Raw genomic sequence first — 72,089 nt, 5'->3', positions numbered from 1 at the left:
TATTTGCTTCTATTAAAGAGTGAAAGGAGCACAGGTCAAACTGAGTGAGGACGGAAGATGATGCATTGGCTGTCTGAAAGAGGCAAGGTAAAAAGGTGAGACTATGATGGTGTAGACAAGTGAGTGAATGGATTAAGGGCATGTAGTAATAGTGTCCTACATCACTGAAAGAGTCCACTTAACATTTTGGTTATGATTTAAAGTGAGAGAAGTTGATAGGGTTATGTGATTTTTCTCCTGCTTCATTCAGCTTTGGGAGTGCACCATGCCATATTTGCACAAGGGAAGAGTGATATTCAATTATAATTGAGGTGTTTTGATTATCTATTATATCAAAACATATCCCACAACATAGTAATTTTTATACAATAGTAATTCATTATTTCTCACAAGTTGGGTTTCACTTTAGAATGGGTTTTCTAATTTACCAGGGCCAAGGAGGGCTGCACTATGCCACAATAGCCCAATCATATCTGTGATATCTTGGCAGGAGGACTGGAAGATGGAGTTTAGCTAGGGTTCTGGGATGACTTTACTTCTCTGTCTCTGTGTAGTTTTAGAGTCTCTTTCATGCCACTTGACATATGCAACAGGGCAGTCAGATCTATTATATGGCAGCTCAGGGCTTCAAAGATAAAAAAGAAAAGCTTTCAGTATTTTATTTTTTTTTAAAGATTTATTTATTTATTTATACAAGCACTGGGTACAGTCAGAAGCGCGGGAGGGTGAGAGAATTCACCAGAGCCAGAGCGGGGAGCAGAGCAGGCAGAAGGACCGAGGTACACTGCTGAGGGGAGCAGTGGGCGGCAGGAGAGGTCTGCGCGCCATGTGGGACCCTCCTCCGGTGGCCGAGGAGCAGCCGGGGTTTGAACTGGCGCTGCAGAGGCCGCGGGCAGCTTCGCAACCCAGCGCTCAACCGCTGTGCCACCGGGGAGGCCCTCTTTCAGTACTTTAAAGAATTAATACAACATCACATCTGCCACATTCTATTGGTTCAGTGGGGAAGAGAATTATATGGAAGCATGATATATTGGGGGATATTTTTGGAAAATAGCTACCAGAGTCCATCCTCTGGATTTCATTGATTCACATCTCTTCCATATGTAAAACATATCCACTTCCTTCCCAAGACCTCAAAACTTTAACCTCATGATAGCATCATAATAAGCTTTGAAGTTCAGGATATTGTTATTGGTTATAGACAAGGCATCTTGGGTATCTCTCCTCTAGAGCCAGAGGCTTGTGAACTAGACAATATAATCCCATCCCCTCCATTACCCAAAATACAACAGTGTGATAGGAACAGGAAAGTTATAAGAGACTCTCTCATTTAAAAGGAGATGGGGGCCTCCCCTGGTGGCGCAGCGGTTGAGCGCTGGGCTGCGAAGCTGCCCGCAGCCTCTGCAGCTCCAGTTTGGTCCCCGGCTGCCGGCTAGGGTCCCACATGGCACGCAGACCTCTCCTGCTGCCCGCTGCTCCCCTCAGCAGTGTATTTCATCCGTCTGTCTGTTCTGTTCCCTGCTCTGGCTCTGGTGAATTCTCTCACCCTCCTGTGCTTCTGACTGTACCCAGTGCTTGTATAAATAAATAAATCTTTAAAAATAAATAAACAAATAAATAAAAGGAGATGGGATTAGACAGAAAGCATACTAGATTCACTGGTCCATAGCAATTTTGAAATCTATCTAGTCACATAACAATAAGTTTTCCTTTTCCAGGCACAATAAATACATAATTGTTAAGGCAGAATTTTGCTCTCTGGAATTTTCCTTGGGTATATGTGCTCTTGCTCTCTCTCAGACTCTTGCTGCACAGAGACCACTCTTTCTTTTCCATAAGAAATGTTTCATGTTTGCATCTGAGTGGCATTCTCAGCCTGATCTTTGTCTGTAAGACTAAATTCTCTTTCCTTTTGAATTGTTTCTGTCCATTTCATTCCAAGTTGATATCCTTTAAAGATTTTGTGGGTTTCTGTGTATCAAATTTTTTTTAAATATTTATTTTTTATTTATACAAGCACTGGGTACAGTCAGAAGTGCAGGAGGGTGAGAGAATTCACCAGAGCCAGAGTGGGGGAACAGAACAGGCAGATGGACCAAAATACACTGCTGAGGGGAGCAGCGGGCACAGCAGGAGAGGTCTGTGCACCATGTGACACCCTCACTGGTGGCCGGGGATCAAACCAGTGCTGCAGAGGCTGCGGGCAGCTTCGCAGCCCAGCGCTTAACCACTGTGCCACCAGGGGAGGCCCTCTGTGTATCAAATTTTAATATACTCCATCAAACAAAAGTCTTACTCTGCTTGGAAATCTCCTTAGTCAGATCCACTTTATCATAGTCACCCTGTTTATCTAGTGATACATAATGGGTGATGGCCTGACAGTTAACTGACTAGTACATGGCCCAGGTTTCCTGGTTTTCAGCTTTCAGCTTTCTGTCTGGTCTCACAAACAATGGATTTTATGTTTTATTATTTTAGCAGAGAAATTATAGGGACCAATTTCTCTTTGTCTATTGCTGTACTTTAAATAGCCTGAAAACTTAATGGCTTACAGCAATGTATTATTTCTCACAATCATGTGGTTTGACCGAACTGTTTTTTTTTTTTTTGCATTATGTGGTATTGGCTGGGGCTACAGTCATCTGGGGTTTAACTGAGATGGTGCCTTGGCAGAGAGCACTGAAAAGCTGTGCTCCACCAGGAAGCTTGGCTGGCCAGGCATCTCTTCATGTGATATGTGCTCTTCATGTGATATCTTCACAGGGACTTTCCTACAGGGTAGCTGAATATCTACTTGGTAACTTAGTTTCCCCCAAATGCAAATATGGAAGCTGCCAGACATTTTAAAATATTTCTCTGGGCTGGCCCAACATTAATTATAATGCATCCTGTTGGTTAAAGTGAGCCACAGATCAACCAAGTTCAGCATGGGAGGGGACTACAAAAGGGCATGAAAACTGCAAGGTATCTTTACTGTTGAAGACCAGATAGCATACTAGCTGTGATGGTGAAGTGGAAGGGACCAAGGAAGCTGAGAAATTATGCGAGTACTTTTAATGTTGAGCAATGGAATTGAAACTGAATAGGGAGCAAATAAAAGGTTGGGGACAGGCTCTCTATAAAGATGGTAGACTCACTAGTTCCTCATGGGATTAAAAGTTGTTGAGATACTAGAGAAAGTGGACTGGAAAGATAGGAAGTAGTGTATGAAGAGTGAGAGGCTTGAAACTGGATTATGGAGGAGTTGTAGAAATTGCTGATGCTATAATTTAAGGCAGTGATTGTTATCTCTGGTTATACTTGGACATCACTCCAAGAGATTTTAAAAATTACCAGTGCCTGGGCCTTTCCAAAGATCAATAAATCAGATGTCTGTGGTAGGTCTTAAAGACACACACACAGAGAGACACACGGCCTTAAGGCTTATCAGCTGATTTTTAACATCTCTTAGTCCTGTGGACTGCATGTCATGAGTGAGGTACTTAGTAAGTGCCCACCTCAGTAGGTGCCCATGATAGCCTTAAGTCTTTACTTACATTCCTAACTTTGTACTTATGGAATTCTGTGAAATACATAGTGATTATTTTCATTGCACAGATGAGGAAACAAACTCAGAGAGGCTAACCAGGTTCATCTGACATGGAAATCACATTCTTAACCTCATTTTCCCCCAATAAGTGTGTGACTTTTGGACAGAGTGAAAGATACTAAAAATATTATTAGAAATATGTTTAATTTCTTGTGCATATTGATCATGTTATTGCTTTACACAGTGTTTGCTTTATGGCCAGCTGATATCGCTTTCTTATTATTCAAAACTTATGGAGTTTGAACCCTATTTGATAGAAGTGGTTCCAGGAGCATTCTCACAAAGCACTCCTACCCATATGCCAGCATAAAAGTTGTGCCCAAGTGTTACAAGAGGAAATCTGAAAAAAATATTCTGTATTTAGTACATATCTTCCCTTCAAAAAAACTAAACTGAACTCAAACTATGAAATAAATTAGCGATTGCCAGACAGGAAGGGGGTGGGTAGCTAAATCAGGTTAAAGGGGTCAACTATATAGTGAAGGGGAGACTTGAACTTCTATTGGTGAAATAATGTAGCCTATAGACAAGCTAATTTTTAATGATGCACACCTGAAACTTGTATATTATAATACAATCTTACTTCAATTTAAAAAATTTCTATCACCAAAGAGATAAAATGAAAACACAACTTGTCCTTGTAGTATTTTTAAATGACCCTATTTCATTTGAACTTCCTTATAACAAGGGCTTTAATTTAATTATGCTAGGAATTTTTAGAAAGTAAGGAACTAGAGGGAAACTTAGAACAGAAAATAAAAACCATATAAAGCACTTGGGTATGAATTTAATTTGACTAGAAGAATCAAATAGCTGACTCCCCAGGGACTATAGTCCCTTTGAGTCAAATCTCAACTCAGAAGTATCATTTGATACTAAGATTTCCATTCAGAAGGAACAAGAGTCTAAATTTTTGATAGATAAGGAAGGGCATTTTACTTTAAGAGTCTCCCTGGCAATCTATTACACCACTGTGTTTATTACTAAATGTGGGCTCAAACCCTACTTCTTCTAAGAAACTTTCCTGATATACTGTACTCTATCCTAGGTACTCCCTGGTGCTCTGTTGGTTCATATTTATGCTAAAAACTCATGATGCCAGTTCACCCCATAATTTGGGTGTTTCTCCAATGAACCACAAACTTCTTGAGGTCAAAGAGCCTATGTTTTTCTTTTTTAATCTTCTTGCTAAGATGCTCAGTACAGCACTAGGACTTTTGCTGGCACTCGACTAATAGATAAGCATTGACAGACTTAATGAATAAATGACAAACACATTGAGGACTTGGAAACCATTGAAGATAGCATCAGGAAGGAAAAGCTAGGCACTTTCACACACATCATTTAGTCATCACCATAACTCTATGATAGAGATATGAATATTACTAGTTAACATAGGAAGAAAAGGAAGTTTCTAGAAATTTAATAATGTCTAAGTTTGCATGTCTGAGATAGTCATGATTCAAATCTGGAGCTATTTCATTCAAAAGTCTTTGCCCTCCCTACCACTTAGAATTGTTGCCCTGTTGGTCGGGATGTTTTTTTCTAGCACAGGTGATGGAAAACCAACTTAAACTTGTTTGGGCTAGAAACAAGTGTGATTGGAAAATCACAAAATAACAGGAAAATCACAAAATAACTTCTGCAGAAGTCAGGGTTACTCTGGGCACACGATAGAAGGGAGCAGGGAGAAGACTGGCAGCTGGTCAGCCCTGTCTGCTGGGGCTCCACTTTCTCCCGGAGAGCTTTACTTTGTGTGTGTGTTCAGGATGGGTAGAGGAGCTGGAGAGAGGTATGGTGATCACCAGCAGCTTGGACTCAAATTCTTCATTCATTACTCCAGAGGCCCACATGCATGTATTATCTTTTAAAATTTCATTTGTCCACTGATTCAATATGCCTCACAATAAATATATTTAAAGAATCCATGGTTTTAAAATACACCAACTTGAAGAGGTTGATCAGTATTGATCTGGGTGACAGGAAGCCAGTATCTTTGTGTTCACCCAAACCACCATTTTGTTATTATTAGTTGACAGGTTTCCAAAAGATACACATATTTTTTTTTAAAAAAAATCTAATACAGTAATAATAATAATCAGGTTCTAAGCTTTAAGGACAATAGTGATAATATTTTTGTTTATAATAATTGGCTTTCCCCAAAACTGATTAAATCAGCTGTACAGAAAAATAGGTGTGAACTAACATCATCACTGTTGCAGTGTTTTCTGGTTATTTTAAGGCAGCAGTATATGTAGGACAACTGCAGTGATTTTCCATTTTGTTCTTTTACCTTCTTTGCCATGGATTTCTGGGTTTAAATAAAAGTGTACCCACTTTTTCAATAAGTAAAACAGATAGAAGCAAGACTTTTTTTTTTTTCTGAGAGAACTCAGAATGTGGCACAACCATCTTCTCCCCTTGACTGCTTCTTGTAGGAGCCTCAGAGGAGGTTCCTTAGCATAGAATTTGAGCCTTGTTTATGGAGTGGGAGGAGTTTGCCCTGAAAGCCAGAGGCTTATGTTGAAAATCTGGTTCTCCTAGTAATTAGTTGTGCAACCCTCAGCAAGTTATTTAACTTCTATCATTTTCCACTGATAAGATGGGGATAATAATATTTTCTCATTCCAACTTTGAGAGTGGTTGTTAGGATCAAATGAAATGGTGGATACATCAGTGCTTATACAAATTAGTAAAAACATGAAAAATGCCTCATTGCATTTACATATCAATAAATATTTGTTGCTAAAGGTTGAACTTCGTAATTTAGGAAACAAAAATCTTACAAGTGCCCATTTACAAACTTTTTGTAGCTCTAGTAGTTTTGAGCTAGAATACAAATAAGAATTTTGAAATAGAATATATTTTTAAGGTTTATAAGCAGGACAATGTCAATTTTACTAACCATCTAGTATTAGCAAGGTGACCTACCACAACTTGGGTACTTATCTTAGAAATACCTTAAGTCTAGGGAAGAAACGAGGAGGAAAAATCTAGAATATAAAGATAAATTACATGAGCAGCAATGATAACTCCCATGAGCTCATGGGAAAAGAACACTTGAAGCAATTGGCATCAGCATCAATCAAAGACTGTTAATTGCTCTAGGAATAGGGTGTACATTCCATGCAATGAAAACTGTAGAATATCAATTTATTTTAAGATGCTTTTGAGAAGGTAATGAGTAGCACTGATTAAATGCTCTTTTTCCATTTGCCAAATGCAACAATTACATCCACACTTTTATAAATTACCTTATGAAGTGAGTATAACTTCTCTTCAACAGTTTCATGTCATTGGTTCAAATGGCATAAAATTTCTTACATAAAGAACCTAAGAGAATAATCCATTAGGGAAAGTGAAGGAATTTATTATACTCCAAGGCTATACCTTGAAACAGACCTCAACTGTACTAGAACAAAAGACAACTTTGTGTTTAAGGATGGTCAGTGCAGGGTTGCAAGAGCATTGTAAGGAACCCACAAACTGTACATGTATTTATCCTACCTCTCTTTCCACTAGCAACTGTGCTACTTTGTGTTTACATCTCACCTAATGCCTAGTAGCTCGTTCCCAGATTAGTGGAATGATGTAGTCCCAGGTCAGCCATTACAATTTGATTTTTATTTATTTTTCCAGTAAAATGTGTACTTTCTTCATTTCTACAACTGTGGAAAAAATAAGATCTGTAAACAGACACACTATTTCTGTTGACCACCTTGGGAACTTCCTGAAAACAACAAAATAAGTTATATCATTGCCCTTGAATGTGCTGTTTTTTCCCTCCTTTTCTCTAGGGACTAAAGAGAAAGCCATTCTTCCTTCCATAAATATCAATAGTTCAGTGGAAAGCTGTTTATTTTTCTCCTGAAGCACATTAATGCTACCAACCAACAACAGTGACTTTTCAGACTCAGAATGAAGCCAGCCACAACTCTCCTGCAGTAAGAGCAAGTGCTTTTCACCTCAGGCTGTTTGTGAAAAAGGGTTTTGTGTTTTTCTTTTAAGACCTCATTTCCCATTCACTGACAGTCATCCCCAACCCTACTTCTGGGAGAAATAAAAAAGGCTCAGGGACTGAAGATTGGGCTCTTGGAAAGTTGAAAACATTAAATGGCAGGATGGCTTTGGATATAGCGAGTTAATGTTTCTCACATCAGACTAGATTAAGATGTATTTTCTCACAGCTCCCTTGATTGAGAGTTTATTTTAAAAATACATTTAAATATAAAAATTAAAATTATTTTTTTATCAATGATCTGGAATATTCAGGCTTTAGTTAGAAAATCTTGGTACAATGTCAGAAAATTCTAGCCTTTATCCAGGGAACATTGATTTCCAAGAAACAATGATATCTTAAGTTTAGAAAAGCCAACCATTAGTAAAGGTAACTCTCACACTGTAGATTAAGCAATGTCAATTGGATATATGCTGGCCATTCCAGAAATGGAAGTCCTATCCTGGGTGGACAGGCAATGCTTTCCTCAGCAGCTCAATCTTTATGAATCTACTCTCTGTTCTTTATTACCTCAGTCTGTAAAAATTGCTGTTGCACTTTCTATTTATCTTGAAATATACTGAATCCTTTCCTCTATCTCTCAGTTGTATTTTCCATCAGTTTCAGTAGCGACAAGTCTACACTAAAATTCTGAGAGGAATTGAGAAAACCCATGCACCATTAAAACCAGAGCAATCAGACAAGTGACCCAAACTTTCACAGGACACAGTTAATTTTTGCCAAGTCATTGGAAAAGCCTAGAATTCTTGACTGTGCTGACCCAGTGCTTTTCCTATCACATTAGTCAGATAATTTGTGGATGTAAAACTGCAGTATTTCTCCATAAATACAGACTTCTCTTCCCTCCCTGTGTCTCCACTCTCTGGACTCTTCTATGCAGAGAAGGAACCACACCTCATTCATTTTTTTTTTAATATCAGCATCCTGTACTGTGCCTGACACTTAGTAGGTGCTCAATTAGCTTGTTCATCCCTCCTGTTGAGTATTTAATCTTTCTCTACCTGGCTCATGAATGTGTTTCCCCAATTTGAGTATAGCTCCTCAAGGGCATAAATCTTATCTTATTATTTTGAAGATAATATAATTCCTAGCAGCATTTAGCACATGTAGGCATTAAAAAAATAAAAACACAGAACAATGTCACAGAATAACAACAATTCAATTTTCTGAAGAATTACTTAGGAAGGTTGAATAATAGCATCCCACATATGTTCATGTCCTATGGAACCTGTGAATATTGTCTTGTATGGCAAAAGGAACTTTGCAGATGTAACTACAGTAAAGATATTGATTTGGGGGAGATAGTCCTGGGTTGTTCAGGTGGGTCTGCTGTAATTGCAATGGTCCTAATAAGCAGGATAAAGGAGGAGTCAAAGCCAGAGAAGATGATGTGATGATGGAAGCAGAGATGAGCGATGTGTTTTGAAGATGGAACAAGGAACACACACCAAGCAACACAGGTGGCCACAGAAGTGGAGAAAGCAAGGAAGCAGAGTTTTTGTTCAGCATCTCCAGAAAGTACCGGCTTTCTCAATACCTTGACTTTAGCGTGGTAAGATAATTTTGGGCTTCTGACCTCCAGAACTCTGAGAGAATACATTTGGGAAACTGTGTAAGTCACTAAATTTGTGATTTTTTTTTTTTACCATAAAATCACAGGAGACTGATACAAGTACCATGAAAGCAATTTCTGCAAAATGAAATAAAGTAAAACACACAACCACATACTTTATGAATATACTGAATAATAGATTTAGGGAATGTTGAAAAGTTATCCTTTCTGATCACCTGACCTGATGCACAGGATAGTCTGCAGAATGGTGAATGCTGGTCCATTATGTTTTTTAAGCTCCCCCAAAACAACGGCTACATTCCTTCTTGGTTTTTTTCTCGCTGGCAGAAGATGAAATTCTGCTTGCTTTTTATTCACGTAAAATACATATAAGTTATTTTTTTTTATCTTTTTCCCAAAGGAGAAAAAAAGCCAAACTGTGTGGTTGGTAAACAGATAACTTAACCTGTAGTCTTTCTCATATAGATTTGACCTTGATGATAACAAGTAGTAACAACCAAACAAAACAATCTAATAAACAGATAGTTCTAGAGACAAAAATATGTTGTTCTCTTTAAGTCAGTCCAATTCTGATCTCAATTCTAATTTCTAATCACACAACTTGTGTGTGTGTGTGTGTTATTCATCTGAGCTAAGCTAAACACTTGGCTTATGAAACACGTGATTTGGAAAGCTGTTCTCAAAATGAGTTCCCTGCTGGAGGATTTCCCAAGCTCAGCCTGCTTTAATTACTTAACCAAGAAGTTTTCAATGAACTGTTTTGAACCTGGCATTCACAATATACTTGCCTTCTACTGAGCGATAGCTTTATGACAGGAAGCTTTGTTAGTTGGACCACCCGGGGAAGGTAGTTTGAATGGAATATGGCTGCCTGTCGACTTAAGAATGTAGGCTCCTCTGGACATGCCACACCTGTGTTCCCTTAGCTGCTCCCACTCCTGCTAATTTCCCATGCAATTCAAGGTGTTGAATTTAATCCATAGAGGTTTGCATCAATAGCCTCATTTATGGCTCCTTCTTAGGCCAGGGCTATGCTACAAACTTCTTCCCATATAGTCTGAAGGGGCTTGAAGATCGTATAGGTTATGTATTCAAATGATATGTGAGATATGATGTAACTGTGTCTATGCAATCAGTCCAAAAGAGTTTGTGGGCAAGATCTTTAGGAGCCCTTCAATAGCCCATATCAGATTTGACTGAGTTTACCTTTTTCACTATCAAAAGCAAAAGCATAATTTAGGCTAAAAGAATCAAACTGGCTTGCACACACTTTCTATTTTTGATGGAGGTCCCTATGATTTCTACCCATTTGATAGTGTTTCAAGCAAATCAATTGTCATCCTGGCCTCCTCACACTGAATTCCTTCAGGCAACATTATTTTTTGGTTTAGAACCCCCTCATTCCCCTTTCATGGTAGGTTCTAAGGGGAGAACACGTTAACCAGATTGAACTTGATTCCTTTGGTCCCAGTAATTGGTTCAGGGGTGAACATATGATGTAAGATGGGCTGATAAACTTTTAGATAGATTTTTGCTGTGAACTTTTAGATAGATTTTTTACTCTTTCAGATAGATTTAAAACTGCTTAATGTAATCCTTGAATCTGCTGTCAGGGATTTGCTGCCAACCCTGAGAAATGGGACCTGGAACTAGAAACTGAAACACTGGTTCTTGGTGATATGATTAGAATCCTGAATAAAGTCTTTCCTGGACAGAAGGAAATTTCCTGAAGGAAATTTCAGAGTGTGAAATTCCAACTTGCAGGTTTTTCTTCCTGCCGCTATCTTTATGAATGGATTCTACTTTTATTTTTATCTGTCTCATGATGAGACTCTCTAGAGATTTAGTTATGTAAACTTTAGCACTTTTCAGTTGGGTTTTTGTCCCTAGCTACTGTAGGAATAATTGTTATTATGCTAACATTATAATGATATAGAAAGCTCAGAAATTATTCAGATCCAATGGCTTAGTGATGTCTATGAAAGTATAGTGATTGTATGCACTGAGTACCCAGCCCTTGAATTTCTAGGTCTTTCTTAGAATCAGAGATTTTGGATCCTTGGCTATTTTCGTCATACTTAAAAATACAAAAAGCATTTATTTACCGGTGAAAATCTTTTCTTTATTCACAGGTAAGCACATGTTGATCTCTGTGGGGAAATGATTAAAATGCTTGATCCTATATTTGGGCCTCCCTGGTGGTGCAACGGGTTAAGCACAACATTATGAAGCAATCCACAATCTCTGCAGCAGAAGTTCGATCCCTGGCCGGCCAGGGAGAAACCCACATGGCGCAGCAGACCTCTCCTGTCTTGCCCGCTGCTCCCCTCAGCAGTATATTTCAGTCAGTCTACCTGTTCTGTTCTCCACTCTGTCTCTGGTGAGTCCTCTCACCCCCGGCATCTCTGGCCTGTACCCCAGCTCGTGTATGCATAAATAAATAAATCTTAAAACAAAAACACAAAAAAGTTTGATCCTATATTTGTTTAAGCAAGTCCCATTTTGTCATCATGGGTATGAGAGTTTTGGGTAATTCTTGCTGTAAAATTTAAATTGAAAAAAAGGTAAAAGTATATTAATATTTATTCATGGTATTACTGTCAGGATTAACATGTAATATTAGACAAATGGTGAGTTTTTAGAATAGAGTTACACAAAATTTTAATTGATAAATTTATCAATTTATTAAATGTATCAATTTAATTGCTAAAATAAATTATACAATATTTTTTCTTGATGATTCTTTTCTCTTTAATATTAACTTCAGCTTTCAGCAGATATGACCTGTAAGCTTTTATAGTTTCCTTATTAGAATCTGAGCTCTTGAGCATTGAAATTTGTCTTTAGTTGAGATTTATTTTGCCTCTCTTCCAAAGGTAAAAAACAAAGACCCTTTCAAACAAATCTGCCAAATTGTTGCAATGCTGTTTTTTTAAAGCATATTTCTTAGTTAAAAAAATTGTAGATGACTGAAAACTCAAATGAGTAAACATAAGTGTTAACATAATTATGTTGTGATAAAGATATTCTTAGACACTGATTGATGTATTATTTTCACAAGTTTTTTTTTTTTTTAGATTTATTTATTTTATACAAGAGCTGGGGTGCAGGCCAGAGGCGTGGGAGGGTGAGAGGATTCACCAGAGACAGAGCAGGGAGCCGAACAGGCAGATGACCGAAATACACTGCTGAGGAGAGCAGCGGGCGAGACAGGAGAGGGCTGCCATGCCATGTAGGAATCTCCCTGGCCAGCTGGAATTGAACCTACACTGCAGAGGCTGCAGACAGCTTTGCAGCGCTATGCTCAACCTGCTGCGCTACTGGGGAGGCTCTATTTTCACAAATTCTAAAAACTAATAGCGTTAAGGAGGAAATCATTTTATTTTAAACTTTATTTCCTCTTTGTGTCTGGCTCCTGCACAGCTTCCCTGCCTGTCTTTTCTTTGTCCCCCAGCTTCTTTGATACTTTTTAATTCTCTTTTCACTCTACTAATTTATCAATATGAAACATATGAACTTGACATTGTTATAGGTTAAAAAGTGGTTGAGGGCCTCCCCAGTGGTGCAGTGGTTGAGCACTCTGTTGCGAAGCTGCCCGCAGCCTCTGCAGTGCTGGTTCCATCCCCGGCTACCAGCGAGGGTCCCACATGGCGTGACAGACCTCTCCTGCCATGCCCACTGCTCCCCTTATCAGTGTATTTCATCAGTCTGCCTGTTGTGTTCCCCACTCTGGCTCTAGTGAATTCTCTCACCCTCCCGCACTTCTGACTGTACCAGTGCTTGTAAAACTAAATAAACAAATCTTTAAAAAAAAAAAGGTTGAATTGTTCAACAACTTCATAGTTAAATCTCATACAATTTACTTTTTTTTTTTATAAATTTTATTGTTATATTCCCCATACAATTGCACCCCCCCCATTCTGACCCCAATCCCTCCCCTCCCGCCCCCGCCCCCCTAAAAGTGTCTCTGGTTCATAGTTTTTTGTTGATTTTGATTTTCACTTTCTTATAGTTATTCATTTTCTTGGTCCCTTATTTAAGTTTTCTAGATTCCTGCTATGAGTGAGACCATCCGGTATTTTTCTTTTTCTTTTTGGCTTATTTCGCTGAGCATGATCCCTTCCAGCGCCATCCATGTTGCTGCAAATTGCATGTGTTATCTTTTTTGAATGCTGAGTAATATTCCATGGTATATATGTACCACATCTTCTTGATCCAGTCATCTATTTTTGGGCATTTGGGTTGTTTCCAAAGCTTAGCTATTGTAAACAGTGTTGCTATAAACATAGGGGTGCAGGTGTTCTTTGGAATTGATGTTTCTGTGTCCTTTGGGTAAATACCTAGGAGTGGAATTGCTGGATCATATGGAAGCTCTATGTTTAGTAGGTCCAGAAATCTCCACACAGCTTTCCACAGTGGTTGGACCAGTTTGCACTCCCACCAACAGTGCAGAAGAGTTCCTTTTTCTCCACACCCTCGCCGCATTTGTTGTTGCTAGTTTTTTTAATATGTGCCATTCTCACTGGTGTAAGATGGTATCTCATGGTAGTTTTGATTTGCATTTCCCTGATGGCAAGTGATGTTGAACATTTTTTCATATGCCTGTTCGCCATTTGCATTTCCTCTTCAGAGAAGTTTCTTTTTAGCTCTTCTGCCCATTTTTTGACTGGATTCTTTTCTTTGTTGTTGTTGAGTCTCATCAGCTCTTTGCAGATTTTTGTGATCAGTCCTTTATCATTAGTGTTGGGTGCAAAAATGTTCTCCCAGTTGGTGGGGTTTCTCTTTGTTTTTGTTATTGTCTCTTTTGCTGTGCAGAAGCTCTTTAATTTGATGTAGTCCCAGCTGTTTATCTTTGCCTTCACTATCACTGCTTTGGGTGATGTGTCTGTAAAGATGTCTTTGATGTGCAGATCACGTAGTGTTTCGCCTATATTTCCTTCTATATATTTTATGGCTTCAGGTCTTATGTCTAGTTCTTTAATCCATTTTGAGTTGATTTTTGTGTATGGTGTGAGGTAGTGGTCAAGCTTCATTCTTTTGCATGTAGTGACCCAGTTTTCCCAGCACCATTTATTGAACAAACTTTCTTTGCTCCAATGCATAGTCTTTGCTCCTTTGTCAAAGATTAGTTGACCATAAATCTGTGGGTTTATTTCTGGATTTTCTATTCGATTCCATTGGTCTGTATGTCTGTTCTTGTTCCAATACCATGCAGTTTTGATGATTATGGCTTTGTAGTATAGTTTGAAGTCTGGGAGTGTAATGCCTCCATTCCCTTCTTTTTTTTTCAGGAGAGCTTTGGCTATTCGGGGTTTTTTGTGATTCCATATGAATTTCATCAATAATTGTTCTATTTCTTTGAAGAATGACATTGAAATTTTGATTGGAATAGCATTGAATCTGTATATTGCTTTTGGAAGGATGGCCATTTTAATAATGTTTATTCTTCCAATCCACGAGCAGGGGATGTCTCTCCATTTCTTTGTGTCTTCTTCTATTTCTTTTAACAGTGTTTTATAGTTTTCTTTGTATAGGTCCTTTACCTCTTTTGTTAGATTTATTCCCAAATATTTGATTTTTTTTGTTTCAATAACAAAAGGGATGGTTTTTTTGATTTCTTCTTCTTCAGATTTACTGTTTGTGTATAGGAAGGCTACTGACTTTTGCATGTTGATTTTGTATCCTGCCACTTTACTGAACTGATTGATGAGTTGAATTAGCTTTTCTGTGGAGTTTTTGGGGTTCTCTATGTATAATATCATATCGTCTGCAAATAGTGATAGTTTGACTTCTTCTTTTCCTATTTGGATTCCTTGGATGTCTTTCTCTTGTCTTATTGCCCTGGCTAGGACTTCCAGTATCATATTGAAAAGCAGTGGTGAGAGTGGACATTCTTGTCTTGTTCCAGATCTTAATGGAATTGCTTTCATCTTTTCACCATTGAGAATGATACTGGCTGTTGGCTTGTCATAGATGGCCTTTATGATGTTGAGGTATGTTCCTTGTATCCCAAGAATTTCAAGGGCTTTTATCATGAATGGGTGTTGCACTTTGTCGAAAGCTTTCTCAGCATCTATTGATATTATCATATGGTTTTTATATTTCTTTTTGTTGATGTGTTGGATAACGTTGATTGATTTTCGGATGTTAAACCATCCTTGTGCCCCTGGAATGAATCCTACTTGGTTGTGGTGAATTATCTTATGGATACATTGTTGGATTCTGATGGCTAAAATTTTATTGAGGATTTTTGCATCAGTGTTCATTAGGGAGATTGGCCTGTCATACAATTTACTTTTTAAAGGAAATCTCACAATTTTAAATTTCAACTTCCAGTTTCTTTTTCCTGACATTATCTTTATAAATGGATTCTATTTTTTATCTTTATGGTAATGAGATGCTCTCTTTCTAGGACAAACAAAAAACAAACAACAAATTAGTTATCTGAACTAATCTTAGTACGAACTAAGATTAATACCAACTGGGGGCCTCCCTGGTGGTGCAAGGGGTTAAGCACAGCATTGTGAAACTATCTTCAGCCTCTGCAGCATGAGTTCGATCCCGTTGGCCAGGGAGCAACCCACACGGTGCTGCAGACCTCTCCTGTCTTGTCCGCTGCTCCCCTCAGCAGTGTATTTCAGTAGATCCCCCTGTTCTGTTCCCCACTCTGTCTCTGATGAATCCTCCCACCACTCCCCAACCCCCCGCACCTCTGGTCTGTGCCCCAGTTCTTGTATGCATAAATAAATAAATCTTTAAAAAAAATACCAGCTGTTATGGGTTGAATTATACTTCCCTCTTCCTGCTCTCCCCCTCCCCCACACCTGACTCAAGATATTTTCAAATCCTAACCTCTGGTACCTCAGGATGTGAATTTGGAAAGAGGATGCTTACAGAGTGCTTCACACTAAAATGAAGCCACCCCTATTCTAGAATGACTGGTGTTCTTGTGAAAAGTGGACATCTGGGCATGAGACAAATACAGAAGGAAAGTTATGTGAAGACACACATAGGGAGCTAATGGCCATGTGATGAGTGAGGCATCTACAAGTCAAAAACTGGCCAGGATAGCAGGCAAACACCAGAAGCTAGAAGAGGCAAGGAAAGATTTTGCATTAGAACTGTCAGAGAGCCCATGGTACAGACACTTTAATGTCAGCTTCCAGAACTATAAGAGAAGATGTTTCTGGTTTTGTTTTGCTTTTCAGGTCTTTTAGTTTTTGGTAATTGGCAATAGCAGCCCTGGGAAATGAATGCAGAAACTATTGGAGCATGGACTTTGCAATGGTTTACCCGTTTTCAGCAGAAAGACTGACAATAAGTGACAACTTTTTTTGTTTGTAGAAATCAAAGGAGAAGATGAATAGAAAAGTCCCTCTTGTTCATTCACGTCAAGAAAATTTCTTTGCAATATTGTCTGAAGGAATATAGACTTCTAATGGCAATTGTTTGTTGTTTTTTTTAAAGATTTATTTATTTATACAAGAACCAGGGTACAGGCCAGATGTGTGGGAAGGTGAGTGGATTCACAGGAGACAAAGCGGGGAACAGAACAGACAGACTGATGAAATACACTGCTGAGGGGAGCAGCGGGCGTGACAGGAGAGGTCTGCCATGCCATGTGGGACCCTCACAGGCTGGCAGGGATCGAACTGGCGCTGCAGAGGCTGCGGAGAGCTTCACAGAGTGGAGCTCAACTGCCTGCGCCACTAGGGGAGGCCCTGTTTTCTGGCAACTCTATTCACAGTTATGATCTATGTCCTGTATAAAATTCAAGACTGATTTTGTAAGGTCAACTTTAGCCTAACACATATTTAACTGGTTCTTAGTATATAAGAAAGATTTTAATAAAAAAAATCATTTTAAAGATTCTGTCAAATCACAACAGACTGAGGAGTTTTAAGGTTGCATAAAAATATCAAACCTCATATATCTTTATCTTTGTGAAAATTAAGAGAAATTACATTATAACTATACTATGGCTGAAAATTTTATATTAGACAAGTAAATGTCTACAACTACTCAATTTACACATGCCTCATCTAAAAACATCAGTAAGGAGAAATTTTAAATGGGTTTGAAATAATAGATACCACAAAATATAAAGAGGAAATATTTTGAGGTATTTGACTGGATACATAGTATGTCATTTTTTTTAAGTAGAACTCTACTATGATGATGACAATAATATGGCTACAAACATGAAATGGTTTTATTTTTAAAGCATTCAAATTATTTTTTAAATTGAAGTTAATGTTAATATTTTGGTATCCTTCCTAAGTATAGTCCAAAACTTTACCAACAAATATTTCATTAAAAAACAAGTAGTCTGGAAGGGGGGGGGGCAACCAAATAATAGCATATTTCTTCAAAAATAGGTATAAGGAATATAGGTCAGATAATCAAAATTCAAGAATTGGAACCTTTATCTTAACAAAATATAAGTGATGTTTCTATCTGCTATGGGCTTGAAGAGATTGAAGAAGTCCAAGATAAATTCATTATGGAGATGCAACTTGCTTTTCTATAGTTGAACTGTGATAACTTGTTTAAACCAATTCTGTGTTTTTCTTTGCGTGTTTTCATTGATTTTTAAAAAACTATCTACTGACAAAAAGTGTAGCTAAAGCTTGGAATTCTCAAGTCATGGACTTGTTCACAGTTACGTTTTACGTTCTTCAAGATTGTGTAAATCTTTGAGAGAGAAGATACAAAACTACCCTATTTAATGACATATGGATATTCATTTTTAAATACATAGGAAACTGGTGCTGATATAATCTGAATATTATTCTGTGTTTTATCTGACTATTCTTTGACGGTAAGTTCCAAAGGTGAAGTATGTATATAAGATGATTTAAGAAAACTTTTAATAAGTGAGAGTCAAATTCCTTAAAAATGTTACCAACTCTGGGCCTCCCTTGTGGCGCAGGCGGTTGAGTGCAGCACTATGAAGCTGTCTGCTGCCTCTGCAGCATGGGTTTGATCCCTGCTGGCCTGGGAGATACCCACATGGCACAGCAGACCTCTCCTGTCTCACACGCTGCTCCCCTCAGTAGTGTATTTCAGTCTGCCTGTTCTGTTCCCCACTCTGTCTCTGGTGAATCCACTCACCCTCCCGCACATCTGGCCGGTACCCCGGTTCTTATATGCATGAATAAATAAATTAAAAAAAAATTACCAACTCAAACCTGGTTTGTAGGTTGGAAATGTTATCAATTATGAAAAAGTTAGTTATACTCCCAAGGTATATACTAATGCCTCAAATAAATAAAGATTTAATATTTTACTTATAACATTTACTTATTAAGGAAATCAATGAAACATCACAGTAGAAAGTTTTTTGAAAAAGCATATCAGGCTAAACAACTATTAGAAAGGAATTAATTGTGAAGAGGATACTAAAAAGTCTGTCTGACCTCATTAACAGCATCAATCATCTGTTTTGTAATTTTTTATGGTTATTTTAAATATCTCTTACTTTAAATATAACTTCTTTAGTAATCACAGTTCATTATCACATAGTTCTCCAATTTCTGCAGAGTGTGCTAAGATAGTAATATGAGATGTAGCTAAATGCATACCAGAAGGTAGGGTAATTTGAAATGCATTCCAGAATCAATTACAAATTCATCTGGTTATCAGTGGAGGTGGGAATATAGCTACAGGCCACTGAGAACTGACTGTGTACATGTGTTCATATACTTGTGCTCCCGTGCATGTTGATATAATTCTGTGAAATGAAGTGGTGTCTTCGGCTTTGTTTTATGGTTGGATATTCAATTGATATCACAGGTTACAATAGGGGGAGATGGTATTATTTAATGAGATCTAGCTCTGTTCGCTAAAGTCAGTTTAGGGTTCATTCCAGTGGTGGTCTGGCTGACCTCCAAAACCCCACTTGGGAGTTGACCTTGTTATTTTTCATCTGCATGTCTCAACCTACATTGGGCTGAAAATGTGAGTATCTGTGAAATGGAACTATAGATTTTCCTATCTTTTTTTTCTTTCTCTTCCTCTACCCTTCTACCTTCTCCTTCTTTCCTTTTGGTCCTTATTTTCATTTTTTTGTCTTCATGTGTATTATGATTTTCTTGAGGTTATCCAGGCCCCACAGTGGATCTGGGCAATGCTTGAGGAAATCCTAACTAGAGCACAGAACATCTAAGTGACCTTTTATTTCTGCACTGCTTGTCTTCTTGAGAAAACATGGAAACCCTTTTTATTCAAAAGCTTGTTCATCTTTCCTTAAATTGTCTGGCAGATTGGCTTTTATCTAGGAAGGTGTATGGTGTTCGAGTATCTGACTCTATGACACCCTAAGTCAGATGAATGGCCTCAATTTCACTAACTTTCACTTTGACATACACATTTTTGAAAGCTTCCCCCCTCATTTCTTCCTCTTAAAAGTCAGTTGTATCAAACATGCCCTGACTGCTTTAGTTTTGCCTATCTGGCTGGTGAAGGAGTGCTGGAAACTTTACATTTAAGTAGCACCTCCAACGTTCTTAATGATGTGGTGCTGAAAGGCTGCTGGCACAAGGCCAAGTCTGGGGTTTCACTGTTTAGACAGGAAGGTCAGTTTAGTCCTAAGGGGAAGGAAAAAAACACTCTACTCTGGATATCCTGCAAGAAAAAAATTACAAATTTAGATGTAATATTTAAAATACTTCCTTCTTAATTTCAAAGTAATGGTTTTTAGTAGCCAGAGAACTCCCAATGGTTAAAATTATTAGTTTAAAGACATTTTGTTTTAGTTTAGTCAAAAACCTCTAAGTGCCCTACTTTCATTTTCGTCTGGTTGAACAGTTTGTGGTTATAATATTTAAAATAACCTTTTAAAATGATCTTGGTGAGGGGGTAAAGGAGTTAAAAAAAACCACCAAACCTCAATTTTTGAAAACCTTTTTCCTGAAGACCTCTGCCTAATTGTTCCAATAAGGACAAAAAAATCTTCTATCAAGTATGTGAGTTTCTTAGAGTCTAGGAAACACCAGAAAACCAAAAATAAGCTTTATACTATTTCTTAGATTAGCTACTCATTTTGTTTTTCATGAATTTAAAAACACAGTTATGCTTCTCTGGGGTGGAAAGAAAAGACGGTGTGACCCTACAGGTCAGAAGGAAAATCTTAGTGACACTGGACCACATGCCAATGGACAAAGGCATCACTTTGAGACTAAGGTGTTTGCTAGTTATCCCTGAAACTCCCTTATGATGATTAACTGTCTGATTGGGAGTTGAAGGCTAAGACAGACAGATTAATATAACAACTTCCTTCACAACTAAGTCATTTGTTAAATAAAGTCAATGGGAAAGCTGATGCCATAAAAGAATTGAGATAGTATTATCACGATGTTATCACTCTTGTTATCCTTGAACTCTAGAGACTGAATGATCTTCAAATAAGTAGTATTTAAACAAACCCCTTTTGAAACTCAATGAAGGGCTGGAGAGTTTATTTAATAAATATCATCACCATTAAGTAAGTGATATAAAAATTCTGCTTTCTTGACTTCATTTTGATAATGACCGAGGGTGCCAGTAATCCTGAAGTTCAATATAACTCCAACTTTCTATTGCTTACTCTATTGAAAATAATGATGGCTACTGCTTCTTGATTTTCCAGCATATATCATGTTGCTTAATGTCTACTGAAGAAAGCTGGTAATGGAACATGAATCATCTTAGAAACTGCTCAAGGATAGACCATATAACACATGCAGGACTGAGGAGGGACCCTGTACCTTCACCCTTGCACAAAGCACAATAGGAAATATGTTGTAGTTCTCTGTCCAAAGAGTCATGGCATGAAAAACAAAAAGGCTGCAATCTGTTCTGTGATTTACTGAAATATTTTGATCATTCTGTTTGGGTTCTTTATGAAGAGAATTTTGTAAAGTCTGGGATCATTCCAAAAGGCAACCATTTAAATATGACAGTTTTTTGTCTATTGGCAGATCCCTGTTTAGTGATGTACCTTAACTTTCCTTTGGATCAGCGACTGCTTTGAGAATTGGTAAAAGCTATAAAATCCCCCCAAAATGTACATAGATGTGCACCAACATGCACACATGCACACATGCACATGCACACACACCCACCCACAGAAGTTGCTTATCTTGTCAGGGAATTCATTCCCTGAAGTTTCCTGCAGCTTGTCCATGAACCCCAGTTTCATACAGATCTGTATGATTTATGAATTCATCTTGCATTTTTATAAGCTTTCTAGACCCATTGCACTCTATTGATCTTTTTTGATAATGGAGCCAAGAAAGTTTCAAAAATCCACACAGACACACACAGTGAGGTCCCTTGAAATGGAAAGGCAAAAGCAAAACTAAAAGCCCAACAACTTAAAGATTCAATTTCTTTGGGAAAACCTGTATCATCAGCCACAATTCCAGGTTTTGATATTTTATACTTAATTGGTGGGTTCCAGTCTGTCCCTTCTTTTCTGTCGCTGACTCCACAGGCTCTTTCACCTGCCTCCTCACTGACTCCAACACTCCCAACACTGCCACTTTGTTTTCTGTTCTAAACTAGTGTGACAAACTTGCTAAATGCATGCTCATTTAATTTGATCTCTTTCCTCCAAAGTATGCAATTCTGTGTCACAGAGTATCTTTCACCTTTGTTCCAGGATAAGTTCTGAACTCAAAATATATTTTCCTTACTCAAATTGGGTAGAGATACAGTGCTTTGACTCATTTCAAATGTAAGAGATTGTACATGTTTTCATCAGTACTAGCTGGCTTTAACCCATCAAAGGGTTAAATTATACGCCCGTTTCACATCTCACTCCCGTTTTAGCACCTGTTCTCATCTCCACACCCAAAAGAACTACATTTGTAAGAACCTTTGGGTCCCCATCTATGGGGGCCAGTAACAGTCTCCTATTTAAAGGGGTTCTCTTTAAGTGCAGTTTTCCAGTTTTCCACTAGTTGGGGCTCTATACAAAGGAAAGAAAACTAAGGGGGCTCTTAGGCAATTATTTACTAACAAAAACGTTATACATGGTATCTCTAAACTATTTGTGTCCCTGGAAATAAGGTAGTAAATTTTTATCCTAGTATACCAATCACGAGATTGTATTATATTGTCAGATCAGTTGTGTTTGCTTACCTTGGTTAGAGAAATCTAAACCAAGATTAGAACTTTTGGTATGATTTGCAAGGTTTCAGTTCACCCATATATATTGCACTTATTACAATATATGAAATTATAAAATGCATCAGTGAAAATTTGGTACATAAGCAGCAACACTCTTCTTTGTAAGATTTTTCCTAGTACAGCTCAGCAGCCCCTGATCTTTCAAACCTCAGGACACAAAGTTCCACACAAATCAGACCCTTAAAGAATATGGTTTGTTTTCAGTCTAAGGACCACCATTTAGACGAGGTTACCCAATATCAGTTCTTTGGAAATCTGTCCTGGTCTATGATAACATCTGACTCTCTCTCAGTTTTACTCTGTCAGATTGAAAGATCACCTTGGGTAGTCACAAATAATCAAGATCTCCCAGAGCTTTGCGTTTTGTTTTAGGTTTGTTTATCCTGTCTCTTTCCACCTCCCCGGAGATCCTTTGGCAAATCTGATAAACAATGCCTTTTTCTTGCTCAAGGCAGAAAGTCCAAGCGAATACAATGGGAGGCCAGACTTGGCTGAAATGCAGGCTGCAGGTGTTCTCCTCATTGTGGTCATCTAAACCAGATGCTGGGGAGTTGTAGCACCTGCTTCCCTTCTCTGTCTACACACCGGAGACTACACTCCTGGGGAGATGAGGCCAGAGAACCAGGCTGAAGCAAATCATGTACATACCACAGCATCCTCTGACAGATAAAGTGAGTTGCCCTAGAAACAGTTTCACAAAGCTCCCCCTTTAAGTCCTCAAACACATAAAGTTTGATTTGTTCTCTTTCCCCCTTTCTTGATCTGCCATCACCAGTTTCTCCACACACACACACCCCACACACACATGACGAGAGTCTACTAGAACCAGATACTCAGAGGCAACTTAACTTTTCTCTGGATTATATTATCTAGAAAGCCAAGACTGGTCTTGGACAAGAGGGTGATGATTTTTATGGTTCTGATAACAATGAGACAGATGCCAAAGACCTCGCACAGTCTCAGATTTTATGAACATTTCTGTAAGTGCCATAAATCTCTGAACAATCCAGAAAGTTCGTTACATATTCTGTTTTGAATGTTGAAGCTTAAGTGAGAGATCAGGGAGAAATTGGTCCCTGTGGGAAGGTGACTATGCTATAAGCACTGGCTGCCAAAGAGGTTGGTTCTGGTTATTTTTTATTAAGAAAATGCTATTATTTCAGTTTTAAATATTAATAATAGATTGACTGCAGGCATGTGCATTTGCATTCAAAACCTTAATGGGAAGCCTGTAACTGTCAAGTTCTGTCCTATTGTCCATATTTTTACTACCAATGTCCATATTTCTTTTTTGTCACAAAAGTTCTTTTAGGATAGAGTTAGTACATTGAATTTACATTTTCTAGTGTACTCTTGCACTGTATTCCTGAAAGTCCATTGAGAAAGCTTTTGCCTTGAGAATTGTAGTTTCAACCTACTGCGCAATGGAGGTTTCTATGCGAACACACACGGGGAGGCCTGCAGGAGAACTTGTACTGGGGCTGGGTCTCTGTCAACACCATGTTCTCCTCTCTCCAAGAAATACTTCTCTGTTGTCTGTGAGCTTCTACTGATAGCAGAGCTTAAGGAAGCCCTTTAAATTTGTTCCTTGTGGTTCTCTAATGCTTTGTTGCTGCATGCCCAGACCAAGTCTACACTGGAAAGGATAATTAATGAAGGATCTGGAGGTAGGTTTATGGGCATGAGAGAGAACCAGGGGTGGTGGGGTGAGAGAAGAGTAACAAATCACAGCAAACTAGTGGCGTCTACTTGAAATGAGGGCTATGTGGTATTTGGTGAAATTCTTTGAAATAAACCAAAGAGTTCACAACATGCTTCTAAACAGAAAAAAAAAAAGCAAAACTGTCTCTTCTTCATCTCATGCCCACATTCTTTGTGGCCAAAGAAGAGGCACTTAGCAAAACTAGGGAAAGAAAGAGGGTAGTTCTGGTAAGTGAGAAAGGGAACTATAGATACTGAGATCTGCAGATGTGTTGTGCAGTGGAGTTTGGAATCCACTTGGGGGTAGCTAATGGGTTGGAGGGGGTTGCTGCGATGGAGATGAATATGGAAATGGAGATTACAACCTAAGATAAATAATGTATCTTTCATTTCATATCATTGGAACTGTTTTCACTTATCTGCATGACTCTTTCTTTTGTGCCTCTTAATTTGTCCTTGAAGTTCTGTATCTAATCATTAGCTGAGCAACCAATAATTCTCCCTCAGTCCCCCACCCCTTTTTACAACCAACTTTAATCTTTCAACTCAGTGAAAAACATGTTTCCCCTATCATAACTGGTTTAACCAAAATTCTCTTTCAAGTTTAGATTGCTCAGATACAATGGCTTTCCTGCAGCTTCATGCTAGAGAAAGGAATTTACATTAGAAAAGAGAGATTTATGATAGCATTGAATTTCCATTTGAATATGGAGAGTTAATAACATGCATATGTTTTTTTATTATTATTATTTTAAGGTTTAAGCTATGCCATGGGCAAGAGGAAAGCTGGAAACTGTGGGGCTGGCAGGACTCAATGAACAATTTGATCTGGATTTCATTCACAAACAGCAGCTCACTCCTAGGGAAAGGACCGGTGCGTTTCCCCAGATCGGAACTGGAGTAAGTGCCAGGATTTCCTGATTTGTTTACATTTCTCAAAAAACTTTTTTCCCCGGGACTCGGACAGAATTAGACTTCCTTTTCCACTTTTGGCTCCTTCCAAGTTATTCTTACTCAAGGTATTTGCTCCCCTTTCCCTGCATTCTTCTTTGTTCAGGTCTCAGCTGGGTTCTTTTGTCTCCCAACAACACTGAGAGGTAATGAAAGATGTTGGTGAAAGAATAATGATCCTCTTGACAACAATAAGCCCACCACAGACGGCTTTTCCTGGACACGGCACCCTTTGAGTGACCTCTGCATGTAAAATCTTCCCTTGGGGTCCGTCTCTCACTAGGGCTTGGAGGGGATTCGGAGAGGCCAGGGTGTGATGCAAGTGACCTGCCAAAGTACTTCTGTGCTAAATAAAGGGAGAAACTGAAATCACCTCCATTCACACAAGCCCTGCTGATGACATTTGTCACTCAGATGGTGAAACTTCAGCCAGATGGACGCCTACGACTCCACAGTTTCATCTTCAGTGGCTTGGAGGACCCTGGCTAGAGGCCTCTCCTCCACCCTCCTGTCCTCCATGCCTTGCTTGGTTTCACTTTCACCAACTTGCCCATCTATATTTGTCACAAAGGCTTGTTTTGAATATTTACTCCAAGTTCATCTGTTTATAAATGTTTGGCAAGCCAGGGATCAGTTCCTTTTCTTAACAAAGGAAATGTAGGCTGTGGTGAATGGCCATCTGCATGTATAAAAAGCTACCCGGTTTTGTTGAGGGTCCACAAACAAGACTAATACAGAGCAAAACGGATGCCCATATTTGAAGGAAAAAAGGTGGGTTCCTTAAAAGGGAGCAGCAATTCTCTTGTTTATTGACGTTTCTATTTCTTTTTTCCTTCTCTCTTGCTTCTGAGGCTAAAGGTCTTTTGACTTCACTAGTTAAGTCATGTCTGTTTTGAAACATGTCTGCCACTCTGGCCTTAGGGATAATTGTGAAAATTGTCTGGCAGCAACCCTGCCCTTTTTTCTTTGACACCTTTCTTCTGGCTTGTGGGCTTTCCCAGTGTCATCTGTCCTTTCTGTTTTCCTGGAACTCAACCTCAACTCTCCCTAGAAAATCAAGTAAGTTTACTTGCACTGCAGTATGATTCTAAATATTAGCACCATCCCAGACTTATTCATATCATATCAGAAGGCATTTTAAGTAAGGAAATGAGTCTGTAATTGTGGAATGTATGCCTTTGACTTAGATACTCAAAGTAAGATGTCTTCCAAGTGCTCCTCAAGTCACATCACGTTGTGACTACAGATCACGACATATGATGTTAAAAAGATGGGTACATTTCTATCTCTGCATGTGCATCTAGGCCTGGATATACACACACATACCCCGATATAGGTCATCACAAAGATTCTGCTGCTACTGCTGTGCTGATTGATGAATGACCAAGGGCCTTCTCTGAACCTTATACTAAAATAATTGAGCCAAGACAATATTTAGATATTCTGAAAAGCCCTTTCATAATACTCATGCACTGGTTCAAGTGAGCATGGGAAGAAGAGCAAAATAGGCTCTCTTCTGTGACCTCCTGCAAGATAAAGCTGAACAAATGGCAATATTTTACTATAATCTAAACACACATCGAGATGTGCTTAGTAGACTAATATGCAAAAAGAGGGGTGAAATGAACAGGAGCACATTCACGGACGTCCAAGGAATAAGGTTTTTCTTTCCTCTGTTGGTTTCAGAGACACTGCCCCCAAGCACAGGTGTTAAAAAAGAAACTGAGGTTTAGCTTTCTGATGATTTCAATCTTACTTTGGATTACCTTCTCCAACAAGCACAAGTGAAATGATTGCTGAGAAGTTTAAGCACATATTCTAAAATCACATAATGTCATCACCAAGGTTTAGGGAAAGATACAAAAAATGAGTAATGACATGAGGTTCATTGTACAATAGATCTACAGGGTGTGTGTGAACAGAAAAAAAAAACAGATTCAGAACAATGTTAAAACCTAAATATTGTTTAAATCACATGAAGGCAAATTATGTAAACTAGATGGTACAATATGATACATTTTATTTAGCTGGTTTAAAAACTACCTTGCTTCATGATTGGCCTAAAAGCTATACCTATTTAATGTTCACAGCTCCATGGTTTTGGAGACAATGTGATACAATGATATATTTTACATTGTGCAGGTATATACAGTAGATATCAGTATTTTCTAATATGGTTCTTACAGTGTTGAACATTCCTATTTCCAGGTCTTCATTTCAAGAGAAGACCAGACACAGGCAGTTTACCTGAGAGGGTTTTCCTCTCCTCTATGAATAATCTGTAGGTCCCTCAGATATTTTCTAATTCTTGAAAATAAGACAGCTGGCTCTTGTGAAAGGAGCCTCTGGAGTTCAGCTTGGGTTCACCCCAGGAGTTTTTCTGGACTTGTCTTTAATGTCTCCAGCGTCCCTTTTCTCAATATGGGATGGAACTTACATTCTAAGGGCTTATGATTTATTTTCTAAAATTGGAACTGGGACAAATTCAAATTCAGACTCCTGCAGAGAGGAAACAAGATTGGCTCCCCAACAGCCTCAGTGTCCTAGGTGCAGTGATGCTGAAGCTGGGATGGTTTCTGAGTAGCAAATAGATGTACTGGCTTTGCCTTACAATTGTCAGAAGGCTGCGTAGACTGATGTACTAGGCCCAGGAGTGTTTACATCCTGGTTGGCTGTCTGCCCTTTGCAGTCTGTTACTAGAAGACTCTTCCTCTCATGCAAAATATACCCTGCCTTTCTCTGGGAGTTGACAGAGTTAAGAGGCTGCAAAGGTACACATTTTCTAGATCCTGCTTTCCGTCTTCAGCAGACACAAAACTAGGTAGCTATAGTAGATATCAGTAAGATGTAAAAATACAGTAGTTTCTAATCTTAGAAAAAAAGTTAATCACACTTACATGACTTCAAATATGTACATGTAGGTGACTCAGTGAGAGCAGAGTCCAGTTTCAGGTAAATGACTTCATGTTCTTCTAAAAGAGTTACCTTGTGCTTTGTACCTATTTGCACTGGGGCTTAAGAATCTTCACTGAACCACCAGCTGCATTCTCCTAAGTCTTTAGGGAAGACCTGGAGACAGGTCAGCTACCTCCCAGATTCCTAAAGGAGGCTTAGAGGGAACCGCTGCCTGCAGCCCTGGCTTCTGTGGTGTTTTAGCCTGTAAGAGATCTGCCATCTCTGGGTACACAGGCAAGCCAAGCCAGAGTTCAGCGAGGTGAGGGTGACACAGAGGGGCTAGCAGAAGCATGTCCTATACATTTGGGGCCAGTCTGCATTTTACTTCTTCACTCTATAGTCAGCGTCTGTGAGAGACTGAATGACAGTCTGGGGTTCCATGACCATGAGAGGTGAGCTATGGGACCCTAAGACTCAGAAAACTGCAAAGCAGTGTAAGTACGACTAACATGAAAATTTGGCCTTTCTGGCAAATTCCCCCATTCCAACTTGGCAGTGAGTGGAAAAGTCTCCATTTCAGGGGAGAGAAAGCTAGAACACATGGGGAGGATGTGATCACTCAAGGTCACTTTGTGATTCACTGGCAAAACAGGATGAAATCACCCAGTTTCCGACAGTGGGACCCAGATGAGCCTAGGCATTTTGAACCAATGGCAGAATTGTTTTCCTTATTTCCTTTACCCCACCCCACCTAGCTCTGATACCTCTTCCCACCACTTAAGCTTGACACTTTCAGCCCCCCTGGACAGAAAGGGACCTTGACTGGGACAAAGTCTATACCCACACCCACTCCCCTTAGGCTGTCTTGTTATCTCTCTCTGGAGTATGATTTAGTACCACATGACACTGAGATATGATAAACTGAACTCTATTACTTTGAGAAAGACTACTGAGCAAAAAAAAAAAAAAAAAAGAATGAAAGAAAGAAAAAAATGCTGGTTGGAATCTTCTGAGGTGTTATCTTGGGAGAGGATGAAAAACAACCCAGAGCCAAGGGTTGTTTTGGATGGCTAAAGTGAATTCAAAAATAGATGAAGATCTGCCCACGTGTTAAGAAAATCCTCAAAGACAGGACAACTGTCAAGGTTGCACTTCTTAGCAGTTATCGCCTACTTTTTTTCTTTTTGCTTCATCAGCTCTATAATCCTGCAAGTTTCATTATTAGGATTTCCTGCTACACTTTTAGTTTTCAGTTACAGATTGACTAGGGACTGCCAGTATGTCTGGCCTACTGATGTTTGCTGGTAGATTATCCTCGTAAAGTTAGTCTTGTGAGGGTTCCTATTTTTAAGGTAATGAAGAATGGCAATTCAAACAAACTCCAAGGCCTCATGGTGATCATCCAATAACTACCAATAAAATGGAAAGGTGGCCTCATTTTAAACAAACCTTGTTTCCACTAAACAAACAAGCAAACAAAACAAAACACCCCACGGTTGCAGACCCCATGAAAGAGTTCAGACTTTGTCCAAGTCAGGGACTCCTAATGACATCCAGTTAGGGGATTCATTTTCCCTTTTCTCAATATGGAATGGAACTTACTTTTTAAGGGCTTATGATTTATTGTCTAAAATTGGAACTGGGACAAATTCAAAGCAGAGTGAAAGGAAGTCTCCAAAACAATAGCACGCAAATTCTCCCAGGACTGTTTCAATTGTGAGAATCTAGTGCACCTGAGTTGCAGCACTGGGGCGAGGCACAGGCCTGGATGCAGTGGCAGTGTGCCGAAGTGGTGTATTTTTGACTCCCCATTTCAGGACGTGGCCTCCTTTGGTGGCATGAACATTGATAAGGTTTTCCTCTCCCCACCCCCCACCATTTTGTTAAAAATATCCTACAATTTCCCAGGGATTAAGAAGTACTCAGGCTAAGCAAGCTCTGCTCATAAATGCAAATGAAAGCACATGTGCCAGTCCTCAATATAAAACTTCAAGGTTCTGAGCAACATGCATGACATGAATTAATTCACTTGTTCTTCACAGCAATCTTATGTATATTAGTTACTATTATTATCTCTATATTACAGATAAAGAAACACAGAGGTTAAGTAACCTGTCTAAAGTCACTTGACCCGTGAGTGTGCACCCAAGTCAGGACTTGAACCCCGGGCAGTCTCTCTCCATCCTCATACTTTTAACCACTTAGCAACACTGCCTGTTAAGAAAAATAATTTACTCAGCTTAAAAGACACTAGGCAGTGAAGGCCTAGTGGAAATGGATTTGTGGTTCAAAGAAGCACACCATGTTCAATTTTAGAGATGAATCCTGGTAGCTGAAAAATGAGGGAGTCAGTTAACTGGGTCTGGCTCCGTTCTTGCTACACAAGAACATATTCCAATTATGGAATATTCCAATTATGCCAATTATATTTCATTCTATTCCTAGTCTGTCTCTTTCTGAAAATGCAGCAGCTTACATACACAGACATATCTTTATTGCATGCCTCTACAGAGCTCGAGTCTCATTTCCACCACCTCCTGTCATTGCTGAATTCACATCTTCATGCACTCAACTATCTACACTGGACTTTCCAGCGTCAGCCTACACTAACTCTTTATTTGGATGTCTCTATCTCTGTAATTGTGTCATCCAGTCACCCAGACGATGAAGCTCAGGGTAAGTTTATTTCCCTTTTTCTTATACTGACCCTTCCCTCAACCTCCTCCCTGAGCAAATAATCAGTCAAGTTCTGTTGCTTCTCTCGGTCCCTACTGAGCCCTGTTACAAAGAGCCAGATTTTGAAAGTCAGATTTTGGAAAAAATTACCAACTAGTTAGCCCACTGATTCAGGCTCTCTGCCTTCAATATAGTCTCCAAGTTAAAATTGAGAGTCAATTCCTTTGATTGGAGTTTATGTGTTTTGTGAAGTGCCAGGTACTGTTCTGAGTTGGAGGGACATCACCCCTTGCCTTGCTCTCGCTGTTTCTTGGAATAGCCATCTTCACCTTCCCTTTACTAATTTCTGCTTTCGGCTGCCACAGAATTCTCTGCCTCTGCCAATGGGTGAGGTTCCAGGAAACACAGGTCCCTACTTCCCCTTTACTGTCCTGCCCTGACCTGAGGCAGAAGGGATTTAAAGAGCTCACCTGGGAGTGTGGTGGAAAGTCCCTCTGTGATAACATACCCTGTCTACCCACCTCAGTTTCTGCATTGACTCCATGGAATCAAAGGACCTTAGTCCTCAGTCATAGTGCTTGAATTTGTGCCATTTTGTTTTCTGAGTCCCTTGTGGTAACCTCCTACTTCATACCTCTCATTCAGTGTCCCCTTAATATAGTCCTGCCTCTCAACACCACTCCTGCAAAGACTCCAATTTCCTCTCAATTTTGCAGTTCCTGAGAGTCTATTTGCCTCTCTGGAAACTGAGTACTGTGGTTCATTCATTCAGAAGACAATAAATGTTCACGGAGACCCTCCTAGGTAGCAGAGCCTGCTGGATAGATACCACATGACACAACAGAACAGTTCTCTGTTCTCATGCTCATTTGTTCATTGAGGCAAGTGTCTAAATGAAGAAGCAAGAGAATTTCAGATAGGGAGGGAATATGAAAAAAATAGGATGGGCTACTAAGGAAGGGGAGGGAGAGGCTGGTTTGGATAGGACACTTGAGCAAAGCATTTTAGGTGAGAATTGGCTGATGAAATGGAGGTGGAAGGGCATTAAAAACAAGGGAAGCATATTCCAAGCAGGGAGACTGCAGGTGAAAGATCCAACTGTGGCCCCCAGCCTGGCATGCTCCAGAAACAGGAGAGATGCCAACAGACCAGAGCAAAGAGGGGAGAGAGGCAGGAAATAGGTGAGCAGGGGGTAGAGCATGGAGGCCTTGTTGCTGTGTTCCTGAGAAGCAGTTTTGTTGGATTTTCCCCAGTTGCTGGCTAGCTGCCTGGTTCTCCAGATTTTCTGCACTGTTTATCCCCTTTCAGGCTGCCCCACCTCAATGGCAGGTGTGGTCATAGACTCCACTGCCCATCTCAGAGTAAGTGGGCAATACCCACATAGCACATCCAAGATGCGATGGTGCCAGGGCACATACTACCTGTCCTCCAAAGCCCAGTTCCCAGACCAGTTTCTTCAGGATGTTTTCCTAAATGCTCTTTCCTGGAAAAAGATCCTTTCCCTTGTAGGGAAAAAGATCCTTCCCTACATTAGCCTGCCCCGGTCTGAGTCATCACCCAACATTCCCCACGCATGCTAGTTTGTACTGTGGTATCACCTTCTCTCCCAGATGGTAGGCCTCTGAAAGCAGGAACTGTGTCTAGTATAATTTTGTTCCACTCAGATTAAATAGCATGGTGTCTTGGTCTCAATAGCCATGGAAGTATGTTTTAGAGGATAAACTATTTGTGATGCTATCTGGCTATTGTCATGAGAATCAGGAATATTTGTGAAGCACTTGGAATGGTATCTGGCATATAATGCTGTGATTATTAGCATAATTATATGACTGGGCATAACTCTATATGATTTAAATGATGCTGCTGGACAAAGTGGTTTATAGAAAGTTATCTAGTTCTAAAATTTGATCATGACTTAGATGAATAACCCAACAAAATCTCAGGGAAAGATATAATCTTTGGTTATTGGGTAACTTTTCCCCAGTGGGAAGATTTATAGGAGATTCTTTTATGGCATTGGTGAAAAGTTATTATATGTTATTTTCAATAATGAAGCAATTGTATATATAAACACTTAATAATATTTCAGGCATTTTGCATGTAGAAACAGTGATTATACTTTTTTCACATGTGCACCTGCAATATAGCAAGCACTAGCCAGAATGTGGATTAACCAAGATTCTCATACATTTCTGGTGAGTGTATGTGTCAATCCAACCATTGAGAATGAATAGACTATAGTTAGAAGATGATGCACATGTATGTGATCCCACAATAGAGAGAAGCTCTGGCACATCTACATTAAGAATACTGAAGAATATTCATGGAAACTCTGCTTATCTAAAAAAATATGATGCAACCCAAGTATCTACAAATAGAAGGGATAAATTGTGGTATATTCAAACACAGCTATTAAAATATGTTGTAAATACAAATGTCAAGATGGCTAAGTATCAAAAACAATGTTCAGTGAAAAAAAAAACATTACAAAATCATAATACAGAATGATGCCTTTGAAATAAAGTTAAAAACACATAATATGAAGTTATGGATATGAACATATGAATTTGTAAGAGCATGTATGGGGAACATCAAATTCAGAATAGTGATAGACAGAGGGAAGTAAGTGGAAATCGTAAAGGGGTGTGTAAGGGATTTCAATTGAATATAAAATATCTTTTTTTCCTTAGAGATTTGAAAGAACGAGGGCAATATATTAAGATTTGACTAAGCTGAATGCATTTTTTGGCTATCACTATTCATCTATTCTTTTGGTATACTTGTAAGAATTAGTAAGACAACATAGCTATTAAAATATGCCTGTAAATTATTGGACTAAACAGAAAACATAATTTAAGCTATTAGTGAAGTGGCTAGCTAAAGCCTCAATCTTGGTGCTTGTCTTCATGTTCCCCCAGGAAAAATAGCCAGATTTGGATTTTGATACTAAGTATCCATAATTATAAAGAATAATAATAAAAATAATTAAAATGACATACTTTGAAAAGCATTTCTTTCTTACTCTACATCCTGGAACTGTAAAGTATTATTTTCTCTTAGACAGGTTTTTATCTCACCAAATTCCCATTTTGCTACTTAATTGTGTATTGTCCTTTTTCTTTCATTTAGATATTTCATTTGCCTCTTTCCCCAAGTGAACAGAACCAGAATCCTGCTCTTCCAATGCTTTAGTCTAGAGATTGTTCAGTCAATAGCATGCTACTTTCTTAACAAATGCTTCTGGGGAGATGAATAAATAATCATAATTTTAACATATCAATTTCTTTATATAAGGAACCTAGGCGCCTGAGCATAGCAGAATTTACCTCCTAAAGAACTTAAAACTATTTTCCAGGGAATAGGTATACCAATTTGCAGAGCACTACAACAAGCAAGCAAATGAATCAGATTGTTTATTTCAGAGTTTATAAAAATGCCCACTTTCACTCTTTCTGGAGACGCAACTGGCCTCCCAGTCACCCGCAGTACCTTGAGAAATGGCTGCACCACGCTTTGGGATGTCACTGTCTCTCCTCCATCCAGGAAACACATACCTGCTCTCCTCTGTAGTACTGTGATTAATATTTGTAATTTCTCAAAAGTAAAAGTCAGACTTTAGCATTCAAACCTGAATATTCACTAAACTCTCAATGATGGCAGGAAAAATTAGAGGATACTTGCAAATGTTTCAAGAATGTTGGATGAAAGCAATTTTTATTTTTCTCTAATACTGAGTCCAGCTTTGAGGCTGTCTCGTTCCACCAGATATAAAGCCAAACCATTGCAGTGCGTTTTTCGTTGTTTTTTTTTTTTTTTTTTGCTTTTTTGATGTGAGCTGCCATCTCTTGTGAAAAGATAAAGGCATCAATTAACTCTACTACCAAACCCCAAGGATAAAAGCTATTGTTGTGAACAGGAGTTAGGCACACACATGGTATCAAGGAAGGGCCTGGAAACATAGAGCTGCCAAGGAAAACAGATGTCTGTCTCCTTTAAGGAGGTCAGCGATGTGTTGATTAGCCACGGCTAATCTCCTGATTGACTTCACAATGCTAGTATTGAGGAACCAATTTGGGTTGAGTACAATCATTGCCATTACCACTCTCACTAAAAAATTTAAAACGGATTCAACCAACTAATAACAAACAACAACAACAACAACGGCAGCAGCAGCAGCGACAAAGGAGCCATCCTGAAAGAGAAAAGGATACATCAAATCCAGAAATGACAGCAGGTCAGAGGCTCGGCTGCTGCCCTTTGCTGTAACGACACTAGTCCAGATGTGGGCAGGGGAGGAATTCCCCCACATAACAATGAGTAATAACGGCTAACTCACAATCATAGGATGCATGACACAATGATGAATTGTGTATTTCAAGTCTATAGAAGACAATCAAAATGGTCACTTTCTTCCTAGTGGAATACACTGACAAAATCTGGACCGAAAGAAAATTCTGCTGGAGGTTTTGCATGCTGTTTTTCCTGTTTTCCTGACGTGGTTATAACTAAGAAAAAGTGCAGATGCTCAGACTCGCCTATCACATGATCAAGTTTCATCCTTATTAGGTTGTTCTTATTGTTCCTTTCATGTTGTTGTTTTTAAACAACAACTCCCAGTTTTTAAACAAGTCCCCTGCACATGCTGTCTTCAGGGCTCCTCTCTTCCCTCTCTGTTTTTCTGTCTTTTCCCCTCCTTCCCTTCTTCCATCCTTCCTTTCTTGTCTTCTATATTTCTCATTTCTTGGGCTTTTTGGGAGAAGATGGAAAGGTAAGTTAGGCCTAGGTCTGAAGCAGACTCCAGAGGAGTGGGATGAAGAATGTCTATAAAAGAAATGAACTATCTTCTGGCAAGGCCCAGTTTACTCTGTCTTCTTAGTGGTTATTCAGTCCTAGTTTAAATTCATACTAAAAGCATATCTAGAAATAGGTCAATTTGAAGTTTAAATAGTTTCAGCAGGACCATGCTAGTCATGAGAACTTGGAAAAGTTCTGCAGTCCTTTTAGAATTTCAGGTTCACTTTTGGGAAGCAGAGGGTCTAATTTGGTATGTAATACCTACTGTCAATACAAGGTTAGACTCAAACGTTGACTTGCTTCACAGCAGAGCTTCTCGGCTGCCCACGTCATTTAGGAATGAAATAGAAAGAGGTCTGCTGGTTGGGTGAGAGATTGCTGTCATTTGAACAGCAGTGGACCTTGTTGCATTTTTCTTTCCTTTGTGTCAGTTCCTCCGGCAAAGTCTTACTAATCCAGGCATTTGATTTCAACCCTTTCTACTTTCACCTTACTCTCATGAATCTCTAATGAGATTCACAGTTCCCACTCATGGTCAGGAAAACTGATGTTCAAGTTTCTGGCGTTATCTTCCCAACAGTCCAAGCTGTATCTACAAGATCCCAAACACCTAGGTATTTCCGGATTTCAGATGTTGGTCGGCCTGATGTCAAACATCTGGATAGCTGAAAACATCAGGATGTTTGGCATCAAGCAGACAAAACATCTGGATGACTGCTTGAGTTTTTCACTTTTTAACTGGATGCTTGGTGTTATGTAGACACAAGCTGAGACTCTGACTTCATCTTGTAACAGCTCCCAGGCTGCCGGGCTGGCTCCAGTTTCCTTTTATTGCAACTGACATTTTTACAAGAAAACTTTGCATTCTGTGTGATGCCTGTTGTTCTTATGCTCAAAAGCAGATTCATTACTCAGGGAAAAAAAAAAACAAAAAACAAAAACACAACCAAAACCAACCTCCAAAGGCCACATGCTTAAGCAAGGGTTTGAAGCTGGAGAATTTCAGAATCACCCGTCTTTGTGAGCCAAATCATGACATAATTCTAGTAAGTGGGGGTTGCTGTAGAGAGAAGAAGGTCTCCAGAGTGGTAAAAGCAGCCCATCCATTCAGTCCTCACTTGGGCTCACTCCCATTTCAGTAGAGAAATATTATTTCTATGCTGGCAAAGGTGGTGTTTTCTATATTGTTGGATGTAGATGAATCGCAAACGGCCAAGCACTCCATAAAACACACCAGTGATTCCACAGACGAAAGAGTGGAGATAGTTTAGAAAATACAATTTTCTCCAGAAATTTTGCAAATGTGATGCTCAACTTTGCCTGTTTGGAGAGTTTCACAATCAAAACAAGGGCTTATACTACTCACTTCCCCACTTTGGAACAGTTGAGCTAATGATGAAAGTAAATTATCAACAACTATTTATTGACCATGTTCTATGTGCCTGGCTGTCATGAACTGCCTGACTTCACACCCTTTCTCATCCCTGCTCTTGCCAAATGTACTTATTAGCTTCTCCGATGAGCTCATACCTGCCCACTCACTGTGAACAGCCCTGCTCTAAGGCACACAAGGCTCCCTGGCCTTAGAAAGTTGTTGGCCCAGGTTCAAGCTCCACCCCTTCCTTTTACCCCTCCCCGCTGATACACAAGATCCCTGGCCTGGATCTTGCTCCTTGACACCTTAATCTTTGGCCAGTGTTTTCAGTCTCCACTGAATACTTCATCATTTATTTTTTAGTCTCAGAGACTAGATTCTTTATCTCTGGGCTCAAATCTCCCCTACTTTAGATGAGGCGTATTAACTATTGGCATTACAGAATTTGCTGCTTTTTGCCTTTCTTCATAGCAGCCACTTGTTGAGCACAGGATCTAGCACTGACTAGGCTGACTTTTTTTTAATACACTTTCATATGGAATCCTAATGTGAGATTGGTAGTATAAAATGTTATTTTAGAGTAGAAATCGAGCTTCAGAGCAATTTAACAACTTGCCCAAGTTGCAAGACAGAACTAATAGAAGCAGAACCAGAATTGAAAGCCAGGGTTGACTCCCCGGCCCAGACATATAGTCAATCTTCAGGACTGCCTCAGTATGTCTTCTGGACTCTACCCCTTGTTTGCCTGCCCTAAAATGCATCTCTGCCTTCACTACAGACTTTTCTCTGCTTGACTGACTTGACCCTATGGCTGCCATGAATTCAGTTTCATTTACTGGGAATATATATTGACTGCTCACTCTGTGACAGGCCCTGGGTTTCATGCTAAGAATAAAATGATGAATAAAATAAGACCTCCTGGGGGAGACTCAAAGTAAAAGGAGAATTTCCATGCAGGGCAGAAATACAGTGACCAAAGACCATTTGTAGTGCCACTAGCTCAATTACCAGTCCTGAGCACTGCTGGTCTTCCCTGCAACTGCTCCCGTCTCAGCCCTGTCATTTCTCCTTGACTCAACTGGCATTGGTTCATTCGAACCTCCTGCCAGCAGGTGTTTCCTACCCTGAACTGGAAGGTCAGCAGCCACAGAGCCACTCTCTGGGGGGTGGGGGGGGTGGACCTCAGAACTGAGTTGTTCCCTAGATCTAGAACTTGGTGGTTTAGTCATAACTCTGGGGCTCCTCTAGTGTCTCCCAGCCTCCTTTGCAGCCTGAGATGTACAGATTCTGGTATTGTAGGTATGACCTTTTTTGTTGCCTGAATTTTCATCACAGTCTTAGAGTTTTTTAAATTTCAGCCGAAAGTTTCAAATTTTGGCTAAAATAACTTCCTCATATTTTCTAAGAAGTTTCTAGGACTGTGGCCATAGTATTCCCTCACTCCAGGATAGGGGGCCCATAACTTCTCACTTTGACTGCTATTCAGAGACTTCTGAATTGGACTGCCATGTTTTACCTGCTGGATGGAACTTCCTGATGCCAAGAGTTACCCAAATCACGTGTGAATTTGCTACACACGAATCTATATTGAGCTCAGGGCCACTGAGCTATTCCACCTAAATGGCAAATGTTGCCCTTGCCCTATGCAATGCTGGTAATATTCCTGGGAATATAAAGATCTAAAGGTCAATGCAATTTTGCTCAGAACAGGGATCATATGTATAAGAAAATGCTCAATAAATATTTGTTGAATAAATTAAAGCAAATAAAGTGAAAATAACAACTGGTGCCAACACTCAAGCAGCAGAGATTCTCACAATCACTGGTCACACAATAACCACTTGCTGATTTGAATTTGCTTGAATCGAACTATAATATATCTGAGGAGATAAGGTTTATAGACATGAAACAATTAAGAACAATAAAAGACAGCATACTTAGATGTCTCTGTATCATATCCCCTGCCCTGTGGATATAGGAGATAGTCCTGGGGATCAGAATTGTCACCAAAATTTAAAGAAGAGGAAGGACTTGAGATGGACTTTGGGCTGCTAATGCATTTCACATTTTCCAATGAATTTTTCAAATGATTCATTAGTAGATACATCATTTCACAAAATAATTTTTACAAAGGGTTAAAGAGATTATATAAAGGCTATTCACATATGAAATGATGATTTTTTAAAAAAGATTTATTTATTCATTTACACAAGAACCGGGGTACAGGCCATAAGCACGAGAGGGTAAGAGGATTCACCAGAGACAGAGCAGGGAACAGAACAGGCAGACTGACGAAATACACTACTGAAGGGAGCAGTGAGCGAGACAGGAGAGGTCTGCTGCGCCATGCGGGACCCTCGCCAGTCGGCTGGGATAGAACCGGTGCTGCAGAGGCTGCAGACAGCTTCACAGCGCAGTGCTCAACCACCTGCGCCACCAGAGGAGGCCCTGAAATGATGATTTTGTTCAAATTTGGCAAATATCAATTGCCTACTATGTCCTATGCCTTAAACTAAGATTAAGCGTATGAAATCAACAAGAAAGATATGTTCTCTTTGGGGGGGTGTCTCTGGGGACATTGGTGTGTCAGTGATAAAGAAGTTAAAGGACAAAGTACTAAGTTCTAGGGCCTCCCTAGTGGTGCAAGGGGTTAAGCACAGCACTGTGAAGTTATCTGTAGTCTTTGCAGCAAGAGTTTAATTCCCGGCCAGCCAGGGAACTGCCCATATGGCACAGCAGACCTCTCCTGTCTTGCTTGCTGCTTCCCTCAGCTGTGTATTTCAGTCAGTCTGCCCCACTCTGCCTTTGGTGAATCCTCTCATTCGCTACACCTCTGGCTTGTACCCCAGTTCTTATATGTATAAATAATCTTTAAAAAAAGACACTAAGTTCTAAACAAGAATTATGTATCAAGTACTACAGGAACCCCATGAATGAGTGATACAACCTGCCTTTCTGACGTGACATAAATCTCCAAGGTTCTATTGTAGGATCTGAATTTTCAGAGATGACCTTTGGTTCACTGTTCAGGGGAGAGAGAAAGTATCAGAGAGGAAATTGCAGAAGTGATGACTTGTACTGAGAAAGAACACGGCCTTCTTTGCTGATGGATGGGAAAGTTAAGAATACTTGCCAGAGTGCCTGAGGAGAGAATTCTGAACATCATGCTGGCTTATACTTCTAGATTAGGGATTCTAGAAGTGTTTTCTCTCTACTTTTGTTCTCTCCACCTTAGGATTTGGACCTGCTCTGTCTCTGCTAGTTCTTACTGTCTGACTCATTCATGTGTAGAGACCAACACTTGCAGAGCCCAAGCATAGAACTGTGGTCCCTGTCAGAGCCCCACAAGATGCCTACAACCTCAGACCATCTCCAGAAAATCTTTCCCTGCCTTTGTTTTCATGGGACCATCTCCAGGAAGAATGTCCACGATGTACTCAGCATCAGAATAATTGGCCTTGCAAAATTCCTAATGTCCAGGAAAATTCAAAGCACTTTACAGCATAGAAAGGACAGAGCTGAATGTAGTTATTTGACCCCTGGCTCCAAAAGCATTTATTTTTAGATGTGAAAGGATCCAAGCCAAGTGTGCCAATTATGCCTCATAGTCTATGGAGTTGTAAATATGATTTTTTTCTTCTCAAAAAATATTGGTCAATTAGACTTTCCATTTTGGTTGGGTGATGGTTTTTAAAAATTATTTCTTTTGGAAGTCAGAGTGGCTTGACAGAAAGTATCTCAAAATTCATTAAACCATGGAGAGGATCATCCTTCCCTCTGGCCCCCTGACAATGCATTCCAAGAATCCCAGGTGCTTATTTCTATTCTTGGAGAGGGCTCCAGTTTGGAGGTTAGCATGGTTCATTAAATTATCTCTGTATCCTGCTGAGCCTTCCTGGTATGAGCCGAGTCCTCCACATGAGCGTGAAGCTGATGGAATTCCCTGCCAGGAAAAATAGAGCCCAGACTAAACCCGACACATCAGGGTTTCACCCCTCCACCTCATCTTAAAGGAAATGGTACATGCAGGGACCAAGTCAGGATTTCTGCTTAACCCTCCACACATCAGACTGTCTGCTGTGTAGTTCATGAAGTCTTGCCCACTGCTGACTGAGTTTAGAAAATGGTACTCTACACTCATAGATTTTATTTTAGAAAACTATACTTTTTCATTTTACATGAACTTTATTGATTTTTTTGGTATTTCTTAAAATATTTATTTTTAACTGCATATTCTCCAAATTTCAGATGGGTCAGCCAGATTTCTAGTCTCCCTTGATTTTTTACCTAGTGTTTCTCAACTTTTAAAGCATATGATCATTTCGGGGGTTTTGTTAAAGAGAAGCCTGTATTTTTAGAAGGTGGTGTTGGGGGTGGGGTTGGGTCTGAGATTCTGCATTTCTAACAAGTTCTCAGGTGATGATAACACCTCAGGCTCATGGTATTGCTTTCCTGGTAGTACTACCTTTGAATACTGAGCCCCTTTGTACTGAGAACACTTTGGGAGAGATAACACTGGGAGAAATAACAAGGGCAGAAAGGCAAGAAGACAGAGGAGTATTTTACATCCTTATAGCCAGTATAAGATCCCAATTAGCTCATCAGTAAAACCTGAATTTACTCTTAATTAAGAATCATGTGACCTAAAGTTGAACTTCTTCATCTAATTCTATCTATAGATTAATGATATATTCATAAATAGTTTTCTAACTTTCCAGGAAATATAATGTGATCATCATTATGACCACAACTTGTTCCCCTTTGGGATAAGGGAAACACATAATGATTTATTCCTGGGGCGGGGGGTGGGGGGAGTGCTTCCCGATCTTTTTTTGATCTTTTTCATTTCATGATATAATAGAAAAATAAAATAATACTGTGTCTTCCCAGGGGAAACTGCTTGCCTCTGGAGGGACATCTGGTCTTTGGAAAGCAGCTGGCCCAGCGGCTGCCCAATGGGGATCAGAGACTTGGCATGCCAATCACCCACACACTCGCGTCCCAATTGGCAAGATTTGCTTTTTTCTGAAGTTTCTCCACATCAAAAAAATAAAATCATCTCCAAAATGAAAATGCCATGGGAAGGAGAACACCAAAGTCACGATCAGCTAAGTCTAGATCGGAATGAGTGCTAACCCACAGAAAGGTGTGACAACCTAACATGGGTATAACCTAATATGTCAAAGAAAATGAGGAGAGAGAGAGAGGGCAGGGCAAGGGGAAAGGGAGGGTGGGGAGGGACCAAAGGTAATTTTCACCTTCTTCAAATTTTACAAAAGGCCTCCCTGTTTCAACACTGGTAACACTTGCCCCGTATATTCCACACCCTCCACTCTTCTCCTACCCCAGCACTTATTGCAAATCTGCAAACCAAGGGCTAAAAAGTAAAAGGGTAAGAAACATGGATGGGACTCTGTGCTTGTGTATACTTCCTCCCCCACGGTGAGTTGAAGAACAATTCAAAATTCTTTTGAAATGTTTCTATAAGGAATTAGCCACCCAAGCACATATAGATGTATAATCCCCTCCCTTGTAGATCAAGGTCAGAGTCACATGTTCCCCAGTGGGCCAGATAGCAAATATTTTAGCTGTGTGGTCTATACAATATTGCTAGCAACTATTCAACTGCTATAGCATCCAAAGATGGTGCATAAATAAATAGACATGGATATGGTCCAAAAAAACTTGATACTATCAGGCGGTAAGCTGGATTTGGTCCATGGACTATAGTCTGTGACCTCTGTTATGAATAAAATCTTGTATGTTAATTTATTAGAAAATGAAAGTTGAGTGTGGTAAAGAACAGAACATATGTGCTTGCAGGGTAAGGTAGACAAACACAGGGGTGTGAAGACAGATCCTTCCTGAGCATCAGAATCTGAACACAAAAACCTAGCCAGGGTCCCTGGAAAATAGTGGTGGACTGGGCAAATCACCCAGGAGCAGGATGTAAGTGGGGAAATTGAGGTTTAGTCAAAGCAAATGTTCTATGAAATAACCTTTCAAGGCTAACTTGACAGATTTGAAACTTTGCTATTTTGCTATTCTTTGAGAAGTTTTTCACCAGCACTGTACCATAGTAGTTGCCACACATGAACTAATATTGAGAAGCAGTATTCTGCAGAAATTCTGCAGTTGATATAAGCATATTTTCATGTTTTATTAAAATTCTTCCTTTACCACACACCAATTTATCTCTGTCTTTGAGCTTATGAGACTGTGCTAATTTGGATGTCTGTGGTTTATGAAGTGGGACAATTAGCAGTTTAAATTTTACTCTCCGAGTTTCTTAAAAGAGGCCAGAGAGATACACTCTAAATAAACATCTCAACAAAATACAATTGATAGATGGGTATACTTGTTTGGATTGGAAAGCATATATGTACATTAATTATACATACTATTTAAATATAAATATTTTTAGAAGTCAAATTTTTCTTCCTGTGTGGTCCTACCTACAATAACTATTAAATTGCATTTTAAATGTAAATTAAAGGTACCTAAATACAAGGGCTATTATGTTAATTGCACAAGTAACAATTTACTCCACTCAATTATGTTTCCATTTTTGTTTTGTTTTTACAGGAAGTGAAATCCCTGTCACCAGATAGAACAGTAGGTAAGACTGGGATTTCTTGTTTGTAATAAGTGTGTTGTTCACATTATGCCTTTTAACATTTATCCTAAATCAACCCTTTAATCTAGGAGTCTTTGATCCTAGTTCCTTTCTAGAGTCTTCAATACCAGAACTTCCCCCAAGTTATTCTTGTGTAAATCGATATCATGGATGTTAGAAGGCAATAAACGAATAATGCCACATCTAGTATTTATAACAACAGGGATTATTAACTTAATTACCTTATCCTTTTGAAATATCTGAAGAAGAATTATGACCTCTAGGACACCAGTTACAGTCACCTAATCTATTTCTTCAATTATAGCAGCAAAGTCTCCAGCAGGCATCCCTACATGGTCTGGCTTATTGCACCACTTTTGTGGCATTAAGCAGTGTTCTGTTGTAGAATTCTAAAGGCAAAGTGATGATTTCAGGAGCTTTGAATTTTTTTACAAAGTAAAATTCAAAATTAAATTTGGGGGCCAATGTGGAAGTGTCAGCTTTTTATTTGGTCAGGAGAGGACACTAAGTACAAACTCCACCTAGTGTATCCATAACTTAAAAGAACAGGGCATTATTATTACTGTTGTTGCTGTTTTATTTCAAGTTGTATAATTTTTTATTGAGGTGACAGTGGTTTACAACATTGTATATGATTTAGTGTGGATCTATAAACTCCTACTTTCATTGCAGTGCTATTTACAATAATCAAGTTAAGGAAACAACGCAAGTACCCACGACAGATGAATGGATTAAGAAGATGTGATATAAATACACAATGGGGCCTCCCTGGTGGCACAAGGGTTGGGACACAACCTATGAAGCTGACTGCAGTCACTGCAGCACAAGTTAGATTCCCGGCCAGCCAGGGAGCGACCCACATGGCGCAGCAGACCTCTCCTGACTCGCCCCACATGGTGCAGCAGACCTCTCCTGACTTGCCCTGCTGCTCCCCTCAGCAGTGTACTTCGGTCAATTTGCCTGTTCTGTTCCCCACTGTCTCTGTTGAATCCTCTCATCCCCCAGGCCTCTGGCCTATACCCCACCTCTTGTATGCATAAATAAATAAATCTTTAAAACTAAATACACAATGGAATACTACTTAGTTATAAAAAAGATAAAATCTTGCCATTTGCAACAACATGATCAGAACTCAAGGTGATTATGCTAAGTAAAATAAGACAGAAGGTGAAAGACAAATACCACATGATTTCACTTACATGAGCAATACAATGGAACAAAACAAAGTCACAGATAAAACTAAACCAAAACAAACACTTGAAATCTGACTGCAGAATTGAGGCTAACTGGATGGCAGGGTGGGGATGGAGAGAAAGGTGTAGAAGGGTCCAATGGACTGTGGTGGAATAGTATGGGTGCTTAGTGTTGGCCTGGGGGCCCCTTATTTTGATAATGTGCTGTGATGAGGGAACCCAGTGGGAGCATTTACTGAAGAAACAAATGGTTTGGGAGACACTAAAGCTCTCTTATTATCAGGGTTATCAATAAAACTGCTGTAAACATCAACACTCAAGGGCATTTTAACACCTAAAATAGCAAGTAAGAAATAATCTCAAACTCAAGAACAGCTTTTATGAAAAATCTCATCATAGTTTCGATTTTGTGTTTTTCATTTTAATGTGGATTGGGGAGCAAATTAATGGTAAAAGGAGACAAAGGGAATCAGGAAATATTAAATAGAATTAGAAGGGTTATTTTATGTGTTTATATTGACTTATTTAGAACTATTCCTTTATAGTAAGGGACATTAAGAGAGTGAATGACTGAAGGTTTAAAAGGCATTTTCTTTAAGCATTGTAACTCAGTGAAACATGTCCCTTTAATCGGATGGCAGTTTCCTTCAAACATCATTCCTGGATGAATTAACACTGAAGAGAAAGTTATCTCAATATTTTCTAAAGTTTTCAGGTGGTCAAATGAAAGCCATTATTCAAGAAAGTTATTAATATGGTGATTTTAATTGATAGTGATAATAATAACCATATACAAATATTAAAGAATAGCGGTCCTTCTATATAAAGCAACACTTCTAGTAAATCTATTTTTGAAACATTTTAGATGGAAAATGAATTTACCCCACACAATAAAAATTTGCTGAAGATGTTTTCAGCTCCTTTCCTATCCAATTCTCATTTCCTGTTCATTGGCCTCGGGGGTATAAGCCAAGCAAACTTTCAAAAGTTCTTGGAAAAGCAGAAACTCTGTGTGTGTGTGTGTGTGTGTGTGTGTGTAAGTGCTTGAATATGTTAGGGAGGGAGAAGGGCAGTAAATTAAAACCGATTAAAACTATCCCTTATTTTGTAATTTGCCTATCTCTTCCAAAGGCTCAGACACACAGACATACACACACAGAGTGGTTTTGTGAATTTCCCTGTGATAGGCAGAGCCTGATTGATAATGTGCTGTGATGAGGGAATCCAGTGGAAGCATTTACTGAAGGAACATAAATGGTTTGGGAGACACCAAAGCTATCTTATCATCAGGGTTATCAATAAAACTGCTCTAAATATCAACACTCAATCCATTACATAGTAAAAAACACAGAGGAGGCTAACTGCAGCCCTGACTGGGTGGGAGCTAATGATTCAATAGTCTTTGGAGTTGGAGGGTCAGAGCTGGAGGCTGAGATATTGCAGAGAAGCTCTGCTGAAAGGGTGGGAGCAGCCATGCCTAGAACTAAGAGTGGTGTGGATTCCCCCATGACAGTGCGCAATGCTGCATGCATGGGCTTGCAGAGAAGAGATGACTGAAAAATGAAATCCCTGCACTGTGAGATTCTACAGCAATACAGGAAATCAACACTAGGTTCTGTGGTTTCCTGTTAATGGGGAATCTAAGAGAACATTAAAAACAAAGTCACATGTTTCAACCATCCATGGAAATGTTAACTAAGGATTTCTCATTCTGTGAATGTCAGGGACAGACATGTGACATAAAACAGGAGATCACAGACCAGTAATTCTTGAAGATAAGAGTAGACTATGTATAAAATATTTCCTCCAAACATTGATGGTAGCCTCTCAGGATGGCTGGTGGGCTACCCATGGATGGATGGGACTGCATGGCTAATGAAGGGAGGGCAATGGAAGTTAAACTCATATTTACTCTGTTTCAGGCACTGTGTGAAGGACTATTCAGTTACCAAAGCTGTGCTTCTGAGAGGACAAAGTAGATTACTAAGAAAACCCGTCTTTGGTAGCTGCTCTTTGTTACCCCCATTCCAAGCGATTAATAACAATAGATTATTTGCTGGTTGTTAGACAGAATAAAGTTTAAATATTGAACATGGTAAACAACACACAGATAAATATTTTTAAATGACCCAGATTTGGAAAGCCCTAGTACACTGCCAGACTTTCAACATTTTCCTTGCCACAGAATGACTCCACTGAGAACAAAGAATTGCTGACTTCAAAGAATTCTGAGGAAGTTCAGTGGATGGAAAGAATTTGGACAAAAACTGAGTGAATCAAAAACTAGAGTGTTTCTATTTTATGTGTGTGTTGCACATGAATACTTTTACAAAATTTAACTCACAACTCACTAACAGATATTTTTATTTTATTTTATTTTTTTAATTTTTTTATAGAGGCATGTTTTCTTTCTTTCTTTGTTTTTTTTTTTTTTGTTTATACATGCACTGGGTACAGTCAGAAGCACGGGAGGGTGAGAGAATTCACCAGAGCCAGAGCGGGGAGCAGAGCAGGCAGAAGGACCGAGGTACACTGCTGAGGGGAGCAGCGGGCGGCAGGAGAGGTCTGCGCGCCATGTGGGACCCTCCTCCGGTGGCCGGGGAGCAGCCGGGGATCGAACCGGCACCGCAGAGGCCGCGGGCAGCTTCGCAACCCAGCGCTCAACCGCTGCGCCACCAGGGAGGCCCAGCAGATATTTTTAAAATCAAGAATTCAATGGAAAACACTACTGGAGATTCTGATTTGTCCTGTATGTGGGCCAGTCTAGGCAGTGTTAGTTACAGACACTAGTGTTTGCCAAGCCTAGCTGGGCTTCATAATTTCATGAAAGGCCTTAGATGTATCTATTCTGGGGCATCCTTGGTGGCTTAGGGGTTAAGTTTCAGTGCTATCACTACTATGGCATGAGTTCGATTCCCAGCCAGGGAGCTAACCCACCAGGTGCAGCAGACCTCTCCTGTCTCACCCACTGCTCCCCTCAGCAGTGTACTTCAGGAGATCTGCCTATTCTGCTTCCCACTCTGTCTCTGGTGAATCCTCTCACCACCACACCATTCCCCCACCCCCACCTCTGGCTTATATATACCTCAGTTCTATGCAAAAAGGAATAAAATCTTTTTAAAAAATATATCTATTTTTGGTTCCTACCAATATGCACTCTTGAGTCCCACTGATTCAGGATTTCCAGGGGAGCTGGCACACACGTAGATCCATATCTGTGGGATGCTAACTCCAGTGCGGGTGTCCTCATATTTAACTCATCGTGACAATATTGTGAACCATTTATTTAAGCAGCTCAACTGACACTCAGGTTGTGACTGCTTTCTGTTCATACTGAAGTTATTCCCTTAATAACAGCAGATCTGGGTAGACCTCTCAAGAGCTTTACTGCTAGTCAAACAAGCTTATTTTACAGATAGGGAAATTATACTCTAAGAATGCCTGTTTTAGCTCTCACTTTTATGTGCGCTCCATAAATAATATTTTTTCCATTTTGATCTCTTCTGACATTTCCTTATTTTTTAGAGAAAGCAAAATAAAGAAAACATTATTCTATAAATACAATAATTTGAAGCTATTTTAAGAATTTTCTTCAAATTTAGGAATTTTAAGGATAAAGGCTATAAATTCAAATTATGTGTATATTTATAGCATCTTTTTAATGAATAAATCACGGTGTAACGGTTTATAAGAAAAAAAAAAAGAGTTTTACTGCTAATAAACTGGCTCTTCCCCACTGCCACATGAGATCCTGCTTTGCATTCTTGTCTTTCAAAGGACATGCCCATTGTGAAATCCTGAGAGATGCTGGCCAAGCTGGCTTTGAAACTGCCTGACTGATGGACTAATGGTCTCCCAAATGGATTTAGGGAACATACCTTAATATCTGCTCTTATCAAGATGCCAACTTGGATTCCAAAGAAGTAATTCAAACCTGGAAAATCTCCCACAGATGACATGAAACATTAGGGAAAACTCTTAGTTCCACTAGTTTTTCCTTTTTTAGTTTTTTAAATTTATACTATCTCTTGGTTTTTGAAACCTTCCTACTACAAACACAGCTTATCAGGTTATTAGAGCTCACCACTGGACAGAATTGTAGCAGGAGCCAAGGATATTGAGCTGCCTGCTAATAAGTTCTGACACAATCACTCTGAATTTTTCAACCACTAAGTCTCACTGGAATACAGTCCACTTCGATTATTAATTTTAACTTCTTAAAATTAATCTCAGTAAATCAATTTCCACCAGTATCTCACATGGTGTGTCAGTGAGTTTGGTAAAGCAGAGCAAGGTATTGTCAAGAATTCAATATTCATTCCTTGCCTGGAGAGATAGGGAAATGTGTCCTTGCCACTCCTGGAGAAATGCCCCTCAAGAGTCAAAAATGCATTGCTCTCAGCTAGGGTAGCTTCAGAAATACTGCCTTTCTGCTTCCTATTCCAATCCTCCTTTTATTTTTGGGTCTCAGCAGTTATGGAATTTGGGAAGAAGGATCACAAGACTGCATTTACTCAATGATCAATTTACCTTAACATTTAATTTTCATTGCTATGTGCCAAGCACTTTGAGGGCTGCAGAATGAACCGCAGAGAGTGATATAATAGTAATGGAATATAATATAATGTAATATAAATATTGTACAAGTGATGCTCTTACCATTTGGGTATACTCACGTATGAGTCAGGGTGGCAACAACTTTATAAATATATAAATTTCTAATGAAAAGTAGAAAGTGATCAGTAGCATGATCACAAACACAAAAATTGCTCTCTAATTATGAACACCGCTCATATATGATTTAACACAGACCAAACTGGGTGAAGGCTGCCACCTGTGGTAGGGGCACTGGACCCCACTCAGTCCTGCCATCACATCTCTTCCCTTCCCAAGTCTGGAATCTTAACAATGCCCCAGGTGCAGCATGCTGTTGGCAAAGATCTTTGTCTGGTTCTACCCTTTGAGAAAGAAAAGGGGTAAAGTCACCATATAAGACTTCATCAAATAGGGTTGTCTTTATTTGCAATGGCTTCATTACAGAGCTCACGCCCTTATTTCAGAAAATGCACAATCATCCTATGACTGATGAGGGGCGCTAAGAACCAAGTTTTCTGTGGTACATATTCATGCCATTGTTTTCTTTCAAGATATTAAAAATCACTGCTATCTTTCACTTAAAGTAACTTTCATTGGCTTAAGGATGTTTTACTAATAGTCTACCAATCAACATCGAATTGAATATTGGATCGTTAAGTGGACTCATAATGTCTATGAAAAGTTGTGGCTTGAGGTATTCAGATGACGTAGTCAATTTAAATTACCATTATTCTCCTGAAATACTTTCTGTCCTCTGAGATAAATGTTTATAGGTTATATTTCCCTTTAACATTTAAAGTCTTTATCCTGATCATTCAGATCTTTGGGCTTTCTTCTTCAATGCTGTGATTCACTGTTTCCTGTCATTTCACTTTGTAGGGTCTGCTTTTCCCATTGACAGCCTGCCCTCTATTCTCAGCAACAAGAATTAGCCTGAAGTAATTTGGGGCTGAGATGGTGGCTCCCTGACTTGTTTGGGTCTACAGGGAGATGGCCATGACCAAACAAAACAACAACCAAGAGGAAAAGCTACCAGGTCCTCCTGTATTTGGACAGCCCAGATGTTATTTACAGCCTTGTTTATGAATTATTTTCTTGACCCTCCTGGCTAGGATCCACACACTTTGTCATTTTAAAGTACACACGTCCTGTCACATGGTAACGATGTGCCCTGAACAAGTAAACAGGCTGGAAGACTATTATAAGGGTAGAAAAATCTTTTAACGTAACTCTGCTTCCCTGTACCACTTCCAAAAAAGACAAAGGGAAACAGAGGAAGAAAACTGAAAACTGTTTTATTTTTAGATTTTCAAATAACCCTAACCAATTGCTGCCATTCTGAGCCTATTACTAGGAATAAAGAAGTTGGATAATCCATGAGCCCAGTTCTCAAGACCCTCAAGTTACCATTCCAATCAGGGGCGGATGTTAACATACAGTGAACCACATGCAATCTGAAGGTGTAGCTTTTGTAATACTCAGTGGTGATACTAGACAAATAGTCATTTTAGTCATTTATGACTAGGAATTTATAGACTATCACATTCCCTAATTAAGGGATGAATTAACTAAATTAAAGTTTGTCCCTACAATGGAGAACTGTGCTGACCTGTTTACTTCCATCACCACTAGAAGCTTCCTTTGCTAAACCTCTTCCCTGGCCTCCCCATGTCAGTTTATATTCTGTAGTCTGACCTAGTTTCCAATGATTCCAATCACTTTATAAACCTTCTACCATGCTGTTGTCACAAGGATCCTCTACATCTTCCTCTGGTGCCCGGAACTTCCTCACTCTACATGGAACCTGCGCATTCCAAGGACTGTGCCACAGCCCACAGCTCACTTGGTGGGGGGGGGGGGATGCTGTGCTCTCCTGCCCCAGCCCTAGAAAAATAGTACACATATTTTTCTATTTTCCTTTCTATTTCACTCATTTAATATACACATATTTATTAATGAGTACTATATGCCAGACAGTATTATGAATTCTGGGAGGAGCAAACAAGGTCCCTTTCTTTTTTGGTGATTACATTTTTGGGTAAAAGGCAACAACAAATCAATAAGCAAATACATCTGCATCATAATATTAGACATGGAAGTTGTTATAAGGGAAAGCTAAGCTATGACCAGAAGGTGGGGTAAATTTTTAGGGAGGATGTTCATGTGGGATATCTCTCGTTAGGTCTTACCAGAGATCTGAATGAAGTAAGGGGTAGACAACCTCTCTGTATTTCTTCCTAAGACTAACACCTTGTACTCTGGATCCCATCCTACTTTTCTTTCTTGGAGACCTTTTTCCTTATAAATTTCACCTACATCCTTCTTGAATTATTAATATCTCCTTCTTTAATGGATCATGTCTGATAACCTACAAACATGGTAGAGCACTTGCCATCTTGTCAAAAAAGCTTCTGAAATCCAATCTCCTTTATGTTCCTCTTTATTATAAAGCTCCCCAGAGTTTCAATATCGTTTCACTCCAAATCACTATGATCATGTTTTCATTCCTACCAACTTCCATCTTGTCCAGTAAAATGGTCAATTTTTAACCCTTAACTTATTTGAATTGCTAGCAACTTTTAAAGCAATTGGTAACAAACTCTTTTTAAAAATATTAGTTCAGGTGACTTCTCAGATAACCCAACCTCACTATCTTCCCCTAATCTTGATGAACTCTCACCCTCAGTTTCTAGGTGTCTGAATATGGGAGCATCTCAGGGCTTAATCCTCAGAACTCTCTGTCTCTGTATCTACACTCACACACTAGGTAACCCCACTCTGTCTCACGGCCTTACAAAGCACCCATATGCTGCTGATCCAGATTTTATCTCCAGGTTCTCGGAGCTCCAGACTCATGAGTATCCAATTTCCTATCCAACATTTCCACTAACAGACATATCAAATTTAATGTGTACAAAACCAAACTTGATTTCCTTGCCTTAACAACTTCAATGTTCATCCCACTCTTTGCCATCTTATTTACCCCTGGCTGTACAGCCTAAATGTCAGATATTTGTTGTTCTGGACACCTTATGTCTTTCCATATCCAAAATCTAGCCACAAATCCTAAGAACATTAATTTCAAATCATGTTCTCCATTTAGCACCTCTATTGCTGTTTTCCTAGCCCAACCTCCAGTGTGTTTCAGCTGGCAGGAAGCTTCTGAAGAGGCATTAACTAAACTTGACTGACTTCCATTGTTTATTCTGCATATATTATCCAGTTGATTTTATTTAAGTATGAATCAGACCATGTCATTCCCCTATAAAAAATGCTTCAGTGACTTTCCATTATATTTGGCATAAAATCTGAAGTCCATGAGGCCCTGTGTTATCTGTCCACTACTCATTTCTCCACTGTCAGGTCTCATCTCTCTGCTCCAGATACTCTCACTGTCCCAATGGGCCCCACCAGGACAAGTGTGTTTCTAAATCATGGTCATATAGTTGTGCTACTGTCTGCCTGGGAGGTTTTTCCCCTCTGCTATTTGCATAGCTTATTCTCTCACTTCATTCAGGACCTTGTTCAATTTTTCTCCTCAGTGAGGATATATCTGACATAATTTGAAATAACACTACCTCCATCCAATCATTTATCTTCTAACATACTTAGATAGTTGAAGAAAAGCATATTTTATTTATTTATTTATTTATTTTTGTGGGACCCTTGCCAGCGGCCAGGGATCGAACTGGCGCTGCAGAGGCTGTGGGCAGCCTCGCAGCCCAGCACTCAACCGCTGTGCCACCAGGGGAGGCCCCCGAAAAGCATATTTTAAAGAAAAACATTCATTAGCACCTGATACTATATTTATTGGTTTATTATGTCTTTTTTCCTAGAACATAAATATCAAAGCAGAGGGAGTTTGTTCTTATTTGTTATTTTAACTAGGGAATCTAGAACATGGCAGTTATTAAATATTTAATTAGTTGAATAAAACTTAGGTTTATGAGTAATTTAAATACATGGAGACATTTAGAAAATAAGGTTAATAATCAAAATAGCTACTGATCTTGGCGGCCTCCCCTGGTGGCGCAGCAGTTGAGCGCTGGGCTGCGAAGCTGCCGCAGCCTCTGCTGTGCCAGTTTGATCCCTGGCCACCGGCGAGGGTCCCACATGGCGCGACAGACTTCTTCCACGCCCACTGCTCCCCTCAGCAGTGTACTTCGTCAGTCTGCCTGTTCTGTTCCCTGCTGAGGCTCTGGTGAATTCTCTCACCCTCCCGTGCTTCTGACTGTACCCAGTGCTTGTACAAATAAATAAATAAATTAAAAAAAAAGCTACTGATCTCTGAATGTATTCCAAACAGTTTGCTAAGTGCTTTATATATATGATCTCTTTAATCCTTAAATTAACCCTGACAATTAATATTCTCCACTTAACAGATGAGAAAACTAGAGCCTGAAAACTTTCAGAAACTTGCCTAAGTTCATTTAGTAATAGGTCAAAGATTTGATCTTGGAAAGGAGAAAAAAAATTCTCCCTGAGAATTTATAATCATACTATGGAATGGTTAGCTGTTAAAATTCATACTTTAAAACTGTGCATTTAATTTAAATAGTTCCAAGTTGGCAGCACCTTAAGGTAACTGGCTAAAATAGACACAAATCTAGAGGTTCAATGCAAGCCTCAGTGATTCCCCAATAAAAGTTTTAAGGAATATGAGCAATCCCCAGCTACAAATCACACTAAAAAAACAACAAAAAGAAGGATTTCAAAGAACTGTCATTGGCAACAGACTCTGAAAAACTTAACCAGTTTAATTTGCCCAATGTTGAATATAATAAACAAGTATACTTAAGTTTGAGTAAAAGAGAAATTGAAAATATGAAATCAGAATAAAATGAAATCAACAAAATGTTAAATAAAAAGGTAATACTTGAAAATAAATGTTGATTGATTACTTCATCAGCAGATGAATTACAAATGAATAAAGAATTACTAAGCTGAAAGATGAAATTGCCATTTAGACAGCCATGGCTAAACTGCAGAGTCTGCAGGTTTATCATAGCAGGTGACAGAAAAGTAGGGGAAAATCACCCAGGGCATTCTAGTAGACTTCATAGAAATTAAAAAAAGCCTGATCTCAAATTGTCCAAGTAGCAAGCAAAGCATGGAGGCCATGGGGATAAACAGCTTCCAGGTGATAATAGGCAGCTCTGTATTGTCTGATAGCAGATACTACCAACATTCACCAAAGGAGCAGTACAAGACCATGGTATCTTTACCCCTTAATTCCCTTAAGGACACATAAGTCACACATCACCCTCCATATACTTAAACTCTCTCAAGGGGTATGGCATTCTCTGAGGGTTCAAGCATTTTATCAACATAAGACACTATTATTCACTTTTGTGAAATTAGCAAATTATATTCCTGTGAAATTACATTGAAAACTTAATTAACTTTATCCACAAAGCAGTTAGCATTGTGAGTAAACTATATATTTTAGTTATAGCAAAATTATAGAACTACATTTTCTCAGCACATCTGTATATATAATATTATTACATTTGTATATTCTTTATTTGGACCTGTTAAAATTCCATTTAATTACAGTCAAATCTAGCCAGTCTAATTTATTATAAATTTAAAATATTGATTGGAATATAAAACTAAAAATATAGAGAAAATTACATTTTCATTGTTTCAGTACACATGACTCTAGTTGGGGATTGAGAATGCAAGTTTTATACCTCATCTAGACTGTCTGTTAAGCAATTAGTTGTTTGATTCTTTGGCCTGGTCCAGAGATCTGACTTCAGCAAACCTTTGAAGTGATTCTATAAGTTTGGCAGGAGAAATGCTAGGGGCGTATAATTATTAGAATTATCTTTTTCAATTTGTATTTTTTTCACTTGAAATTTCACTTGTACTCTGTTAGCATCTATCTTAAATGCCATCTCTTTTTAAAAAAATACTTTCTCTAAAAATGATGTCGCTTTGAAAATGTGTTAAAAATATCCCCAAATTTAATGTGATTCACTGCAAATATAATATTAAATTCACCACAAGCTATAAAGAATAAATGAACAAAATTGAAGCTCCAGGTAACGGAAATGAGTAACTGAAGACAAAGAAGATAGCTCCTGTTTCCTTTAGGAAGAGATCTGACAAGCATTTCTTATCCCCTTTCAGTACATGTTTGTTTAATTTTAGATTAGCTCTAAAAATTTATTTCTACCTCTGCATTCCTGTTACCACTTACAGTTAAGATTTTATCATCTCTTGCCTGTATTCTTACGAAGTCAAAAATAAGGAAGCAGAGGGAAAAAGATCACTAATTGGAGGTTAACTATGCACTGGCATCTCATTATCTAGGGAAAGGAATAAGACACAGCCCCTGTCCTAAAAGAATTCACACTCAACAAGGAGACAGACGCACACATAAGTACATTAAAATATGATTAGAACAAAGGCAGTAATACATGAGACAACATTAGCATTGAGGAAGAAATGATTAATTTCCATGTAGAAAATGCTTTCCAGAAATCACTTCTGAGTTAGCAGTGAAGGGAGTGAGGCAAGGCTTTCCAGGAAGAAGGAAAAGTAGATTTCTGGCCTGCTGTGGAAAATCTGGCTTCTGCTTGCCTTCTCTCCTTTTCACATGCACGGACTCAGGCACTGTTATGCCCTGGGAACATTCCATGAAGTTTCATGCCTTTATACTTCTCTGTGTTTGTTCCCTTCATCTCCCACCTTTATCCTGTAAGTGATGATAGCTAGGGAAGATTTCGGAGCAAAATGAAACACAATGAAACTTGGGGTTAGTGGTTCTGTTGAGTCTTAAAGGAGGAAAAAATGCAATTAAAGAAACCAGTTACAATGCTACTGTCTAATAGTTAATCAAACTCTAACATAGTAGAGTAGTAGTAGTTCTGCCTTAATCTAGGGCAGAATGGATATGAAATATTAATTGACTCAACAGTACTTGAGTGAGAGCAACAGGGAGGAGATATTGGGTGGAATGAGAGGAATCCATGCCTCCTCTTAGGTTTCCACCTTGAGACATTGGGTATTTGGCATTGAGACTGGCCAACGTAGGGAATATGAGATGAGCTCACACAGTGGTGGTGGTGGGGTTTAATTACATCTTGGATATAAGTGTCATGTGAGTCTTTTGAGTAGAGATGACAGCAAGTAGCTAAAGTTGAGGCTTTCAGTAAGGACAGAGTATCATCAAATAGGGGATGGTTAAAATAAAGAGAATGCATTTAAAAAAATAGAGAAAATATGGGTAAAACTCATGAGTGACTTCTAAGGGGATGAACTCACTGGGATCACAGCAATTACAGAGTCTTTTCTCAGAGTAACCCAACTGAACAGAATGCTATAGTCCCCAAAATAAAATGGATATCAATTTTTCCAACCTGAGGTCACTGAGAATGACCCATCAAGGAAAAGGAAGGTCCACCTTCTCAGATGGAGGCTCTTTTTAATCCTAAAAGTAGGATTATCTTCATGCAAGAAACCTTCCTGGACATGCCATCTGAAAACATGATTGGTAAATAGTTTAATGAATAACGTATTTTCCTCTCCAAATTATTACATAAGATAACCAATTATGAAAATATTTTAGAAGAATGCACATGACATAGTAACAAATGTGAAAAAAAAATAATATTCTTAGTGTGGTAGATGAGGCCCAGAAAACTGCCTGTATCCCTCCAGTTACTATTTTAGATGGGAATATAATGATTTGCCAACACATTAATGGAGTTGGCAGGAAGACAGTATCTTAAAATAGTAAAGAGGGATATATCTAGCAACTGTAGTGAATAAAATATGACTTTTAGGATCACTCAATATTTATTCTGAAAAGCACATAATAAAGCCTTAAATTCTTGTTAAATTAATGACTTAACAGTACTCCAGGAGGGATTGGGGTCAAAATAAGGGGGTTGTAATTGTATGGGGAATATAAAATTAAATTTAAATAAATAAAAGAAAAAAATACATTAAACAAACAAACAACAACAACAAAACACAGTACTCCACGCAATCTTCTAACCTTCATTTGCTTTCCAAATAAAGTCCCCTTTTAGAAAGAAATGGTGATTATTGGACTTGGCTATATAACTGCTGTTAGGGATATCCCCCTCATGTATCTGGCACATGGTAGGTGCTCAGTAAAATATTTTGGGAGGAAAAATGGTTGGAAAGAGAAGGAAAGATTAAATAAATTAATAATCTTCATACTTACTTGCTGTCAAGACCGGCTGTGTGAGTGGTATGTCTTAAAGCAATGGTTCTTGACTTTGGCTGTGTATGAATCATGGAAAAGCTTAGAAATACAAACTCTATTCAACAAACTCTACCCCAGATCCACTGATTCAGAATTTCAGGAGGTGACATCAGGCTATTTATAAATTTTTAAATCTCTGCTTATGATTGATTTTGTTGCACAACTTGGGTTAAGAATTGCAATCCTTAGATCTGATCGATCCTGGATACATTAATTAGTGAAGTTCCAGGTCTGTAGAATTAAGAGATCAGATCTTGAATGCAAAGTATCCTTAGTAACGTGCAGGACAGCATGAGGCTCCTTTAATCAACTTGCTGGGTCTTGTCTTGACTGTGGCAAAGTCATGATTGCCCACATTTTGCTGAAAAAATATAACCTCAAGCTACCGAGTAAGTGGGGGTAGAAATTTGGCTAGATTCTTAACTAATGATGTCTGAGGAATTGCTATTTGTACCAACCTAAACATTTTTCTCCAGCAATGTTAATCTGGAAAGGGTTCTTATATTCTTGCTGTTATTATTTCTTAAAAAATCTTTCAGCTCCTACACAATTATTAGGTTAAGTAGCTAAACACATTTTATATTAAACACTAAGCACCTAATAATTGTTTATAAAGCTGTAAGTGCTTGATTGTATTTTATTCTCCAATGATCAATCCCAATATTCAGGTTTTATTGTTACTATCAAAGGAAAACTCTTACACTACTCTAGGGGAAAAATACCAGCAAATCATCCCTTCACCTGCTCAGTTATCTGAAAATAACCTTGCAAGGAATTCCCCTGTTTCCAAATTGAAAGCTATCATTGCCTGTGGAAGAAGACAAGGACTGTGAACTAGACAAGGCTATGGCTGGGGAAGTGACATATTGTCACACTCATTTCCAACTCTTTGCTCCAAATAAAATATCTTCCTGCCACCTTGGAAAGTGTGCTGAGTGGGGAAGAAGAAAATCTGTACTGACATGTTATCAATGATCACCTATGTTTCTGAGGGCCAAGCAATCTCTAAACACCTGACATTAGTTTGACCCATGTAATATTTTCTCCTAAAATGGTTCACTCTTACTCTACAATGGAATAATATAAATAGGTTACCCATGGGTTAAAAAAAATAAGGTTTTACTGCAATATGTATCAGGAAATATCTTTCTTTTCATAGGTTTGCTTCCTTCGTATGGTAATAGCCCTGTCTAGATACAAGAACGCAATCAGTGCTTTTATGATGGAAAATCAGCCAACTGGAAATCCTTCCTTACTTCAGAAGATAAATGTTGCATTCATGTGCTGCCATTGTTGATTTTTCCAAATTCAGGTTATCTTTTTGATGGAAAAACACTGGGTTTAGTTTGAATACACTGTTCATATATGTCACTGGAAATGAGGTTGGCAGGGAAAGGCTCTTAGATCACTGTAAGGAGCATGAAGTTGCCTTTGACAAGAAAGAAAGACATGGGAATAGCTAGTCTCAAGAACAATCTTCCAAAGAAGTGTGGTTCATAGCCCCAAGGGAAAATACCCTTTTGAACTCAAGGAAACAATGCTTTAAAATCATACATACATTGATGCCTGGGAAAACCTATGGGCAAATGCTGCCTTCTTCTGTGATAGACCAATCTACACCTAAAAACATGCATTTCATCTATAAAGGAAACATTCCATTTCATTAAATAACCTAGAAGAAAAAAAGGTAGTTTTCAGCAAATATTTATAAAATGCCAAATGAAAACTTGCAAAGTATTTTTTATACATTCCTTTTTTATGATGACTTGATGCTTAGAAGTGATTAAGATTTCTGGGCATAGCTGATAATGATCAATAAGACAAATTCAGAAGAAGAAAGTCATCACTACGGACACATACACACAACTACATTACATTTCATACACATACATATGTATGTTCTTTCACTAAGAAGATAAGTGATCAATATTTATTGAATAGTTCCTATATTTAGGACTTTTTCTTAAAAATCTGAGGTAGTGGTGGATCCATCAGGGTTTCATTAGGGAACTGGATGGCTCATTAAAAAAAGATTTAACTGACACTAGTTTAAAGAAAGGATTATTTATAGTGGGGTAATTAAGAGTAAGGAAATGAACAGGAATAGGGAAATACAAAAGGACTAGAAATGGCAGGAAGCTTTCACCATCACTCCCCTGAATGAACAAGGTACGTCATATAACCAGATGATCTGAAGGAAGCCCCCCACGCCAATGAAAAGCTGTATAGCTGCAGAGAAATATGGTGAGTCAAGGAAGGAGCAGTGATAGAATAGGAGGGATACTCCACCTTTCTGTTCCCATATTGTCTGTTACTGATGCTGTCCATTTGTCCAGACTATCTGGAAAGCAGAGTGCAAGAAAATAGATGGTATAGCCCAAAAGACTACACGTTTAGGTTCTAGAGTAAAGCAGAGAATAGACTAGGAAGGTAAATGGAGAATAACCACCTCAATGAGGGAACACACATCACAGAAGAGTTACAACAAATCTCCAGAGGACAATCCATGTGGCTAGCACAGGAGAGCACAGTCTAGCCATATTGTGGAGGTTGGCATACACTCCTTCAAGTCCATGACCTACCAGTCACTGCTGTATTTGTGACCTTGTCAGGTTACTGAAATTATGTGCCACAGTTTCATTCAGATGCAAATGATAGTGTTTACTGGAGTTTATTCTATGAAACTGTCATGACTTTTATGAGACAACAGATATTAATCTGTTGGCTTGGTTCCTGGCACATAGAACGTATTCAGTCAGTCATTACACGGTAAGCTATCATTACCACCACCATCATCATTAGAAGAGTTTAGTAGAAAAATGTAACAATGATTACTGGGGTCATAGGAAGTTGGATAGAGTTTGGAAAGAAAGGGAAAAGAGGAAGGAATTCTGGAGAGGTTTAATGGGAAGGCGTGACATGAACATATTAGGAGACAGGAATTACAGGATACTTTGATGGAGAATGAGAAGATGGCCCACTGATGGTGGCCCTTGAATGTCAAGTCTAAAGTTTGGTTTTCATCTTGTGTATTGTGGCAAACAAACAGAAATATTTACAACAAATGACAAGAGTAGTGTTTTCAGAATGTGAGATAATATGTGTTTATAATAGTAGTGTGTATACAATGGGGCAACATTTAGGATAAACTTTGGTAAGGGAACAGTGAATTATCAAATTCTTTGAAAAAAACAGAGAAAATTAATATAAGTAAGATCAATGATTATGGCTATTGGTTATTTTAAGTACATTTACCCATTTATCCTCCTAATAGTTACTGGAACCTTTTTATTTTTCTTGGTCCTGGCTGTTGCATCCATTAAAATTTCAATCAGCTTCTGCACTCAGTGATTCTAGTCTTATAAATATATGACTACTAGTTTCTTGCCACTTAAATTTTTAAACAGACTACTTTTCTGTTTAAATAAGGACTTTCAATAATAAGCATATCATACTTCAATGTACCTACTCTTCACAACAAATCTATGAAAAAATTTTATTATTATTCCCATTTTACAGGTGAGAAAGCTAAGACCCAAGGCATTTAAATATCTTAGCCAATACATACAATCAGTAAGAATTTATAGGAGAATTCAGGTTGTATACAGGTTTCTGTGCTACATGTTTCCCAAGAAAGATACCTGCAGAGTGCATAGCTTCAGTTATTAAAGTTTGATCTTGATGATCAAATTTGCTTGTACTACATTACATTTTATCTCGGTATATTATTTTTTTTTTATTCATTCATTTTTTTATTCATTTATTTAATTATACAAGCACTGGGTACAGTCAGAAGCGCGGGAGGGTGAGAGAATTCACCAGAGCCAGAGCGGGGAGCAGAGCAGGCAGAAGGACCGAAGTACACTGCTGAGGGGAGCAGCGGGCGGCAGGAGAGGTCTGCGCACCATGTGGGACCCTCCTCCGGTGGCCAGGGAGCAGCTGGGGATCGAACCGGTGCTGCAGAGGCTGCGGGCAACTTCGCAACCCAGCGCTCAACCGCTGCGCCACCGGGGAGGCCCTCGGTATATTATTTTTATATTTTTCAAAGTTCTTTACTACATACACAGTTGTCATTCATGATCACATCTATTTTCATCATGATAAAATAAATTTTGTTAACTAATTTGTTCAATGTCTCCAACTATTAGGTAGCACAGTTGAGATTTAAACGCCAACTTTCAAATTCCAAATTCTATATTCTTCCCACTAGACAAAAGATATTTAAGAGCAAAAACTTAAAGTGGTATTTACTTATATAATAATCTTTTACAATATACAGGTGTCTCTGAGAACATCCTGGGCACTAATGTAAAGGAAAAAATAATCTCTGCCCTAAAGGTACTCATTACTGAGAAAGGAAACAAAAAAATATATGTAGAATGAGAAGATGATCATGCCGTCAGTACAGTTACTGGGTGAGCACTGAGGAAAGGTCCTCTCAGCCAGGGGTGGGAGGAGATGGTCATTCTGTTGGTTCAACACTGAAGTGGAAAGGAAAATTTACAAGTGACAGATTACTTGAATTTTTTTAAACATTTATTTATTTATGCATAGAAGAATGGGGTGGAGCCAAATGTGCAGGGGATGAGAGGATTCACCAGAGACAGAGTGGGGAGCAGAACAGATGGATCTACTGAAATACACTGCTGAGGGGAGCAGTGGGTGAGAGGTCTGCTGTGCCTTGAGGGTTAGCTCCCTGGCCAGGGATCAAACTCAGGCCACAGGGGTGATAGCATGAGAGTGCTGAGACTTAACTCCTATGCCACCAAGAAGGCCCAGAATTTTGAAGAATACATGTGGCAAAACAGACTGCTTTTGCAAGGATTTGGAGTCTTTAAGCACACAGCATTGGGGATGAGTATGAAGTCTGACTAGAGGAGCACAGAGGAGAAGAGACTGAAGAGTAAATCCAGGACCTGATGGCCCAGCGACAGGAACTGGGACTTCAGCCTTATGTAGGTACACAGATTTGTATTTCTACAGTCTTAATTTATTTTTTAGCTAAGTACTCTTTAGTGAAAAGAACATAGAAGACAGAGGACAAGCACCCTAGGGATAAGACAGAACAACAAGCAATGCAAGTCTGCCTCCTGCTCGGTGTAGTCTCCTTTTACTCCACTGAGCCAGCTTGTTGATGGGCAACGTGGGGAAGTGGTCAACTGCATGAAGGCTGTTATTTTCTCCAAAGCATCAAAATATCACATGAAAGCCCTTAGCTTTGTAATTTCATCCAGGCACTTGGGAACAAAGATATCATTCTGATCCAAGATATCACAAGTATACAACCACAAAGGTGAGCTTTTCCCCACAAACCAGAAACAAGGAGAGTCATTTCAGTTGCCTGGGCAGCTGTTCCAAGTACTGAGGCTTCAATTTTTCATGGTCAGACTAATAGCAGAGTAGTATCAGAGGCATGTGGAAATCTACTATTTGGTTCTCCATGATGTCCACTCCAACCTTTTCTTCTTCAGTCTTACCATGTGTTTTGTGCATGCCATGTAGGGTAACATGGTATTGATCTGGGTGATGTGGTTTTTACCATCCATGAGATAGGGCAGCTGAGGAAAGTCCAATCAAGCTTGAGCTTCACATCCAGCCATTGGCTTCTGTCATGGTCAGGAGCTTCCCCGCATGTGTACTGTTCCTCCTAAGAGGACGTACTGATGAACTCCAGGAGCATGCGGATAGCCTTTGCCAGTCTGTGACTATTCCAGTCATCCAGAACCACTGCTGATATGGACGGCATGGTAATGTTGCATCCATGTCTTCTAGGATTCTCAATAAACTCACTTTGGATGCAGGCTGGAGGATTAATTGGAGAGGACTGGAATGAAAGTTTTGGCCATGTCGTAGGTGGCTTCTGGCAATAGTCACTAGAGAATTTCATTGAGATGTGCAGATTCGTAGAAGGATTGATGGATTCAAGAATGAGAAAGAGGGAGAATCATCAGGGCTTTGGGACTTTATGGATGGGAGGCAAGGAGAAGCATACTAGAATTATACTAGATTTTTGACTTGGATAACTGTGGAGTTTAATGGAAATAGAAAATATGGTGATGGCCTAGATGAAGGGTCACAAGGAAATGCACAAGCTCTGTGTGAGGTGTCTGTGAGAACCCACAAGGAGATGTCTTATAGGAAGTAAAACAGATGCATTTGGAGGCAGAAAGTAGTCTGGGCTGCTGATAAAGATTTAAAAGTCAGAAACACACCATTGGTGCTTAGCAATAATAATAGTTACAAATAGTGGGTGACTACCAGGTGTTAGGCATTATTTTTATCTGTTTACATCAAATGTTTTATTGCCTCATTTAATTACCATGAGAAAATTTTATGAAGAACATTAATTTCCCTATTTGACACAAAAGGAAACTGAGGCTCAGAGTTATGAAATTTGTATGGCAGTCATGAGGGTACATGAATTAGGGAGATTATATAGAAAATATGAGAAGAAACAGAGAATGGAGAATGTATTGATGGTTGCCAGACATGGTAGGGGGAGTGGGTGAATTGGAAGTGGGTAAAAAAGTACAAACTTTCAGTTATAAAATAAGCCTTGGGGCATGTAATGTGCATCATAGTGATACTCTATTGTATGATACTCTATTGTATATTTGAAAGTTGCTTAGAAGGTAGATCTTAAAATATCTCATCACGAGAAAAATGTTCTAACGGAGTGTGGTGATGGATGTTAACAAGACTTATTGTGGAGATCATTTTGCAATATATAAATATACTGAATCTTGTACATGTGATACTAAGACTATATCAGTAAAAAACAGGAGACTATAGCAACAAACAGTTGCTGGGATGGATGTTATTGAATGCCTATTATATGCAAGGTGCTATTCTAGTTCTTTTGCCCAATTTTTGATTGGGTTATTTGTTTTGTTTGTGTAAATTTTTATGAATTCTTTCTATATATTGTCAGATGCACAGTATGCAAATATTTTCTTCCATTCAGTAAGGTGTCTTTTTATTCTAGTTATGATTTCTTTTGCCGTACAGAAGCTTTTAAGATTGATGTAGTCCCAGTTGTTTATGTTCTGTTTCTTTGCTGTTGGGGACAAATCCCTAAAGACATCACTAAAGCTTTTATCATGAAATGTTCTGTCTATGTTTTCTTCTATGTATTTTATGTTTTCAGGTTTTACATTCCAAGTCTTTGATCCATTTTGAGTTGATTTTGGTGTATGGTATGAGGTTCTAGTCTAAAGGTGCTATTCTAAGTGTTAGTGATTTTCTTTAGAATTGAATTGAATAGGTCGTTTATGTTAAAAAAAAATCCCCAGTTTTGGAAAAAAATGCAAATATTCTGCTAATTATAATGTTCAATTAATGCATATACAGAATTCAAAATGGAAACTTGTGTTTACTCATCACAGATTATTGGTAGGATTTTGAAGAGCAGGATATTAGACAAGTAATGCCAAGTTATTTTATCAGGAAAAGAAAGATTTTTTGATCTAAGATACATGTGAAAGCTCTTTGGGTTTAAAATAGCAGAGGGTGGGGCAGCTCTCCTGCCGCCTATGCCTGTGAAAGCATTCTTCATCTTTCTCTCCCTTTTATAATAAACCTGCCCTTTGGATTAAAAAAAATAGCAGATGGTGATACAGGGGCCAGAGTTTGTACATTGTCTCTGTTCTCCATTAACTACATAAACCACTTAATTAACACTCAGTAGGGAGTTAATGTGAAGAGTGAGATAATCCTGTGACAATACATTGTTTGGCATAAGGCAGACACACGGGGGATAGATAACATTAGAACCTAACTCTGAATCACATGTAGTCTTGCATGGTAGTAAATACAGATTTCTTAATTTCCAGTAACAGTGGGTAACATTTACTCAGGGCCCACCACATGCCAGAGTACAGTTGTCCTTCGTATCCGCAGGGGATTGGTTTCAGACTCATTGTAGGTACCAAAATCCATTGATGTTCAAGTTCCTTACATAAAATGACATGAGATTTACATATAACCTATGCTTACTCTTTTGTATACTTTAAATCATCTCTAGATTATTTATAGTACTGAATAAAATGCAAATGCTTTGTAAATAACTGTTATACTGTATTTTTAGGGAATAATGACAGGAAAAAAGGTCTGTCCATGTTCACTATAGATACAACAATTGTAGGTCAAACTACATAGTATGTATTTTCAATCTGCAGACAGTTGAAGGTGAGAATGTGAGAGCCTGGGATAAGTAGGGCTGACTGAGTCAAGAATGTAAAAAACTTTGTATTTTTCTCTCTAATTATTGCTGGTCCTTGACCTCATATCAATTTTATAAGATTGTCATTTTTATCATAAGAATTGAGTCCTATGAGGATTCAATATATGGAATCTAAAGAAATATACATCCTAAGCAGGCAGATCATGGAAAGACCTTTGCAATTTTATCTGACATTTGTCTATTATGCCCTTATCTTATGTTTAGCAAAAGGACTCTGAATATGTGCCTTGTTATTCTCATCTTTTTTTTTTTTTCATCTTCCTCCCTATAATCCTCATCATTCTCAAAATATGAATGACTGTAGGATAGAACAAGGCTGAATCAAAAACAGGAGCAAAACAGTTAAATTTTTTATATACTTAGGGCCTAAGAAGCTTAAAAAATGAGATTGTCCATTTGTCTGTGCCAATAAGAAGTGTAATGTTGTGTAACTACATATGAGAAAAGTATGACAAAATACAGCAGCTGAGGTGAAAAGTGAATTTAGAGGAAATGAGTGTTTACTTAGCTAGCGAAACTGTCACCTCTGCTAGTGAATTAGTACACAAGATTTCATGGAAGAGGGAGAATTTCAGGAAATGTATGATAATTTTACATTTACTATATGAATCACTGTGCCTGGTTTCCAAAGGATTTGTATGCAAATAATAGACAAGAATTTTTTTTTTTAAATGATGGACATTTGTGGTTTCCTCAGGGTATTAAGTCAACACTTTGGGGTTTCCATAATGTTCACTTAAATGAATTATCTGGATTATAATATTACAAAACCAATATATGAAATAAAATATTTCTGGTCAAATATAAAACAATTAAATTTCAGTGTTGGTGACATTTCTATTAAACAGTGTGAGTTTCCTTTGTCTCTTATTCAGTAGAGAAAATGGTTTAGATGGATTGTATTATCAAGGGAAATATTATCCATGAATGTAATTAAGATGGTTAGCTTTTCTTAGAGACGGTGCATTTCCTCTAAATTGCTAAAAGGACTTTGCAAATATTAACAACCTACAAAACAAAGTATGTGATGCCTTTAACATTTCTATTAGAAATAAAATTAATTTTCAATGTTCATATACAGTTAAAACTATAATTGGTCACATCTTACCACATCTAGCTTGATATTTTAGTTTTTAAATCTTTAGCTACTTATTTTGGTATTAATTTTACACAGCTTAGTGAATTTTCCTATATTAGATTAGGAGGAGAAAATAAGACTTGAAAATGCAACCCAAAGCAATAAAGTAATTAAATATTTTCTTGGACTCACATTTAACCATTGTGATTATAAAGTTGTTTCTCTTATATCTATTTAAGTGAAGCTATAAATATGGCCATATATTTTCCTCATATGATCCCATAAAATATTAAGTATAATAACAGCAGCAATTATAATTATTTTTTATCATCATTTATATTCTTTTCTGGAGATCAACTTCCAGCAAACGCCTTTTACAGAAGAGAAAACAACAAATTAACCTATTAGGATAATGTTTATACTTTTTGGTTCATTGCAAATATTTGTTTGCTTTAACTGAAATGCTAACTTCATTTTTAATAATGTGCTTAAATTTCATAAATATAAATTAATTTCATTCTTTGCAGCTTCTGGCAGGAACTCACTGAATAAATTCAGACTTAATTGTTATAATTATAGCAAAGGATCTTTCTTAAAGTTAATTATTATCCTCCATAATATATCTATACCAGATCCTAATTACTAACAATTCCTGATTTTTCTAATACATTTGTCTTTATTGGTCATTACCTTCAAATAATAGATTCAAAGGGAATGAACAACAAATTTATTATTCATCTGTACTAGGAATAATAGTGCCTAATTATTTCAGCATTTTTTTATTTCTGAATCTCAGATATTTTCTAATTTAATTGATTGCGTTTCATAATTTTTCAGCAAGTGGGAGACAAAACTAATATTCTGAAGAATATTATGAATGAATTAATGATAGATCATAGTTTCTTGGGTACATTTTCTATTTAGATATATTGACTGAAACACTGAGTGAGAATGATTTTAAGAGTTTTCCCAGGACCTTAAAATCTAACAAAACATGACATCCAAAGGCCCTCAGATGCCATTTCAAGGCAGCAGTTATACCCACATGCACTCTTCAGAATGACATACGTGATTACCAGGATAATGTTTTGGGTTATGGTAGATAAGATCATTCCAATTCCCCAAAAATATTTACCCCCAAAGGGCTGTTCTGAGGAATTGCAATGATAGGATCCATTCTGCACAAAGGATAGGGAGTGGTGTCACAGAGAGATCATGATCCCTTCTTCCTGGGAAAATTACCTAGTGTTAAAACGAAAGACAATAACCATGTCACAGCTTGCATGCACTGTCATCAGAGTTTCCAACTAAGAAATATTTGGCTTCCAGAAAACTGAATGAGACAGAGACTGTAAGTGCACTCTCTGAATGGTTTCTCTGAAGGACTTTACATCCACATCCTTTCCAATAATTTATGTTTAAAATTTTGTGACAGTATACTTTTGGAATAAAAGGAAATCTGTCAATATTTGTTCCCATCATATAAAATTTTCTCTTAAGTAACTGTAAAAAAAAAAACTGATTATCTCCATATTTGGTAATGGTGATAGTGGTAGAAGTACTGTTCATCAATGATTTTACATTCTTCTGAACTAAGCAGACTGGAGGAGCAATGAGGAAAGAGAACAGTACCCCATTATATAAACCAAAGAACCAAAGATTTTAAATTCATTTACATCACATTGGAACATTCCATTACAACAACTAATCTATTAAAATGACTATGCAACAGAAAAAATGAACAGGTAAATAAAATGAAAGGAGAATATAACAGAAATTTAAAATTTTGCAATACAAAAAAAGTTATCAAAAAGAATAAGTAGGTAAAACGGCAGCTTGCTGAAGTTTGTATGTGTGCTAATTTGGCCTATGTGGCCATTGGAATTTGATTCCAGAAAAATATCTTATTGCACCAATTGTTAAGCAACCTCTAAAACCCAGCCTGCCTGCATAAAATCCACCATTTTCTCCACTTTTAACCTAGAAAAGGTTCTGAAGAATGGTTGAAGCTCAATGAAATATTGAAATTTTGCCCCCAAACTTGCAACTGAAAAAATCATTTAGTTTGATGGAGATGTATCTCAGGTAATGCAGAGCCTTTTTCATTTACCCTATGTGTCATACATATTAAGAGAATGTTTATCTGGGTTTGCTGCATTGTTATCTATCTGGTTAATCCACAGTGCCCATTTTTCCAGATATCAAGCCCTTGGGTGATTCTTTTCTAATATTAGCAATTTGGTTAGCTGCACCTTTAACTTACCTTAACATGACACTCTTGTTCTGCCTGTAATATGTTTATAATTTTTCTATTTCTGCTCTAGAGTGCAAGATTCCTCAGGACAGCACTTTGGAGGAAAAATCACATCCTCACATTCTCTCTAGAAATCAAGAGCAAGCTTGATACATGGAGGATTCTCAAAATATACAGAAGTATGAATTCTGAAAATCATAAAGTGGAGTAGTACCATTTGTTATTAAGGTTATTTTTAAAGATTAATAACTAATGTTACTGAATATTGAAAAGTCAGAACAAAAATGTCATATGATGTAAGCTTATAATAGTGTGGAAAATCAGCAAAGAAAGCATAGGCTAATACATTTTTTTTATACCAAAATGTGTCATAGTGTGAATTCATGTCCTTAGGAAGAATAGATTTGTCATGGGAACCCAGAAGTGGTGGTGCATGATTGTTATCATCTCTGATGTGAGAAGGGTTTTGTTATGAGAAGAGTAAGTGCCAATTCGAGGACATTAGTCTGGACAAACTGTTCTGTGGGGATAGACTCAAATCTGAATACTAAAAAAATCAATAATTTTAAAAGGACAACACATGATGACACCATGCAGAATTGCAACACGAGATTTGGAGCAGCACTACTATTACGGAAACGCGACAGTCTTAGTTTGGTTCTAGATTTGAATCCCAGCTTTATTCCTTAATTGCTTGAATTTATAAAAGGCAGTAAGTTAATTTTGAAAAACCGCTATAACTTCTTCATTTGTAAAGTGGGCAAATTAGTACCTATCCTGTAGAGAAACAAAAGCAAAATATACAGACTGGACACATAGTCTACCTCCCACAAATACTATCTATTACTATTGATATTTTACTTCAGTTTACCTGTCCTGTTGTTTATAATTACAGATTCAGGCACATATCTTGTGTTCTTTTTTGAACCTCGGTGTGAGAAGTTAAACTGATACTCTTCTGACTAGAAGGACTGTTAGAAGACTTAATGTTATTAAGGCATCCTATTAGCATAGTCATAACCATACATTTAGTGTTAATATTTTCATGGGAAAATATTTTTCAAACCCAAAAAACACAGGCTGAAAATTGACTATGACAAAGGCCTTTGGTCCCAAGGAAGTGGCCACATTGTCATTATGGGTTTATTTACTGCTCATTCCTTTTCTGGGAACACAGATAACTTACCATTACAAATTAAAGGAAAACCACATTTAACAGTGCTTTTCAAAATAATTCAAAAGACTAGTCTTTAGTTTGCATGAAACATAACCAAAATAACATATCAGTAACTCCCTAGACATCAAAGTTTTATCCAGTAACTAGTTATCTTGTTTGTTCTGTTAGGAATCTTGCCTGTTTTGTTTTAACTAGTCATCCTGGCTTTTTTATTTTTTTGTCTTTCTTATTTTAGCTAATGGATGAAAGATATTGCTCCTCCTGTGTTTGTAGTGATTGTGAATATTTTCTTTAAACTAATCTGTTTATTGATTTTGCTTTTATAGAAATTCTAGAAAATACTATTTTGAAAGGATTGTGAATCTTGTCTAGCAAATGTGCTTAGGTATAAAACAAAAAACTTGGCATTCTGTCTGAGGCACATTATAAGAAACTCTGGGACCGTGTCTGAAGGCCACATTGAAATCTTTAGGGAGATAAAGCTCAGAATTGTAAAATTTGATCTTAGATAAGTCCTTCTCCTGAATGCCAGCTCAGCCCTGACTAGTGAACCTGCTATGCCATAACAAGAGACTCACCTTTTATTTTTTTCTTTAAAAAAAAACCAAAGGCAATGAAAATAATGACCCCTTTCCATGCAACTTTATTATTTAAGAGAGTGCACACCCAATATTTCATTTCCCTATTCCATCTCCTTAGGCAAGGGAAAACAAGGATTATTTCCACCCAATCTTTTATAGATGAGGTTTTATGATTTGTTCAAGTGCCACCATAAAATTCAAGAGACAAAAACTAAGTCTGAATCCCTTCTGAGTTGATTCTTGAACGCTCTCTCATAATGATCAGTAGTTTATAATGTGAATTCCACCAAATACCAGCCTTACGTTATGTACAGGATAGAAAGTTCCATTGTCAAAGAAGGCAGACAATTGTGCTAAAGAAATTTCAGCCACCTGTTACATTCACATAAAGTCCATTCACCGAGTGTGGCAGCAAGTGTTCTCAACAAGAAAGCAGAAGGAAAATATCCTATATTCACTATACTTACTTGACCAGCATTATCTACAAGTTAGAGCAGATGTACACATTTGGGGGAAGCTGGCTTCTAGCATGCTTATTGAAGAGCATAGATGTTTAATAGTTTGAAATTCCGGGCCTCCCTGGTGGCGCAGTGGTTGAGCGCTGGGCTGCAAAGCTGCCCACAGTCTCTGCAGCGCCGGTTCAATCCCCGGCCACCAGCGAGGGTCCCACATGGTGCACAGACCTCTCCTGTCATGTCCGCTGCTCCCCTTAGCAGTGTACTTCATCAGTCTGCCTGTTCTGCTCCCTGATCTGGCTCAGGTAGATTCTCTTACCCTCCTGCGCTTCTGACTATACCCAGTGCTTACATAAATAAATAAATCTTTAAAAAAAAATAATTTGAAATTCTGACTTAGGTCCTAGCGCACTCCTCAACTACTGGTTGCCATATTTCTCCTCAAATCTCCCTGACAGTGGAAAGGGAGAAGACAGTGACCCCATGGTCCAAGTGCCCCAATAAATTCACACCTTCATAGTCAAAGGCCCAAGAACACGGAGAAAGTTGTTTTAATTTTTAAAATACTATGCTTTTGGAGAAAACAATCTACAGTTTTGAGCATGTGTATCATTTAAGACATTGTGTTGCCTTACACTTCAATGGAGAAGTTAAAATAAGGCATCCCTTATGTTTTTGAGTTGTAATGGATATGTTTGGGGAGGTTTTTTAGGGCATTTTGTAAAACGGAGATGGATGTCACCATGTGGAAATAATAGTGTTTTGGGGAAAAATTAAAGAAATATTATTTTGTGTTATGTGTACTCATTCTCAGGAGACCTATACAGGAAAACAAAAAAGAAAACCTTCCCACCATTGGTGAAGCAAATGAAAGGTTCTGTTTTCACTG

The 72,089-nt window shown here is 38.4% G+C and overlaps 1 pseudogene across 1 annotated transcript; it reads right to left on the bottom strand.

Moving 5' to 3' along the window:
• Positions 1-62,611: 62,611 nt before the first annotated feature.
• LOC311187161 (glutathione S-transferase Mu 5-like) lies at positions 62,612-63,159 on the bottom strand (annotated as a pseudogene). The gene has a single exon. The product of its transcript is annotated as a glutathione S-transferase Mu 5-like (transcript).
• Between the last annotated feature and the right edge of the window lie 8,930 nt (positions 63,160-72,089).

Source organism: Talpa europaea (genome assembly GCF_964194135.1).
Source record: "Talpa europaea genome assembly, chromosome: 2".
Classification (NCBI taxonomy): domain Eukaryota; kingdom Metazoa; phylum Chordata; class Mammalia; order Eulipotyphla; family Talpidae; genus Talpa; species Talpa europaea.
This window is presented reverse-complemented; position numbering and strand designations above follow the sequence as displayed.